The following is a 60,948-nucleotide window of genomic DNA, read 5'->3' as shown; positions in this document are numbered from 1 at the left end:
TGTATTATTATTGTTGTTTATTCTGCGCCTCCTGCCTCCGGAGCTGTGTAAAGGTCAAAGGGCGTCCCATAATTAGTCCATAAAGCATCCACACCACAGCCAATCATAGAATACCCCTGTTCAATAGTTATATCTTATGTGTTTTAGGGTAAGGCTGTGTCTCCCATTAATTGAAATACTCCATTGCACCAGTGAAAGAGATAGATTCCCTTCATATACATACATACATAAAATGCTATTAAGTTGTTGTGCATTTTTAATGTAAACAATGGAGAAAAATAAATGGCAAATCGATCACCGTGTAATCACTCGGTGAATCTGCAAATGGTGTCTGAGCAGTGAGCAAAAATAAATTTAAAAAGGCAAATTGGAATTCAGGTTTTTGACGTGTTTGATAATTTTATTTCACAGCACACATTTACAAAGACAAGTTCTAAAATACAGGCTGCACATTCCCTATATCCTTGCAAAGGAAAGATGGAGATTCCCTGTTAAATAATTCCAGACTGCATGAGCATTAAAATGGTTTTAAAGTTTGTTTTCATGCAGGGAAACATGTGGCAGATGTTTCATTGATGTTTCTCTTCCTCTTCTATGAAATGTCGCAAGAGCTCAGCCAGACGGAGACGGTCCACCCTCTCCTCAAAAAAAGAGCCTTGGACAAATAGGAGAAATAGTTTACCAAATTGTTGCAGTTAGTCTGAGGTTGATGACGCGTGAATATCATCCATCTATTTGGTTAAAACATTTTTATAACCCCCCCCCCCCCCCGCCGCCACTCCTGCTGCCTCCCTCTGACCCCCCCTCTCCCTCGTGGATGTCACACCCTCCAGGACGCTCCCCCACCTCCCTCTGACCCCCCTCTCCCTCACAGATCTCACACCCTCCAGGACACTCCCCAACCTCCCTCTGATGCCCCTCACCCTCACAGATCTACACCTCCCAGAGGCCCTTCTCGCTCCATCCTCCCTACCCCCACTCAACCTCAACCCCCCCGCACTCGCTCCTCAAACACCCCTCAGCCTCCTAGATGTCCCTCACTCCCCCTAAGATGGCCCTCTACCTACCACATCCCCTTTTCTGAAGTGTTCCATTATACCATTCCATCCGATGCTCTGCAGTGCATTCTGCAACAGATGTTGGTGGTGACAGCAGATCCATGCTTCGTGCATGGCCTGGCACAGCTTCCATTGTTCCACCTCCTCATCTGTCATGGGGAAGGATGTCCCATAAAGATTTTAAAAAGTCAATTCAGTTGAAATTTTATAACCAGAACTTGCACATTTGACAAAATAAAAAACAAATGTTGTTAAAACAACTCAAAAGTGCCATAGAATGTCATTGCTGCCATTAACCAAAGCTATTGCTCATTGCAAGTCTGAGTTACAAGTCGGTTATTGCAGTTTTATTATGATGACCTCAAGCTGGGATATTTGTGGTATTTAAACAACACATGACGTTGTAACATACAGTTCCAAAAATAAATAAAATACAGAAATGAACATTCATGAAGCGTCCATCGGAAGGATGAAGATGTGAAATATAACAAATGCCGACCGCTAACTGCATGCATCAGTTCACCGACCTTTTGCACGTTTGGCTCAGAAATAATTAAATGTTGGCTCATGGTAGAGCAAGATGGCAATGGCTACAATCTTAATACATAGAAGGAGCCAAGTTTCTCCGTCATTTATTCTCCGTCACGCTTTATTTCAAAGATTTTCTTCCATCATAGTATAATAACATCGATTTAATTGGAACAAAAATTTGTTCATTTAATCACAGTTGCCCGTTTTAAAAGCCTCTCAGACATGGAAGAAGAAGCAGCACTAATGATTTATTTATGCAGCGGTTTGAATGGAAACATTTATTATTCAACACCGCAGGAACCCTTTAGCTAGAAGGACATGAGAGGATCATATGATTATAAAAAAATTTTTTATGTTGAAGGCTCCAGACACAGACTGTATAGCCCTCATCGAGGCCAGGCCTTAAATAAAAGAGAAGAAAAGTGTATGATGAAAAGTGTATGATGTTTGTTTGTGAGAGAGAGATTGAAGCTGGCCTGGTAGCTGTAGTTTGAGCGAGACAGGAAGTAAGACCAGCAATCCTGACACGGAGAGTGTAAGGTGGTTCCGGGCACCACTTCAACGCTCCTAAGTCAAGACGGTAGTACGACACTGGGCGGTTGCTGTCTACAACCTACTACCTAAAAATAATGCAGTAATACTTCTCAGAGCAATAGAAAAGTACACGGAAGGAGCACACGGACAAGGACACAGCCGCCACGACAACAACTGCGTTATAGAAGGTCATTTTTCGTGATTTACTTAATTTTACTTCCTCATTGACACTCAGACATGCGATAGGTTTGTGAAGTACAACATGCTGTCTTTGGTAAAAAAAACCAATCTGCGAAATGACGAGAGGCCTCATACAATGAAAAGCGGAAACAAGTGGATGAACAAATGTGAAGAGGAAAGAATAACCTGCAGTAGGGGATGACACAAAGGAGTGCAGGAATCATACAAAGTAAAATAAACAAGGAGGGTGTGTGTGTGTCCTGGACAAGGAGAAAGTTAAAAAAAAAATACAGGAGAAGCCACGAGAACGGTAATCGGTAGAGCGCATAACTCCGCCAGCCTGAACAGTTTACGTTTTGTATCCCATTGATAGGCCGGATCCTAATTTGGACCAGGACCAAAATCTAATCGGCTTGTTCTTGTCGCCTAACCAACTCGTCCACAACTTTTTGAAACATCATGCTATATATCGTATTCGGCCCTATCACTCAATGGTGAAGAATCACTTGAAAAATTAATAAAAACCTCATATGCGGATCTGGATTCATCCACCAAAATCTAATCAATTCGTCCTTGTCGCACACCCAACCTGTCCACCAGGTTTTGCCTAAATCCGTCCACAACCTTTTATTCACTGAAAAACAGACATACATGGGTGAAAACACAACCTTCCACTTTCGGTGGCATCACCTGGCGTTGTCCTAATGGTTAGGGAGGCGGGCTTGGGATCCTAAGGTCCTGAGTTCGAATCCCGTTGAATTAACGCCAGGTGGGGTTGACTCAGCCTGTCATCCTTCCGAGGTCGGCAAAATGAGTACCACATAACTGGTTATAGAGAGGCATTGCATCAGCGGCAGACGCGCCCACAGAAAAATGATGCAACCAGCAGCCGGGTGGCTGCACACGAACCACCCACCACCTTTGGTGGCAGAGGTAAAAGTAAGAAGTGATCAACCCGTCTGCATGAAAAACAACCCGATTGTGCTACTCCTTGTCTGTGGGCAATACCAATGTTGAAAGCTTTGACCTGTTTCACATTCGCATCAAAACCTGCAGCTTATTTATTGGAAACCGAGGCCTGTTCAAGTCTCATGCCGAATAAAGGGTTTGCAAAGAAAATGGTTGCAATTGGTAAGATACAGAGTCAACTTGAACGGCACTCGGTAGAGCGCATACCTCCGTCAGGCTGGGCACTTTATGTTTTGGATCCCACTAATAGGCCGGATCTGGATTCGGACCTGAACCAAAATCGAATCGGCTTGTTCTCGTCACCGAACCAACTCATCCACCTCGTTTTGTCATAATTTGTCCGCAACTTTTTTTAAATATCATATTATATAATTGCTTTTCACCGATCTCTCAATTGTGAAGAATCACTTAAAGATTAAATTATTCTCGTATCCGAATCCACATTCAGATCTTCACCTAATCAATTCGTCCTCGTCACACACCCAAACTCTCCACCAGGTTTCGTCTGAAGCCTTCCATAACTTTTTGAGACATAGTCCTCACAAACAAACAGACGAGTGAAGACATAGCCTCCGTCCAACTTCGGTGGCAGAGGTAATGATCTCATCCCACAATGTATTCTTCGATCTACCTCATCACTTCCGCATCCTCAATTCTCTACTATTTGTGCAAGATCGCTTACAGAAGCAAAAGTGAAAAAAACAAATTTCACTTACCTCGCTGGGGCAGGATGCATTGTGCGATGACGTCACGAAGCTTCCCCACGGCCTGGTCTTCAGCCCTCTGGGAGTGGCAGGCCAATCGGGATAAGCACTGAATATTGTCGTTTGCCATGATGTCATCAGGACAGTCATCTCCCTTTGGCAGCTGCCCCATAGCATCGTTCTGGCATCCGGTGCACAACTCCGTCCTGCATGTTAATGGAAGAAGAATACTCCGGAAAGCGTTTTTTGAAAATGTTGGGAATTTGGGGAAAAGGTGGAGTTCTGCATTCGGGCAAAGGAGTGTATTCTATCATCACCTGAACATTTTGCGCTTTCTCAGGATGGGGTTATTGACTGATGTAAGTGGCTTCAGCGTGACATTGCACTCAGGCATACGCATGCTTGCCAGCTGCTCCGCATGCACCTGTTGGAGCTCCGCCATGGCAACCTAATGGCCACAAAGGTGTTTGCTGTGAAAGTGGAACAGCGGTCTATGTTGGCAATATAGTTTCCCAACATTCTCAAATAACAGTCTGCTCACAGCTAACCTTGTCCATGAGAAAGTTTGATGAAGGCAAAACATTGTCCATTGCCTCCAGGGAGTTGAGCCAGGGATGTGCAAGGACTTCGGCGACCGTGAGTCGTTCCTCTGGCTTTACGCGCAGAAGCCTGAATCGGTCATGTGAAGGCAAAATTCGCACAAACTCGGTCAATCCAGCACTCAAATGAGACCATGATTAATCATGTGAAGGATAAAACCCAAAATGGTTACTCCTGCTGCCCGATCATCCCCGCAGAGCAAGTATTTGATCTCAACGAAACGCTTCCATTTTAAGATCCGTATAGCAATTATAATGTCCGGGCTCTTGCTAATTCAGACATATAATCCTCTGCGTCATGTGCACGTACTTCCTCACAATATCCTTCGCCAATTCCGAGATCTGGCCCCACTCCTCCTCTGGAAAATTAAAACGGCCCAGCATGATCTTGCGCCGCATGTCCTTAGGCACGCAGTGTCCATGTTGCTCTGAGTGAAACGGTGGGTACCCGCACAGCATCACGTAGATTATCACCCCCATAGACCACAGGTCACAGCTCTGCATGTCAATACACACAAGTGAAAGTCCTAGATCACTACTCTTACTGATGCAAATAGCACTTTCACCAATGGAACGGATGTTATACACAACACTCAAAAGGGGACAACAGTTGCGGCGAAACGAAAATAACAGCTTTTACATCTCAAAGGCGAGTGTTTTCCGCGAGACCTGAAGCTCATCAAACCAAAAAAAAGACACTTGCTGCACACGGTCACTTGATAAGGGTCACACCTTATTGTAGGTGTACGGCGTTGGTGACGTTGGAATTATTCCAGCCTTTTCTTTCCTGTGCCTTTTTTGTGCTTCTAATACCTGCAAAGACACATAGAGTGGTTTAACAGATGTGGCACGACAGGAACCACCTTTAGAGGCCATTTTTCCCCGCAGAGCAGGGGTTGGCCTTTTTTGGGCACCGTGGTCCCCTTTTTGAAGCAATGTTTTATGGCCGGATGCCCTTCCTGCCTCCAACCCTGTTAGTCACCTCTTGCGACACACAGGGAATTACCAGTGAATTGGTACTCAATTTGCCGACCTCGGAAGGATGACAGGCTGAGTCAACCCCCCTGGCATTAATTCAGCGATTGACCGGGATTCGAACCCAGGATCCAAGGATCCCAAGCCAGCATCCTAACCGCTCACGACAGGGAAAGGTAAAAAGTGCAATGCGAGTCTACGAAAGGTCACCTGCGGAGCAGCATAGTAGGGAGTGAACTGTGGCGTCATGAGGTCGCCCTGATCAACCTTAGCGAATCCAAAATCGCAGAGCTGCAGTGGAGCATCCTAAAGTGAGAAAAGACAATACAATGTGCATTAATCCATCTTTCCAACTTGGAAGATGAATGGCACACCATCTCTGCAATTAAACAGGTTAAAACAAACTTGCTGATGCAAATGGAGGTCTTGTCCCAATTAGCAAGAGAAACATCAATTGCTTGCAAGTTGAATTGTTTTTGTTGCTTTGAAATTTACTATATGCTGCCCCTCGTCCCCATCTTTGTAAAGAACCCCCCTCGTTCTTGATTGTTCTTCCGATCTGTCTGTGCTTGTCCTTACGTTCATTGGTCGAGTATCGTCCGCATGTAGTTTTCTACCCCAACAACTCAGGTTTTCTACCCCAACTAATTGGCTCCAGTCTATGTCCGATGTGCACTGGCAGTTTTCGCTCGGCTGCATCTAATCAAGACTTAAAAAGATAAGATTAGTGCATATCGAGGGTGTTTGACCTGGTTGGAAAGCCACGTGACCCACAGGTAAACTGATTGTCACTCGCGGTTGATTAGCAACCTGCCCGGGTGGTAGGGTTATCCTAGCTATGTGGCCTCAGGTCCGGTAGTCTGGGGTGGAACTGAGGCTCCCCCTCGAAGCAATCCTCAAAACCCATGGCCATAACAATATTGTTTTTTGCCCCATCTCTCAATGGTGAAGAATCGCTTAAACAATTAATACATGCACAAGTTAATACAAAACATTCAGTGGCGGAGGTAATAAAGGGGGGGTCTCTTTCGGTCAATTGCAGCCTGGTGTTGGCTTAGCGGTTAGGGTGCCAGCTTGGGATCCTAGGATCCTGAGTTTGAATCCCGGTCGATCGCTGAATTAACGCCAGGGGGGTTGACCCAGCCTGTCATCCTTCTGAGGTCAGCAAATTGAGTACCAGCTTGCTGGGATGAATGATCCCGGTGTGTACCCTGATTTAGAATAGGTACGGTACACCGTATCCCTGCGCATCGAAAGAGGCGATTAAGGGTTGGCGTCAGGAAAGGCATATGGCCATAAAACATTGCCTCAAACAGGGAACCATGATTGTCATGCGGCATGCAAGGCTAACCCCCGCTCTAGCGGGGAAAATGGCCTTAAAACGATCATTCATATTCATTCATTCTTTCTGTCAATTGCTCAAAGCATTGGTGTGCTGCACTGGCTGCACTTGGGCCTCAAAATCTACATCAGCGTTACGATTTACCACTCATAAATGACCAACAACATTAAAGTGAGGATCGCCAGGACACGTACCAGCGTGTTATCTTTGAACAGTAAGTTTTCTGGCTTTAGGTCCCGATGAGCCACATTGAGGGAATGACAATGCTGCAATGCCATCGCCACCTGATGGATGGGGAAAAGAACAACAACATAAAAACTTCAGAAAATGGGTGAACCGCAATGATAGTCGGTAATCAAATCTTCTGACAGGGCTGTGGCTCGCCACAACCCGACACAGTGGAGCGCAGGCCAAGGCTACTCAACCTGTTTAGCGACTTGGCTGGCCTGCTTCTCAGTGAAATGTCGACATTGGCTGATCCTGTGGAACAGCTCTCCTCCTTCCATCATCTCCATCACAATCAACAAACGGGCTCTTAACAGGCAGAGAAAAAGAACAGTGTCAATGGGGATCAGTCGTATCTACCAGGAAACCCCATCAAAGAGAAGTCAAGGAGATAACTATGATTACGATTGGTGCAAGGGGGTAGCAAAGCGGCCAGTGCATTAAGAGTCAACCACAATGAGGGGAATGACCACATTTAGACGACTGGGTGAGGCAATCCGATTACCCCAAACGTGAAGGTTATTGCTGAGAGTGCTGGATTTTTTTTTAACCCAACCAACAACCAATAACTCGATTTTTTTTTTTTTTTTTTTTTTTGTATGCTGAATCGAGGCTCGTGAAAGAGCTAACATTTACTTCACAAACAAAATATATAAAAAGAGGGAGCGGAAGACAAGATGGGGAGAGAAGGGGAAGCACACAAACACAACATTTGAGAGCAGGGAGATGTGTGGAAGGGAGAGGGCTTGGGGGGAGGAGGCGTGGGAAGGGGGGGGGGGGGGGGAGGGAGAAGTATAAAACACAAGGGCACCAAGGACTTCCAGGACAGAAGTTGGTATTTCAAAAAAGTGGAATTGGGATGAAATTAGCGGGGGTAGAAAAGATCAAGGTTTTGGATGGGGGAAGATAAGAGATGGTGGTGAACAGCTGTTTTAAAGACCTGGAGGGTGGAGTGGGATTGAAGAGAGTGAGGGAGTTTGTTCCAGAGGCGGGAGAAAAGAGGAATGAAGGAGTGAAGGTGAGCAGAGAGTCTTGATTTTGGCAGTTTAACCATAAGAGGGTTGCAGGCAGATCTTGTGCGACCTGTAGGAATATTTGCGGGACAGAGCCCAGAGAGAGCTGGGGGGGGGGGGGGGGTGGGGGGGGGGGGCAAGGCCAGAGAGGAGTCGGTAGAAGACGGAAAGACCACCAACCTGCCTGTGGTGAGTGAGTGAGAGGCCCTCGGAGTTAGCTTCATTGCGGGAGATTCCAATGATTCTGAATGCTTTGGTTTCAACAGCGTGAAGATGAGCTAGGTGTGAGGCAGGAGCACCAGCCCAGAGGGGAGAGCAGTATTCCATTGAGCTGCGGATGAAAGCCTTGTATGTGGTGAGGAGCTCAGGTGTGCCAAGGAAGGACTTCGCACGACGGAGGATGCCCAGTCGGCGACTGGCTTTGGAGGCCAGATTTGAAATGTGGTCTTCCCAGGAAAGATCATGGCAGATAGTGAGACCCAAAAGCTTGAGTGACAGAACTTCTTGGAGAGGATTATTCAGAAAGTGGATGGGAGGGTTGTCCAGTCGGTCTTTTCGGAGAGGCATCGTAAGAGTGTGAGATTTGTCAGGATTGAAAGACATGTTCCACTTGTTTGCCCAGTCTGTGATTTTGTCCAGGTCTGCAGAGAGTGAGGAGGCTGCAGACTGCCGATCTGAGGGATGAAGAATGGAGCGACAGAGAGTAGAGTCATCAGCAAAGAGATAGAGAGGATTTTCAAGAGAGTCAGAGAGAACATTGATGAAGGCCAGAAAAAGCACAGGGCCCAGAACACTGCCTTGGGGAACTCCAGCCTGAACAGGAAGAGGAGATGAGAGAAACCCATTCAGGGCCACACGTTGACTACGACTAGAGAGGAAGTCCGCCAGCCATGCGTGGAGATTTCCATGGATACCAGAAGAGGAGAGTTTGGTGAGCAGAGCGGGGTGCCAGACCGTATCGAAGGCACGTGATATGTCAAGGGAGGCTGCTCTAATTTACTGTTTGGCATTGAGGACCTCCATCCATTGTTTAGAAAGCAGAAGCAGCATGTCCAGAGTAGAGTGACCAGGTCTGAAACCAAATTGATGATCAGAGATCAAGCCATTGGAGAAGAGGAAAGATTTCATATCTGAAGCAATGATGGATTCCATGACTTTGCTGATAATTGGGAGAAGGCTGATTGGTCTGTAATTGCTGGGATCTGTTTTTGCACCTTTTTTGTGCAAAGCGGTGATGTTGGCAGATTTCCAAGCAGATGGAAGATGACCTTGAGCAAAAGCGAGGGTGAAGAGAACAGAGAGAGGGAGTGAAAGAGCGGAAGAACAGGATTTTAGGACCCGTGGGCTGATGCCGTCAGGTCCAGTTGCAGAATCAGAGTCGAGGGTTGACAGAAACTTTTCCACCTTGTCAGGAGGAAAGGACACAGAGTCCAGGAGCAGCTGGGTACGGTGGGTACAGAGAGGGATGGGTTTGGGACACAAGATTTAGAGGCAAACACAGAGTTGAGGCATTCAGCTTTTTCACGTGCGGAGTCAGCCGTGTGGCCATTTGAGGTGAGGGAGGGGATGGAGGGGGGAACAAACACCAGAAACAGATTTGACCAGATGCCACCAGGATTTGGAAGAGGGAGACAGATAAGAGAGTTCAGTCCTGAGAACGGAGAGATATTGTTTCCTGGCTCTCCTGAGGGTGGACACACACATGTTTCGGGCTTTGTGAAAGGAAATGAGATTTCCTTCCGTTGGATTTGCTTTCCAGGAGACGAAAGCAAGTTGTTTCTGGGCAATAGCCTCACCACAAGATTCCGTGTACCATGGACGGGAGGAAGGATATGACAACTGAAGACGAGATGGGATAAATCTGTGCATGAGAGAGAGCAATTTACTTTGGAAGAATTCCCAGGATGAGTTGATGTCAGAGGCGGTAGAGATGGGAGACCAGTCCAGATGATTGATGGCTGCTTGAAGACCGTGCCAGTTGGCCTGAGTAAAATGCCAGACTCGTCGACGCTGAGGAGTGAGGAGGCTCTCTGAGTATGGTCAGAGAGATGTCCACTTTAACAATGTCCACTTCGATGACTTGACCCACACCACCTCGATAAATTGATAACTTCAACCACAATAATAACTTGAACCACGCTACCCCACATCCCTCCCAAACATGAGCAATAGTACATATCATCATTTTAACCTTACCCTGTGAATCAACAAGTCCCAGATATGACTTTCCCATCTGTGTCTATGCGGCCGTCTACGACCCTCCGGGCCTCTCAGGGGCCCACATTTGCAGTAGTTTTTATAGTGCGTACTCAAAGATATCAACTTTTTGGACGAATTGATCAGGAAGTTCTCCAACTGTTTGGTTGTGCAGAGGTACACCCCTTTCTCACAGGTGCGTTACAAGTATTTTCGGCTTCTTTAAAAGTCGTTTTAGCCGTTTCATGCCACAATCCTTATCTGGCAGGAATGAAATGTCCAGGGCCGCCCCGAATGACGTAGTTACTAGGGGTTTCGGCGCATGCACGCCGAGCAATCTGTGGCGGATTACGTCATTTTGAAAGTGCTATACTCTATGGGAGACGCAAGGGTCGATTTGCAAAAGGCCAAGTCCAAATCCTTAATACTGACGACTGACGTCTTTGACTGGAAACAACCCACAAGTTATGGGATGCCAAGTCCAGTATCTTAACTCAGTTTGAAAAATTGAATTGAAAAAAATCCCATAAAAAGGAACTTGAGGAAATGATAATGGAAGAAATATAAACAATAAAAAAATAAGGAATGCAACCTCCCTCTCCCCACTTCCAACTTGCAAGGATTCAGAAGGTCAATACAACCTCATAAACAATCCCCACATCAATCAGTAAACCAGTTTAGCAATCGGAATAGTCGGATAGTTTTTCTTGCATCTCTCAAGCAATCACAAGTCACCTGGCCATCGATTCATGAGGCAGCTGAAGTGTGTTCGCATACACATGGTGCAGCTGCACAACGTTAGGGTGGTTACAACACATAAGGTGCACCTTTACCTGCAAGGCAAAGCAGAGGGTCAAACAATGCAGAAAACAAAACACAATGCGACAGCCTCGACACCTATGCTTCCTTCATTTAAAACTTCTGGAAAAGAATCATAAGATTAATCAATTTAAAAACATACCGAAAATTAAAAGCAGGTGAAAGTTTAGCCACCACGGTAATACAAGTTTGTGTTGAGCTCTTTCGTGGTTCCCATCCAAAGCTGCGAAGACAGGTTCAAAGCCCATGTACAAGTAAATTAATTTATTCATTTTCTATTAACTTCCTTGAAATTAATATGTTATAGGTTGGCAGGATGGCCTAGGGCCGAGAGGCTGGCAGGATGGCCTCGGGCGTTGAAGCATGCACACTCATCTTGGCCCAGCTATCAACTGGCATCCTAGTGTTTCGCATGCGGGGCAATTCATGGACGTGTGCGCCATCCCTCAGATGGACTGTAACCTTGGTGTCCCGTCTGCTAGGATTAGTTGGTGGACGTTAAAGATCCTATGGTGACCTTCGCGAAGAGTAGGCGAGCCATCACTAAATTACAAATGGCTGCTCTAATATGCAGGGGGGAACTGCATCAGTGGCACAGCTGTGCCCCCAGCAAATGATGCTACCTACAGCCCTGAGCCACGTACTGCATACAAAAGAAGAATATTCTATTGAACCAAGCATTCAGGTCCAGGCCGGAAGTGATAAGCCACGGAAGTGATAAGCTGGGTCGTGGGAGATTCCATTAATCTTGAAGACCTTCGTTTCCACAGCGTCAAATTAAGCAAGATGTGAGGCAGGGGTGCCAGCCCAGAGGGGCGAGCAGTACTCCATCAAGCTGCGGATGAAGGCCTTGTAGGTGAATAGGAGTTCAGGTGTGCCAAGGAAGGACTTGTATGACTGAGGATGCAGCTGGCTTTGGAAGCAAACATTGAAATGTGGATTGCCAAAGAAAGATCAGGGCTGGAGGTGGGGCCCAGGAGTTTGTGACAGAATTTCCTCAAGAGGATTGTTAAGAAAGTAGATGGAGAGTTTGCCAGACATTCCTTTCAGAGAGATAGTGGGAAAGTGAGATTTGTCAGGATTGAGATTTGGAGATCTCGGAGACGGTGGGAGGGATTTTCGAAGCTCCACACGGTCTCCACGTTTTTCGAAGTTAAGTCTGTTCACAATTGTATTTTGTCGAAACTGTATTTATCTTTCGGTGTGTGAAGTTATTGTGTGCAACTTTGGTTGTTTCTCGGTTTATCTTTCATAAATTGATCGTCTGTTTGCCGTGTCGCGAGCAAGGCCTTTGCCGCGTCGCGAACGATTTGAAATCGAAGTTAAGTGATTGTTCCCATTTGTATTTTCGTTAAAACTGTATTTATTTATGGTGTTGTACGTATATTGTGTCCCGACGTAGATTTTTCGGTGCAAATCTTTCATACCTGTATTGAAAATCGTGTTAATTTGTGTCGTGTCTTGAGGCCTTGTACAGTGTGCACTGTACAACCTTGAGGCTTTGGTTTTTCTCTCAGCGGTCCGTCGTTTGTGATCCAATAACTTTCGTTCTCTGTATTCCCAGGCTTTTCACCCATAGCCTACTTCCTTGTGTAAATCTCAACTAAAAAAAAACTAAAAAAAAAACAAACAAACAAACAACATTTCCTTCTCTGTTCTCATTCGTTTATTCATTCTTATTCGTTCGTTCGTTCTTCGACCACGTGTTTCTCCCCCATTTCCCCAGATAGTTTTCACTCATTAACCTTCAATGTTTACACTTTCCCCTCAAGTTATGTATTCCGTCATATTTTATAACACCTTTTTCTTCTTCTTCTTTAAAAGGCTGCTTTCGACTTGCTCACCAAATCAATTCATCCCAAAAAAAATATCCATCTCCTATAGTGCCTTTTTTCTACATTCCCTAAACTCTCCTGCACTCCATCCTCCATCCAGCGTCCTTAAACGTATTTTTAACTCGAAGGTCACAAGAAACTCATTTTGCAATAAATGTTCGTTTCCCATAAATCGTACACTTTCAAAAATCCAATCTCACCCCTCCCCTCCAAATCTTCCCCATAACTCCTCCCCTCCAAATCTTCCCCATCACCCCTCCCCTCCAAATCTTCCCCATCACCCATCCCTTTCAAATCTCCCCCCTTGCCCCCTCCCTCCTAAACTACCCCCTCACCCCTCCCCGCCAAGACGCCCCCTCGCCCCTCCCCTCCTAGACTCCTGCCTCACCCCTCCCCTCCAAATCTCCCCCATATCCCATCCCTTTCAAATCCCTCCCCTTGTCCCTTCCCTCCCAAACTCCCCCCTCACCCCTCCCCTTCAAATCTCCCCACCCTCATTGCTTCTCAATTTCCCCCCTCTCACTCCCCCTCCTCAAAGCGTCCTCCCCGCTTCTTCCCCCTTCAAACTCTCACCTCCATCTCCCCCAACCTTCTGCCTCGCTCTTCCCCCTCCTCAAATAACACCTCATTGTGGCTCACCCAATCACCATCAAACCTTTTGTCCGCCCCATCCTTCCCTTTCTCCGAGCTATTCTGAAATCTCTGACACACCTTCAACAGCTCTCCCTACCTCTTCCACCTCTTCCACATCTTACCCTACCCCTCCTCCCCCCTGTTCTGTATCTGATGCTCCCCCTTCCTCTTCATTAACGGTATGGACCTCAAACATCCGGGGCCTTCGTTCAAACTTAACTGATCTCTCCATACAGGTTGCTTCTGTCAAACCAGACGTGATCTGCTTAACAGAAACTTTCCTCCTTTATGATGTCTCTGATTCCATAGTATCTCTCCCGGGCTACTCCCTCCTCCGGTATGATAGACCTGAGCCTCGTCCTGGAGGCGGGGTTGCTATCTTTATCAAAAACTCTCTTCCTCACTCGCCCTGCACTGCACTCTCTCCACCTCACCCCCAGGAATACCTCTGGCTATGGCTTCCCCTTCGCTCCCACCTCTTGTTCATATGTGTGTTGTACCGTCCACCAAACAGTGATGACTCCATCTACATCTCGCTGTCTGATGATATGGACCAACTTCTATCTACTCATCCCAACTCTCTCTTCCTCATATGTGGTGATTTCAACTGTCATCATGCCAGTTGGCTGGGTGTGGGTACCTCTCTCACCAGCCATGGCTCCTCAGCAAAGGACTTCTGCGACTCACTGGGACTGACACAATCTGTCAATTTCCCGACCCGGATCTCAGTCAACGGAACATCTTCTCTTCTGGACTTGGTTATGACTAACTTCCCTGAAAATGTCTGCTGCTCTTCTTCTGCTCCGATCGGATCATCTGATCATGTCCTTGTTAAAGTGGACATCTCTCTGACCATCCTCAGGGAGCCTGCTCAGCGTCGACGAGTCTGGCATTTCACTCAGGCCAACTGGCACGGTCTTCAAGCAGCCATCAATCATCTGGACTGGTCTCCCATCTCTACCACCTCTGACATCAACTCATCCTGGGAATTCTTCCAAAGTAAATTGCTCTCTCTCATGCACAGATTTATCCCATCTCGTCTTCAGTTGTCATACCCTTCCTCCCGTCCATGGTACACGGAATCTTGTGGTGAGGCTGTTGCCCAGAAACAACTTGCCTTCGTCTCCTGGAAAGCAAATCCAACGGAAGGAAATCTCATTTCCTTTCACAAAGCCCGAAACAAGTGTGTGTCCACCCTCAGGAGAGCCAGGAAACAATATCTCTCCGTTCTCAAGACCGAACTCTCTCATCTGTCTCCCTCTTCCAAATCCTGGTGGCGTCTGGTCAAATCCGTTTCTGGTGTTTGTTCCCCCTCCATGCCCTCCCTTACCTCAAACGGCTACACAGCTGACTCCGCACGTGAAAAAGCTGAATGCCTCAACTCTGTGTTTGCCTCTAAATCTTGTGTCCCAAACCCATCCCTCTCTGTACCCACCATACCCAGTCGTACCCTGCTGCTCCTGGACTCCGTGTCCTTTCCTCCTGACAAGGTGGAAAAGTTTCTGTCAACCCTCGACTCTGATTCTGCAACTGGACCCGACGGCATCAGCCCACGGGTCCTAAAATCCTGCTCTGCTGCTCTATCTCACCCTCTCTCTGTTCTCTTCACCCTCTCTTTTGCTCAAGGTCAACTGCCATCTGCTTGGAAATCAGCCAACATCACCGCTTTGCACAAAAAAGGTGCAAAAACAGATCCTAGCAACTACAGACCAATCAGCCTTCTCCCAATTATCAGCAAAGTCATGGAATCCATCATTACTTCGGATATGAAATCTTTCCTCTTCTCCAATGGCTTGATCTCTGATCATCAATTTGGTTTCAGACCAGGTCACTCTACTCTGGACATGCTGCTTCTGCTGTCTCAACAATGGATGGAGGTCCTCAATGCCAAACAGGAAATTAGAGCTGTCTCCCTCGACATATCACGTGCCTTCGACACGGTCTGGCACCCCGCTCTGCTCACCAAACTCTCCTCCTTTGGTATCCATGGAAATCTCCACGCATGGCTGGCGGACTTCCTCTCTAGTCGTCGTCAACGTGTGGCCCTGAATGGGTTTCTCTCATCTCCTCTTCCTGTTCAGGCTGGAGTTCCCCAAGGCAGTGTTCTGGGCCCCGTGCTTTTTCTGGTCTTCATCAATGATCTCTCTGACTCTCTCGAAAATCCTCTCTATCTCTTTGCTGACGACTCCACTCTCTGCCGCTCCATTCCTCTTCCCTCAGATTGGCAGTCTGCTGCCTCCTCACTCTCTGAAGACCTGGACAAAATCACAGACTGGTCAAACAAGTGGAACATGTCTTTCAATCCTGACAAATCTCACACTCTTACTATGTCTCTCCGAAAAGATCGACTGGACAACCCTCCCATCTACTTTCTCAACAATCCTCTCCAAGAAGTTCTGTCGCTCAAGATTTTGGGTCTCACTATCTGCCATGATCTTTCTTGGGAAAACCACATTTCCAAGCTGGCCTCCAAAGCCAGTCGCCGACTGGGCATCCTCCGTCGTGCGAAGTCCTTCCTCGGCACACCTGAGCTCCTCACCACATACAAGGCTTTCATCCGCAGCTCAATGGAATACTGTTCTCCCCTATGGGCCGGTGCTCCTGCCTCACACCTAGCTCGGCTTCACGCTGTTGAAACCAAAGCTTTCAGAATTATTGGAATCTCCCGCGATGAAGCTATCTCTGAGGGCCTTTCACTCACTCACCACAGGCAGGTAGGTGGTCTTTCTGTCTTCTACCGACTCCTCTCCGGCCTTGCACCCCCAGCTCTCTCTGTGCTCTGTCCCCCAAATATTCCTACAGGTCGCACAAGATCTGCCAGCAACCCTCTGATGGTTAAACTGCCGAAATCTCGGCACTCTGCTCACCTTCACTCTTTCATTCCTCTTTTCTCCCGCCTCTGGAACAAACTCCCTCACTCCCTTCAATCCCACTCCTCCCTCCAGGTCTTTAAAACAGCTGTTCACCACCATCTCTTATCTTCCCCCATCCAAAACCTTGATCTTTTCTACCCCCGCTAATTCACCCCAGATCCACCTTGTTTGAAATTCCAACTTCTTTCCTGGAAGTCCTGGCAGTGTCCATATGTTTTATACCTCTCCCACCGCCCCCTTCCCATGCCCCCCCCCCCAAAGCCCTCGCCCTCTCTCAGATCTCTCGATGTCTCCATGTCTCTCGGTCCCTGCTCTCAAATGTTGTGTTTGTGTCCTTCCCCCTCTCTCCCCATCTTGTCTACCGCTCCCGATGTTTTATGTTTTATGTGTCGGTTTGTCTTTCTGTGTGATTAATGTTCGCTCTTTCACGAGCCTCGATCTTGTATACAAAAAAAAAAAAAAAAAAAAAAAAAAAAATTGAAAGACATATTCGAAGTGTTTGACCCATTTGTGATTTTGTCAAGATCTGAAGAGAGGGACGAAGAGGCTGCCTGCCTATCTGAAGGATGAGGGATGTCACGGCAGAGGGTGGAGTCATCAGCAGATAGATAAAGAGGATTTTCCAGAGAGTCAGAGGGAACATTGATGAAGATCAGGAAAGAGACTGAGCCCAGAATACTGACTTGGGATGCTCCAGCCTGGACAGGACAGGAGATGAAAGGATTCCGTGGTGTACCACATGTGCCTACAAGAGTATAGGAAGTTAGTATGCCATGTGTGGATTTGGCCTTGGATTCCATAGGCAGACACTTCAACAAGGCGAGATGCCCAACTGGAATGAAAGCTCGAGATATGTCTCGAGAGACGGCTTTGATCTCGTGTCTGACATTGCGGGCCTCCATCAATTGTTGGACAGGAGCAGCATGCCCAAGGTGGAATGACCTGGTCTGCATCCAAATTGATGATCTGAGATGAGGCTGTTGGAGAAGTTGAAGAAAAGAAAGGATATCAACTGTGATTATGAATTCCATGACTGCTGATGATTGGAAGTAACCTAAGCTTGGTGTTGGCTTAACGGTTGAGGTGGTTGGCTTGAGATCTTAAGGTCCAGAGTTTGTGCCTGTCATACCATTGAAATAACACCAGGTGGGTTGACTCAGCCTGTCATCCTTCTGAGGATGACAAAATGAGCACCACATAAGTTATAGAGGCACTGCATCAACCGTTCCTCTCCAGAAAATGATGCAACCAGCAGCCACAGGCTACACACCAACCATCATTGGAATTAAAAAGAGGATTAGTTATTGCACCTTTTAATGTAGTGATGTTGGATTTCCAAGCAGGTGGAAGATGACCTAAAGCAAATGATAGGGTGAACAGGGCAGAGAGAAGATGTGCAAGAGCAGCAGAGTTTGAGAAGCATGAGTCCGGACTGCGAGGTGAAACAGGAGAGCAATGCCGGACAAACTGCATGCGGAGCTTAACGTGGGTCGTGAGAATCCTGAACAGCAAAAACTATCAGAAGGGAACTTCACAGGGTGGGACACCATTGCCATATTGCCATGCATGACCCACTCATCACAGCTGGCAACACCCGTTTGCAGGTGCAGTGATTCAAGGAGCATGGGCAGTGGACCGCCAAGCAGTGGACGAATGTGATATGTATGGTCTGATGAGTTGGCGTTCACCATGTTCTCGACGAATGGACGTGCAGCACGTGTGGTGACATCCCAGGGAGCACTACAGGCCCGAATGCTTGGTTCCAACAGGAAAAAAGGTTCTGGTAACTCCATAATAGTATGGGGCGCATTTTCCCGGCATGGCCTGCATCCACTCATTCCATTAGCAGGGTTGATGTCGCTCACTAATTTAGTCGAGTGATCAAATGATGCAGCATTTCTTCCCTGGTGGGAGGGGTATCTTTCAGGATGGCAATGCTCCAGTCCACAGGGCACGCGTTATCACCGGGTGGTTTGAGGAGCACGAGGACGAAGTGATCAATCTTCCATTGCCTTCTCAATCGCAGGACCTCAATCTCATGGAGCATTTGTGGGACCGTCTGGAGAGGCTTCCATGAGAGCGGTTTCCACCTTCATCAAACTGACATGAATGGGAAAACTTTCCTATGGAAGAATGGTGCCACATTCCTTCCTGCAGAACAGTTCCAGACCCCCGTCGACTCCAGACCATCCTGGATGCACGTGGAAGCCCAACACCCTACTAAGTGAAATTTTGTCGGTGTTTTCAGTTGTTTATTTTTGTCCACTACCTGTAAAAAAAACAACAACAAAAAAACACCTTTAGAGGCCATTTTTCCCCACAAAGCGGGGGTTGGCCTTTTTCGGGCACCGTGGTTGTTGTTTTTTGGTCCCCTTTTTGAAGCAATGTTTTACGGCCGGATGCCCTTCCTGCCGCAAACCCTGTTTGTCGCCTTTTACGACAAACAGGGAATTACCAGTGAACTGGTACTCAATTAGCCGACCTCGGAAGGATGACAGGCTACCTGTACCAGCCAATAATTTCCTAATATGCATTTTAATAGAGACCATGGGATGTTAAACATCCAAAACCGACACACACCCCTTTTCCGTCGACTTTCCAGCATGGATGGACGGAAGAGTCCATGCCGATCTTAGATAGCCTTATAGAGCACCGTGTAAGGTCATGGCGTATTACAGAAGGCCAAAACAATGCGTTATCGCACAAAACCCCAGAAAGCATGTTCGGGCAATAAATCCCCAGCGCCATCTCAGCCTTCTCAGAGTGTGCTCCGGAAGCATACGTGAGAACGTACCTCATTGCGTGATTTGGGGCAATCCAACAACATTTTTAAGGCGAACCTCTCGCCACTTTCTTTTCTCACACACGGTCTATGGGAAGAGAGCAAGCAGGTTTGAGATGGTGCGCGGTTTGAAGCAAAGTAACTGCATCTCAAATCACGACAAGAATACACCTATACCTGTGGAAACTACCTTTAATATCAATATTCAGCATTCGGTCGCAATGTTTAATTCTTTCAATGGCTGCTTCATAAACCATGCAAATTAAATATATTGTACCTGACTGGACCACTGATTCCAGCTCCGAGCTTCTGGTTCCACAGGATGGTATATTCTTCCAGAATACCAGTTGTCTGCACATGACCAAAAACAGCAAATTGGCCATTTTCATAATACAACATGAGGAAATCGTTTATTACTTCCAAATCACAGGTGAAGCCAGATTTATAGTAGGCCAACCAAATGTCACGCACTCTCTACCTTAAAAATAAAACATAGGGAAAACACCCCTGGCGCTCACCTGGTATAATAAAGTGTACTGCACTGACTAAAGGTATTTTAAACCAATTTCAATGGTTTCTAGAAGACAGAGCAGCATGTAGAATCAACAACAACAAACAACAACATGCATTTTAAGGCCATTTTCCCTGCTTGAGCGGGGGTTAGCCTTGCGGTCCCCATGACAATCTTCTCCATTTTGCCCTATTTTCTGCATCTCTCCTTGTTAACCCCCTTGCCCGCATTTCGTCTTCCACCATCTTTAGCCAAGTCTTTCTCGGTCTTCCCCATCCTCTACTTCCTTCTACATTAACTTCCATCACTCTTCTCAACCAGTCACTTTCATCCTTCCTCAACACATGACCAAACCATCTCAACCTGTTCCTCTTCACAGCATCAATCACAGGCAATATTCCCATCATCTTTCGCAATTCATCATTTGTCTTCCTCTCTCTCAACGACACTCCGCACATCCATCGAACCATTCGCATTTCCACCCTTTCCAGCCTTCGTTGCTGCTCTACGTTCACTACCCATGTCTCGCTCCCATAAATCATAACACTTCTCACACATGCAGCATACACCTTTCCCTTCAGCTTCAGCGACACTCCCCTCCTCATCAGCACGCCACTCAGTTCCCGAAACTTCCCCCACGCACATCTCACTCGAGCAACCGCTGCCGAGTCCGATCCACCTTCTCCATTCAGCATGCCTCCGAGGCAGCAAAATGTTTTCACACCTTCCAGCTTCACGTCGTCTCCAAGATCCAACCCAACACCTCCTCCATCCGCAGCTCCCTCTGTGCACACCCTACACTTGAATGTGGCTGCCACACTGGTTAATGACCCTCTCGGACCACTACATTTTTGATGAACCCACTCAGCGCACATTGTACATTGAATGGAGCTCACTCCGACACCCCTCCCGCACACAGCACACGGCCACCTCCCAGCTCCCTCCACCCCACCACACGCTCCACCACCCGCCATCACCCTCGTCCCTCCGACATTCACCTTCAGACCCCCTGCCTCCATACATTCCCCCCACCTGCCCATCCCTTCCCTCAGTCCATCCATACCCTCCGCAATCAACACCAGATCATCTGCACACAACAACCCCCACGGCAAACATGTAGAATCATACTAACATAATCATATGACTTTAAACAAACAAACAAAAAAATACCTATTTTGAGGGGCAACGCCCCCTGCCCCAACCACATGTAGGGGAGAGGCAGGTTAGTTGATACACTTTTCAGTTATGTTGGCCTATAATGAAGACTGTTAGCTAGACAGGATTCATGAATTGTCCAAAAGAAATATCAGTCTTGTACATACATACTTGTACTTGTACATCTTGTACATAGCCTGGCGTTGGCTTAGCGGTTAGGGTGCCGGCTTGGGATCCTAGGATCCTGGGTTCGAATCCCGGTTGATCGCTGAATTAACGCGATGGGGGTTGACTCAGCCTGTCATCCTTCCGAGGTCGGCAAATTGAGTACCAGCTTGCTGGGATGAATGATGACGGTGTGAACCCCGATTCAGAATAGGCACACTGTATCCCTGCGCATCGTGAGAGTGTGACCAAGGGTTGGCATCAGGAAGGGCATCCGGCCATAAAAACATTGCCTCAAACAGGGAACCATGATTGTCATGGGGCCCACAAGGCTAACCCCCGCTCTAGCGGAGAAAAATGGCCTTAAAACGATCGATCATTCATTCATTCATTCATTGTACATATCTGTGAAGCAGGCCAGATCCGCTGCATTATCAAACTTGGAATGGTGGCTCACAAAAAACTGTTTGTCAAACGTATCATCTGACCTGACCAAGTGGGTTAGTTGATGCACCTTGGTTGGTTAAATACATTGATTTACATGGTGAATGAGTTAGATGATACATCGATTTTCATGGTATTTCTGCCAATGGTAACAAATTAGCATGCACATAATTACAGATACACATCAAACTCGGCTACATACCATCATTTCTGTATAATATTTGTACTGATGGTATTTTCAGTCAATGAGCACTGTTAATTAAAGCTGTTTGTTTGTTATTTATTCAGTTGTATACCTGCTATGTATACATAGGTAATATAAAGTATATCTAACAATAGGGCTAAAGGTTAAGTTAGAGAGAAAAAAAAGACCTGCCAAACAAATGAATCGGCAAGCATCAAATACCAGGAAAGGAACAAGATTCACAACTCAGATGGACACAACTCTTATATTCTAAAGATGTACATTGTACAGTGTAGGCTATATAGGCCTACATATATTATGATGTATGAAGCCCAGTTACAAATGGCTACAGCATTGTCTTGTAAAAAAAATAAAAATGAATGGGTTAGTTGATACAGGTCGGTCGGGTTAGTTTATACAGGTCCGTAGGATTAGTTGATACAGGTCGGTCGGGTTAGTTGATACAGGTCTGTAGGGTTAGTTGATACAGGTCGGTCGGGTTAGTTGATACAGGTCCGTAGGATTAGTCGATACAGGTCGGTCGGGTTAGTTGATACAGGTCTGTAGGGTTAGTCGATACAGGTCGGTCGGGTTAGTTTATACAGGTCCGTAGGATTAGTTGATACAGGTCTGTAGGGTTAGTTGATACGCTTATCAACTAACCTACTCAGACTGTATCATCTAACCCATCCATGGGTTTTTTGCAACACATGTTACCCACATGCTTATGTGTGCTTTTGCACATGCAACACAAATCAGGTTTTTTGGAGAATCACACCCTCTCTTTGTCTGTAACTTCTTGACCTACTTATCAATTGTGTGTAATGCAACTAGCCAACAACAGAGGGCAGCACTTACACAAGTTTCATTTCTGAGGGCAAGGAGGAAGGTTGTATCAACTAACCTGCCACTCCCCTACCTCCTCAGACCCCAATTTTTCTGATGTCGTGAACAAACTTTGGTACATCACGGATGATGAAGGTTGTGGTGAAGTTTCATCGAAATTGTGTGTGTAGTTTCTGAAAAGAAAGCAAATACCTATTTTAAGGGGTCAAACCTGGATCCACTTTGACCCCCGGTAAACCCCCTTAGACCCCGATTGTTTTAATGCCATGAACAAACTTTAGTCGCAGCACAACAAATATCATTTCTGCCAAATTTGGTCACAATCCCATCAGCGGTTTCGGAGAAGAAGTTTCAAGTGTTTACAGACAGACGGACTGACTGACTGACTGATGGACTGACTGATGGATGGACTCATGGACTGACTGACGGACAAACTGACTGATGGACTGACTGATGGACTCATGGACTGACTGACGGACAGACTGACTGACGGACTGACTGATGGACTGACTGACTGACGGACTGACTGATGGATTGACTGACTGACTGATAACGCGCCATCGCATAAGCCCCCCTGACCTTCGTTCCAGGTGAGATAAAAAAAGGACTGTGCAAGAAGCAGAAAGATAAAAGGCCTTCGTGAACAGCACCAGGAATGGCAGGATGACCTAGTGTAGAGGTTCGCACACTCTCCTCGAAGCTGTGGGTTCGAATCCCGACCCAGCTATAACCTGCCATCCAGGTGTTTCTCAGGCAGGGTAATTCATCAATGTGTGTGTCGTCCCTCGGATGGACGTTAAACTGCGCGTCCCGTCGGTCAGCATCATGTGGTGGACGTCGAACACCCTCATAACGCGTCCTTCGCGAAGAGTAGGCGAGTTATCGCCGGCACCACGGACAAATTACCAATTCCTGCCCGAACTACGTCATCGAACGTCAACCCTTGCCAGCTGGTTCGTGAAAGACTTGGGCCACAAACCTTACCCAGCCAACCCCAAAATAACGTGGGAATAATAACAATGCCGGTTGCATTTCGAAGAGGAAGAAGAAAAGTAAGTAAGAAGAAGAAGATGTGACCAACACCGGGGTTACACAGTCGAAGGTCTTGAATCCAATGGATTTTTGAACTTTTAAATCCGTGACCCCGCATACGGGATGACGTAACGGAAAAGGGGAAAGGTCACGACTGTGGGGTCAAATAAGACGAAAACGAACACTTGTATTGAGAAAGGGAAGAACCAAAAGAACCACACTTGTATTGCGAAAACACTCCGGGTTTGTAAGCTCGACGGGGCCGGCGACAGCACCTTAAAAAGACAATCTGCCGCAGCCGGTGGCGTCTCCATCGCGGCCGGCTGGGGACGCATCACGTGACGCGGGCAAATTGAAATAAAACTCCTTTTCTCCACACATTAAATTAATAATTTTCCAAGTACTTTTTCGAACTGTCTAATTCAATTTGTTTTAGATGTCGTAAATTATAAAAACTTCCTGAGACATTAATGTTCTGTGTGACGTGACTAAGGGAAGTGCTACGCTCATTGACATCAGCTGCTGAAGCCAGATTGCCGCCATCTTGCAAATCCAGAAAATCACAGCTCATCGACGACTGACAGAACTCAAGAAGTCGACTTTTTTGCGCATTGAAGAGTTGTTAAAACAGGTTAACGACGTAACATGCAAAATACTCTTAGCGGTATCCTTCAAGTACTTCAGATTGCTTTCAGAATGAATTTTGCTTGGATCGATGATGGCGGCCAAGCTTCCTCATCTGGCCATGATTTAATCCAACACGTCCACAGGTTGAAATGGAACTCTATGGTGTAACAGTATCTATAGTAAACGGCATGTTCTGGTTGTTTTTCACATTTCACACCAAACATTCCACTCAATGGTATACATTAAACAATTGGTGAAGATACATAAATATAATATATACATAGACTGCAGGCCTATATGTGGTGTATCTGCTAACATTGCGGGGAGTGAGGCTGGTCTCCACCACAGTTAATCATATTTTATTTGAGGAAAATACAATATAAACACACTTTATCCATCGTCACTACTTTAACAAAGCGCTAAACCCCACAACTTAACCGCATCAAATTGGTCGATTCCAGACATTGTGCGCTTCGTCTTCGTCTTCTTCACCTTTGCAGGCTCCGTCGGACCGGCGCACGCGCGTTCCGGGTTCCATCATGTTTCTGCGCAGCCTTCTCCGCGTCATTCCCCGCGTTCCCTTTGGCCCTGCGATCCGACACGGCTCGCAATTTGGTCCGGCGAGGCACCTATCGGCGCTTGGGCTCTCGACCCGCGGCGGCCTGCTCCAGCACACGGCATCCTGCGGCTGCGGATGCGGATGCGTATGCGGCCTGCACACCGAGAGTACGCTCCACGCCGCGTCACACGTGCCTCGCTCGGGCCCCACGTGCTCGCCAGACGATTCCGTGTGTGGACGTTAAATGTTTGATTGGGCAGTCGAACTGATGTGGCAAGCTCTACGTAGCCTTGAACATGTCATGTGACCTCTGGCTTAGCTATAGTATAGACGAGAGAGCGACCTGGTCTCAATGCTACGTCATTACCCTGAATGATGTATAGTTAGTCTTGGGGTCAAATAGTCAGTGTAGGGGTAAAATGGGCTGCATGGGGGTCTCTAGTCAGTGTAGGGGTCAAATGGGCTGCATGGGGGTCTCTAGTCAGTGTAGGGGTCAAATGGGCTGCCTGGGGGTCTCTAGTCAGTGTAGGGGTCAAATGGGGGTCTCTAGTCAGTGTAGGGGTCAAATGGGCTGCATGGGGGTCTCTAGTCAGTGTAGGGGTCAAATGGGGGTCTCTAGTCAGTGTAGGGGTCAAATGGGCTGCATGGGGGTCTCTAGTCAGTGTAGGGGTCAAATGGGAGTCTCTAGTCAGTGTAGGGGTCAAATGGGCTGCATGGGGGTCTCTAGTCAGTGTAGGGGTCAAATGGGCTGCATGGGGGTCTCTAGTCAGTGTAGGGGTCATATCGGTGGGCTGCATGGTGGTCTCTAGTCGGTGTAGGGGTCAAATAGGCTGCATGGGGGTGTCTAGACAGTGTAGGGGTCAAATGGGCTGCATGGGGGTCTCGTCAGTATAGGGGTCATATGGGCTGCATGGGGGTCTCGTCAGTGTAGGGGTCAAATGGGCTGCCTGGGGGTCTCTAAGTCTAGTCAGTTTAGGGGCCAAATGGGCTGCATGGGGGTCTCTAGTCAGTGTAGGGGTCAAATGGGCTGCATGGGGGTCTCTAGTCAGTGTAGGGGTCATATGGGCGGGCTGCATGGTGGTCTCTAGTCGGTGTAGGGGTCAAATAGGCTGCATGGGGTCTCTAGTCAGTGTAGGGGTCAAATGGGGTCTCTAGTCAGTGTTGGGGTCAAATGGGGTCTCTAGTCAGTGTAGGGGTCAAATGGGGTCTCTAGTCAGTGTAGGGGTCAAATGGGCTGCATGGGGGTTTCTAATCAGTGTCGGGGTCATATGGGTTTCATGGGGGTCTCTCGTCAGTGTAGAGGTTATATGGGCTGCATGGGGGTCTCTCGTCGGTATAGGGTTCAAATGGGCTGCATGGGGGTCCCTAGTCATTGTAGGGGTTCAAATGGGCTGCATGGGGGTCTCTAGTCATTGTAGGGGTTCAAATGGGCTGCATGGGGGTCTCTAGTCAGTGTCGGGGTCATATGGGCTGCATGGGGGGTCTCTCGTCAGTATAGGGGTCAAATGGGCTGCATGGTGGTCTCTAGTCATTGTAGGGGTTCAAATGGGCTGCATGGTGGTCTCTAGTCATTGTAGGGGTCAAATGGGCTGCATGGGGGTCTCCTAACAACCCTCTATTATATTAGTCTGTTATATTTATATTATTAGTAAAGTCTGTTATATTAACTTATATTATTATATAACAGTTAATATAAGTGTTGTATTATTAGTTATATTATTAGTAAAGTTATATTATAACTTTACTTTTATATTATTTTTATATTATTTTATATTATATTATAACTTTTATATTATAACCTCTGTTATATTATTAGTAAAGGTTTATTGATACCAAATGAAAGGTGTACATCTCACCTTTCAGAAAGTATATGTTGGGCAAGCAGGTGAGTGTTTATCTATAAAGGTATGCAGCATTGAGTGAGGTGACCGAACATGCAATATTTCCATCTAAAATAATGCACAATTTTTAATAAGGAACCTTATAATCAACCAACTATGAAAATGTCAAATTTTCACTTTATAATGATAAAATGAATTTGTTTTCCTGATATATCCTTCTGAATTTGGTTGTTTGTCCCAATTTGTACACGGGTACATGTTCATGTCTATGTGTGCTCAAATCTGTATATACTGGTAATAGGGGACACTGCATCAGCAGCACAGCTGCGCTTCTATAAATGATGCAGCCAGCAGTCACAGGCCGCACACGAAGCACCAGCAGTTACAAATGAATCAATTAAGCGTCTTTGGGCTTCTTGAAAAGCGCTATATAAAATAAATGTATTATTATTATTATTATTTAGTTAACAAAGTTGTTCCAACTTTTCCTCATCAAGCTTCTCTTCGTCACGGAGGTTGTGTGTGTGTGTGTGTGTGTGTGTGTGTGTGTGTGTGTGTGTGTGTGTGTGTGTGTGTGTGTGTGTGTGTGTGTGTGTGTGTGTGTGTGTGTGTGTGTGTGTGTGTGCGTGCGTGCGTGCGCGCGCGCGCTGCTCGTCACACTCGTCGTCTTCTTCACTTACAAACGAGCAGGGCTGCACTTCAATCCAAGATTTGAGCACTTGCAATGATGCGAAGCGCATTTTGAGTGGTCACATGCTCGCCATGTTGTGAATCCGACAAGTTCGTCTCGGGATGCGGATTGAGCCGCCATCAGTGGTACGGGTTGGTCTCCTTCAACGTTCCATCCATGCTCCGTTGGACATGGTGTATTGGGTCTTGCAAGAGATGCTCATTTAGCCTGTCATGGCATGGATGAAGACCTTCACTCTGCTTCGGAGTCTTGTAGAACGTCTTTAGCTCCAGCTAGGCCCCTCTTCTGAGCTGATTGGTCTCGTCTAACCTATTCTTCTTTTCTAAACATCATGTGTGTGTGCACACGCGTTGGGATGAAAAAAACAAAAGGTGTTGGTGTGACTGACATGGTTTGATCCCCTGACCTCCCAGACACAAACGGGGAAAAAACGGATTTTTCCCGAAGTTGGATGTGATGGAGATGTTGAAGTTGTTTGCATTTGTTGTTGGCGAAGAGTTGGTGGTGTTGAATTGAGGAAATTGTTAAGAGAAGGGTTGAAGGATATCTCGGCATCGGATTGAGGTGAGAAAAAGGGCGTCTGGAGAAGTTTGGGTTGCTCAAAACCTCAAACCTCTTTGCATACATAATATGTAGATGCCCTGCATAGTTCCGGTGAGCTTTGTTATTTCTTAACCTCTGAATAGATCCAGACTCGTGAAGCAGACTGTGTTTTATGTCCATTTATTGCTGCTGGGGTCGTGCTTGTGTCCCTCCCACAGGTGATCGTGCATTCTCGGAGTTTCTTGTCGAGGAAATCAAAGAAGAACATACAATAAAGAAGCACGACAAATTGCCTCAGATTAGTGGTTGGGTGACCAAGCTGAACGGCACGGAGGTGAAAATTCTGCGTAATTTGCCATCTGAAACGTACGTGCCGCATCATCTTTCGGGAGCTTTCGAGTTCTCGGCTACGGAGGAAGCAAAAGGGAGTAGGGGATGGAACTATAGGGGAATGTATGAAAGCATGGGTCGGAGAGGGCCTTGCGGGGAAAAAAGAGGTGTTTGGTATACATAATATATCTGCATACCCCAAACTACTTCCTTTCTACACAACAGGCATTTTATTAAGGCCATTTTCCCTGCTAGAGCGGGGGTTAGCCTTGTGGTCCCCATGACAATCTTCTCCATTTTGCCCTATTTTCTGCATCTCTCCTTGTTAACCCCCTTGCCCGCATTTCTTCTTCCACCACATTTAGCCAAGTCTTTCTCGGTCTTCCGCGTCCTCTACTTCCTTCTACATTCATTTCCATCACTCTTCTCAACCAGTCACTTTCATCCTTCCTCAACACATGACCAAACCATCTCAACCTGTTCCTCTTCACAGCATCAATCACAGGCTCTATTCCCATCATCTTTCACAATTCATCATTTGTCTTCCTCTCTCTCAACGATACTCCACACATCCACCGAACCATTCACATTTCCACCCTTTCCAGCCTTCGTTGCTGCTCTACGTTCATTACCCATGTCTCGCTCCCATAAATCATAACACTTCTCACACATGCAGCATACACCTTTCCCTTCAGCTTCAACGACACTCCCCTCCTCGTCAGCATGCCACTCAGTTCCCGAAACTTCTCCCATGCACATCTCACTCTCGCAACCGTTGCAGAGTCTGATCCACCTTCTCCATTCAGCATGTCTCCGAGGTAGCAAAATGTTTTCACACCTTCCAGCTTCATGCCGTCTCCAAGATCCAACTCAACATTTCCTCCATCTGCAGCTCCCTCTGTGCACACCTTACACTTGAATGTAGCTGCCACACTGGTTAATGACCCTCTCAGACCACAACATTTTTGATGAACCCACTCGGCGCACATTGTACATTGAATGGAGTTCACTCCGACACCCTTCCTGCACACAGCACAGGGCCACTTCCCAGTTCTTTACACCTCACCACATACATTTTTCTTTATACAGGGTTTTAATTATTGTTGAGTTGGTTAGTGAAACGCTTTTACATGTGGCCCCTTCATCCTATTGGCTTGGGTTAGAGTGCAGTGCATCAGTGCTGGTTGCTTTTCCTTGCAGTGTGTCGGTGACATTCAACATCAACAACAGCATTCCACCGGCGTTCGACGTGGCCGACGAGGAAGGAAAGAAAGAGGAAGATGCGGAGGAGGTGCGTGTTGAAGTGATTACTACCTCCTCCACCGAAGGTGGACGGTGGTTATGTTTTCACCCCTGTTTGTTTGTCTATGAGCAGGATATCTCAAAAAAGTTGTGGACAGTTAATGAAAATCTTGATATATGAGTTGGGTAGGTAACAAGAACAGGCCCATTAGATTTTGGTTCAGGTCCAAATCCAGATCTGTCCTATTGGTGGGATACAAAACGTAAACTGTTCAGTCTGGCAGGGGTACGCGCTCTACCGAGTGGAAAAATCCAACAAGAACCGACCCTGTTGAGACGTGAACTGCATGGCGAGGGAAGAGCAGGGTCGTGCACTTTTTGTTTTGGAACTCTGCTCCCATTGAAGATTATTTATATTTTATTTTTTTATGTAATGATCATTTATTTATCTGTCAGCGTTAAGAGTAGGCGAGTTATTGCCAGCACTATGGCAAAATTTCTGCCCTAACTAGTCAAATGTCATGCCTGGCCAGCCTGTTCCTGAAGAAGATTCGGGCCAAACTTACCCTACCCCTAACCCTAACAACTCGGCCGACCCCACAAGTAAAGGTGGGTTAATAGTGTTATGTTTATGGGGTTAGATGAAAGAATCCCATAGTAAAGGTAGGATTGTATAATTCTAGCATGGACCGTGGACGCGTAGGAGAAATCTTGATGTACTTAAGCAGGGAGACTGTGGCTTAAGATTGTTTACTTGTCTTCACACGAGGGGTGAAGCAGTGATAATTAATTAGGGATTAAGGTTAATTTTCCCCCAGTACGTGATATTCCATCTGTGAATTTCCCTTTGTTTTGCTGACGAGGCCGGCCATGAAAACCTACATTAAACGGCAACAACCGCCGGCAGGACCCGAGCAGAGCCGATCGGCAAGTAAGCCCCGCCCAATTGACCTAATAAGGAAAAAGGCCATGCCCCCAAAGTGGTACGAAGGGCGTGGAAGAGCAGAGCCGGCAGGCCACGCCCCCGAAGTCATGATTGGCTGAGAAGACCATGGAGTGATTTAGAAAGAGCTTTGCCATTGGTCGGTATGACGTCATCGAGAAGCTTCTAGAGTGCACTTGGTTCTTGCTGGAGGAAGAAGGGCGTGTCTCTTGGGCTGGTAGAGGAGCTTGGCCATTTTTGTGCGCTTGTGAGGAGAGCTTTTGGAGCTTTTGAGAGGTCGGAGTGAGGTGGTTTTGGCTGCTGTGGTGCTCTTCCGGTAGGTGGGGGCCGCGTTGTGCTTGCTGGCCCAGAATTGAGAGGATGTCTTGGCTGCCCGCTTCACGGCTCAGTGCGCTCGCATCGTCGGCCGGGGTCATATAGGTGCGGGAAGCATTGGACTTGGCCACCACTGCCGACCTCACCAAAGTACTCGCTGGGACGACGAGCTAAGTCCACTATAAAAAGGAACATTTTATTTTTATTACTTTTCCCCTGTGTGTTCGTCTTTGAGTGTGTGGAGGGTCCCTCAAAGTAGGATTTATTTTACCTCAACATTTATTTCGATATTTTCATTCCTTCATTTATTTTCATTAAATCATATTTGTTGAATTTTCCTTGCCGTGTTTACTTGTTTGTGGTTTCGCAATAAACCCGTGTGTTCAGTTCAAGTAAACGCTTTACCTGCCTTTATTCCACGAGCGACAAAAATACCACCATTTTTCAGGCAGCCGCCTCAGGAGTAAAACTCTCGGTTATCCGTCATTCAGCGGTCTTAATCGCTGGTGACGACAATGGTGACGGTTAAAGAAGAAGATTTATCTGTCAGGGTCGGCGATGCCTGGTACCTTTGTGTAAATGTTCAGGAAAGGTGGTTTACGTCTGGGTGTGAAAGAGCACCACAAACGAATGGGTTTTTAGGCATTGAATTTTGGAATTTTATAACAGTTCAACCCACACACCATGCCTCTTGAACACTCGCGCCCTGACCTCTTGAACCCCTGCGCCCTTCCATCTTGAACCCTCGTGCCCTGCCCTCTTGAACCCTCGTGCCCTGCCCTCTTGAACCCTCGCGCCCTTCCATCTTTAACCCTCGCGCCCTTCCATCTTGAACCCTCGCGCCCTTCCATCTTGAACCCTCGCGCCCTGCCCTCTTGAACCCTCGCGCCTTGCCCTCTTGAACCCTCGCGCCATGCCCTCTTGAACCCTCGTGCCCTGCCCTCTTGAACCCTCGCGCCCTGCCCTCTTGAACCCTCGTGCCCTGTCCTCTTGAATCCTCGCGCCCTCTCCTCTTGAACCCTCGCGCCATGGCCTCTTGAACCCTCGTGCCCTAACCTCTTGACTCCTCACACCTTGCCTTTTGAACCCTCGTGCCCTGCCCTCTTGAACCCTCAAACCATGCGTCTTCAATCCTCGTGCCCTGCCCTCTTGAACCCTCATGCCCTGCCCTCTTGAGGCCTCACACCCTGCCCTCTTGAACCCTCGTGCCATGTCCTCTTGAACCCTCGCGCCCTTCCATCTTGAATCCTCGCGCCCTTCCATCTTTATCCCTCGCGCCCTGCCCTCTTGAACCCTCGCGCCCTGCCCTCTTGAACCCTCGCGCCCTGCCCTCTTGAACCCTCGCGCCCTGCCCTCTTGAACCCTCGCGCCCTGCCTTCTTGAACCCTCGCGCCCTGCCCTCTTGAACCCTCGCGCCCTGCCCTCTTGAACCCTCGCGCCCTGTCCTCTTGAACCCTCGCGCCCTGTCCTCTTGAACCCTCGCGCCCTGTCCTCTTGAACCCTCGCGCCCTGTCCTCTTGAACCCTCGCGCCCTGTCCTCTTGAACCCTCGCGCCCTGTCCTCTTGAACCCTCGCGCCCTGTCCTCTTGAACCCTCGTGCCCTAACCTCTTGACTCCTCACACCTTGCCTTTTGAACCCTCGTGCCCTGCCCTCTTGAACCCTCACACCATGCGTCTTGAATCCTCGTGCCCTGCCCTCTTGAACCCTCATGCCCTGTCCTCTTGAACCCTCGCGCCCTATCCTCTTGAACCCTCGCGCCATGTCCTCTTGAACCCTCGTGCCCTAACCTCTTGACTCCTCACACCTTGCCTTTTGAACCCTCGTGCCCTGCCCTCTTGAACCTTTGCGCCATTTCCTCTTGAACCCTCGCGCCCTTCCATCTTGAACCCTCGCGCCCTTCCATCTTGAATCCTCGTGTCCTGTCCTCTTGAACCCTCGCGCCCTGCCCTCTTGAACCCTCGCGCCCTGCCCTCTTGAACCCTCGCGCCCTGCCCTCTTGAACCCTCGCGCCCTGCCCTCTTGAACCCTCGCGCCCTGTCCTCTTGAACCCTCGCGCCCTGTCCTCTTGAACCCTCGCGCCATGTCCTCTTGAACCCTCGTGCCCTAACCTCTTGACTCCTCACACCTTGCCTTTTGAACCCTCGTGCCCTGCCCTCTTGAACCTTCACACCACGCGTCTTGAAGCCTCGTGCCCTGCCCTCTTGAACCCTCATGCCCTGTCCTCTTGAACCCTCGCGCCCTGTCCTCTTGAACCCTCGCGCCATGTCCTCTTGAACCCTCGTGCCCTAACCTCTTGACTCCTCACACCTTGCCTTTTGAACCCTCGTGCCCTGCCCTCTTGAGGCCTCACACCCTGCCCTCTTGAACCCTCGTGCCCTCGTCAACCCTACCAATACCCTGCCCTCTTCAACCCTACCACTCTCCCACTCTCTTCAACCTTCTTCCTATCTCACTGTTCTTCCTGTAGTCTGAGCCTGACATGGAGTCTCTTCCCAACTTCGTGGTTGAGGTGGAGAAAAAGGATGCCAAACATTCCCTTGTGTTTGACTGTCATTTTCCTGAGGATGAGGTGAGTGTGAAGATTGTGGTGGATTGGAGGGGTGGGGGAATTAGGCTGATGAAGGGAATTGTGTCAATTTCAACTAAGGGGTTTTGGGTAGATTTTAACTGATTTGGGGTGCTGGGGGGGGGGGGGCGTGATTGGGGCAGGATTTTAATTGGTGAGGGTCCTCATGTGATAGCAACATGCAGACTAACATATTAGCACGTAACATTGATCAGCTGCGGAGTGCTCTCCTTCGAAAGGTCATGGAGGGCCTTTGTACCTGCGTTATGCACAGATGTCCGGGGAGGATGACACCGCCTCGCCTCACATATTTGCAATTCGGGATGTGAGCTTCCAGTCTCCTCAAGAGACAGAATGGAAAGAGACAGCGTACACCCTGAGCACGGACATGCTGGATCTGGTGAGTCCTTGGCATACGAGCCGTAAAACTGTACTACGTGTCATGTACATGTAATGAGTAGTTTTGAACAATTGTATTTATCAAGCGTTTAAAAAAATAAACATTTGTTTCCTGCTTTCCTTTAATGTACGGAGGAAAATGAGAAACGCCATGCGTACCATTATTTCACTGTCTTATGCTATGAAGGTGGGACAGATAAGGCACAGACTGCAATTGTGTCTTTGGTAGTGCTGCATTATGGAGCATAGTGTTAAAAAATTTTGAGGAGCCAATGAGCCATTGGTGATGTTTAATCAAAAGCGCCTCGTGTTCCATTTTAGGAAGAGCGCGTCTGTCCCTCACTACATCCGTAGCCTGTTACTAAGATGTGACAGATGAGATGGACCAAATGTATTCGGCCTTGTATCTTTGTCTGAAGATTTAAGGTCCTTCATTTGGGATTTTTACATCCTTAGGGAACTTCTTTTTCTTTTTTTTCATTAATGTACATGATGGAGCCTTGGGTTTTGAACACGTATGTACAAAATGGGGGTGGAGTGGTAAATCATTCTCGCATATTTGTGTATATCATAAATAGATGGTGCCTAAGCACCATCAGGATTGGCAGGATGACCTGGAGGTACAGTGTACGCACACTCGCCTCGAAGCCATCTCGGCTGGGTTTGTATCCCGACGCACCTGTCATCCTGGTGTTTCGCAGGCAGAGTGGGTGGTTCATCAATGTGTGTGCCGTCCCTCGGATGGACGTTAAAACCGGGCGTCCCATCTACTGGCGTTCGTTGTTGGACGTTAATTGCCACATGATGTTCTTTGAAAAGAGTAGGCGAGCATGGCACATCACCAGTGCCATGTACAACTTAATGCATCACCTGCTGCTGCTGGGTAGGCAATGGCAAACCACTCAGTGTAACCCTTACCAAGAAACTGTTAGAGTGTCGGTGCTGCCAATGCAGAGTATACAAGGTTGAGGCTCGTGGAAGAGCTGGGACACAACAGAACAAAAGGAGCCGTGGAGAGATGGGGCAACACCAACAGCAGGGTTGAAGGACGAGATAGAGGGACACTTGGACAAACAATGCGTGTGGGCAGGAAAGGATGGATGGGGTGGACAAGATGAATCAGAAGCAAACTCTCAGGAAGGAAAAACTAGAGATTTGGAAAGAGGTGGGCTTGGGGAAATGGGGGGGGGGGGGGGGGGGGAAGCATCATCGGGCTGCAATTTAGCTTGGATTCAAGTCTAACCAAGCCTGGTGTTGGCCTAACGGTTAAGGTGGCTGGCTTGAGATCTGGGACCTGAATTCAAGTCTCCCGTTGAATTAATTCCAGGCGGGTTGACTCGGCCTTCTGAAGTCGGCAAAATGAGCACCAGCTTACTGGGAAGAATGAGCCATTTGGGGATCCTGCGTCAGAGTGGCGACCCGTCCAGGATTGTACCAAATAGCCTGGAAACTGCTTTGGTATCCCCATACATGATCACGATGCAAAAACGAGTGGTCTAGTCACGTCTAACCATTCATCGAGCATCAAGGTGCTCATGGGAAATTTGGAACGTTGCTGGTTTAGGAATCTACCCGAGAGATGGCAGAAAGGTAGGAGTGCGACTGTGTTGCAGGTCGTTTATAGATCCGTGCAGGTATTTTTAATTCGTTCAAGGTGTCTGCATACTATCGCATGCTCTTCTTCAAAAGACACAGTGGGATATTTCTCATCCACCAGCAAATCCTAACCCACCTTGATACAATGCACTACCTGCGAGGTACCAGATTGACAGTTTATGCAACATAATATTCGTCGGTGAAGGTGTGACGGTCTCCATTGATGGACAAAATGAGCGACGGATAGTTTTTTGTTTCAATTTCGAGATCGAGAGTTTTGTCACGTGCATAAAGGGTGAAGCTGTGCTCGACAGGTGTTGCAGCAACTCCAAAAACCCCCTTGCATGTGAAGTGTAGCCTTGGATAACTGAGCGGTAATGGGATAATTTATATGATGCATGCGTTATTCCATTATCCAGCATATCCCGTACTGCACCGCTCCCACTTTTTCCCCCAAGGCTCTGTATGACCACCTGATGGACTTCCTGTCGGAAAGGGGAGTGGACAATGCATTTGCTGACCAGCTTGTGGAACTCAGCACGGCCGTGGAACATCAGTCTTACATCAACTTCCTGGAGCGACTGAAGGATTTCATCAAGAGCTAGTGCCAAGGCGGGGTGACGGCACTAACTCAAACAGTGGCGGTTATTGTCAAACTATGAAGGGTTTTGGGCTTTGAACTCGTTCCTTATCAGTGATATATAGTGGTCTTGCAAATAAATGTTAATGAAAAGCCATTTCTGTTGTTATTTATTTGTTTTGTTTTTATTTCCCTTGTTTAACCTGCAGGCAGGAAAAGTGGAGACGTGTTTTTGATGCGAGGAAAAGTTTTTGTAACCAATTGTGGATTTGGACAAATACCATAATGATACATGTACAGGCTCTTCCATACACCTTGGATTGCTGAAAAAACATTTCCCTATCAGAGCAAGGCTCATGGAAGAGCAAGGTATACCTGATATTAAGACAAACGTCAAGGGAATGAATGAACAGGAAAGAGGACGGAAGGAAACGCTGAAGCTAGCAAGTACAATGGTAAAAAAAACAAAAAAAAAAACCTTTAGAGGCCATTTTTCCCCGCAAAGCGGAGGTTGGCCTTTTTCGGGGACCGTGGTTGTTGTTGTTTTTTGGTCCCCTTTTTGAAGCAATGTTTTACGGCCGGATGCCCTTCCTGACGCCAACCCTTTTTGTCACCTTTTACGACAAACAGGGAATTACCAGTGAACTGGTACTCAATTTGCCGACCTCGGAAGGATGACAGGCTGAGTCAACCCCCCTGGCGTTAATTCAGCGATCGACCGGGATTCGATCCTAGGATCCTAAGCTGGCACCCTAGCCGCTAGCCCAACACCAGGCTGTAAGCAAGTACAATGGTTGAGATATGAAAAGTTAATGGGGGTAATAAAGATTATAGGGCAGAATTGGGGTGATGGTGGTGCACCATTTGCTTGAAGTTCCAAAGGGAAGAGTGAGACAGAACAGCCTCTGGAATGTGGTTCCATGGACGGAAGAGGAATGAAATAGTTGAGATATGCATTCAGCCTGGATTTTGGAAGTTTAACTGGAAGGGAGTTACTGGAAGCACGCATCCATCGTGCATTTCCTGGCGAGGGTCAGAGGACAGAGCAGAGGGAGCAATGTTGGTGAATAAAACACACCTGCCTGTGATGGAGAGCAACAGAACTTGTGCTTTGGCCTCATCGTGGAAGATTGCAATAATTGTGAGCGCGTTCAATTCCACAGAATTCAGGAGACACTGATGTGATGCTGGAGCGCCAGCCCATAGAGGCGAGCAGTAATCCGTTGACCTACGGATGGACAAATGCCTTGTGGACCGAGTAGTTCTGATTTTCAAAGGAAAGACTTGGATTTACAGAGGATGCCCAGTCAGTCTGGAGATGGCCTTGGAGGTCAGCTATGCTATGTGGTCAGCCCTGGAAAGGTCATGGGTGATGCTGAGGCCGAGAGGTTTAAGAGACTCTTCCAGACGATCCTTCCAGAGTGATAGGGGGAAACAGATTTTTCAGGATTGAAGGATATGTTTCCATTTATCAGATGAGTGACCAGATCAGCAGGGGGGGCGGAAAGAGAGAGAGAGAGGCAGCTGCCGTGTGCCGAGTAGATGGATGGTGGTACTGAATAACAATCTGGAGTTGTCTGCAAAAAGGAAGAGGTTTTCCAGAGCATCGGATATGTCATTGGTATAGATGAGGACAAGATTGGCCTGGAAACTGTCTTGGGAGAACTCCAGGTTTAACTGGGAGAAGGTTTCGTTGATGGCAACGCGTTGACTACGTGAATGGAGGGAGGAAGTCAGAAGTTCAGGAATGAAGGCCTTATACGCTGCAAATCTGGATTTCTGATTGTCTCATGTCAGTGGAGACTGCCCTAACCTCGTTTGCGATCGAGGGCCTCCAAGCATAGCTGAAAGAGAAGCAGAAGTATGTCCAGAGTTGTGACAGGGACGGAATCTAAACTGATGGCCGGACATTAACTTGCTTGAAAACGGGAAAATTCTTGTAATTCGGAGCAAACTCGCCAGCTGATGGTTGGAATGATTTGTTTTTGGACCCGTTTTGTGGATGGGAATGATGTCTGCTGACATCCAGAGGGAAGACGGCCGGAGGAGAGACTGGATGGAAGGGAAGCAAGAACGGCAGAACAAGGGTGCCGATGACGTGGCCCATGTGAGCCCGTGTCGGAAGCAGGGATGAGGACGGACAGAACCTTCTCTACCTTGAGGACACAGTGCCCATCACACACTGGGTATGTCGAGGTAACCTGGGGACAGAAATCAGTTTGTGTAACGAAATTAAACTGACGGTTCATTTCGCCCCTACTTTGGTCGTTAACCGAAGGGAGGACGTGGGTGACTCTGACCCCCAGCCCATCCAATTCCAGGGTGATCCCAGACTTGGCAATCTTACAAACCCCTCCAGTGCCTTCCTCCCTGTCCATGGACGCCATGCCAGCTTGGTTTGCTGATAAGGACAAGAATAGATGTGTCTGGTTTGACACATCAAACCTGACACATGACATGTTTGACACATGACACATGTCTGGTTTTGACAGTTAAATTGTTATTATTAACACTTCCACACATGGTTTTGTGCCATTGTGTCCACACTTTCACTTATCATGAACGAATGTTTGCTGATATTTATAAGAAACTAGCAGAAGTACCCGGCGTTGCCGGGTGGGGGAGGGGTGGGGAGGGGAACGGGGGGGAGGGGAGGGGAACGGAACGGAGGGGGGGGGATGGGGATGGTGGGGGAGGGGTGGATGGGGAGGGTGAGGGATGGGAGGGGGGAGGGAGGGATGGGAGGGGGGAGGGGTGGATGGGGAGGTTGAGGGGTGGGAAGGGGGAGAGGGGAGAAGAGGGGATTGGAACTTGGGAAGGGGAGGGGAACGGGGGGAGGGGAGGAGGGGGAGGGATGGGTGGGGGAGGGATTGGAGGGGGAGAGGAGTGAGGGGTGGGGGAGGGGATGGGGGTGGGGTAGGGGGGGAAAGGGAGGGGCATGGGGGAAGGGGAGGGGAGGGATGGGAGGGGGAGAGGAGTGGGAGGGGGGGAGGGGGTTTGTATCAATATATAGATACAAATGTAAGATACATGTCAGATACACGACGTTCAGGCTGGTGTTTCTCGACTTGTTTAACGTCTCCAATCGTTACAACGTCTGTTCGGAATAGGCGGGTTCAGTGTGACGTTCGAATGGAACTAATAACTAATTATATTGATGTTCATCCTGATGTTCCATCACACTTTGTGCAGTGTCGGTGCTGCCAAAGTGGTTTCTTGGCACGGGTTGTAGGAGGTGGTTTGCTATTGCCTTCACAGTGTTGATTGTCCCTGCTGTATCCTTTTAAATGCTAAACGTCGAGGAAAGAAACAGCAATTATTAAGCATTAAAACAAGTTTTTGGTAAGACTCAGCCAGGGTTTGAACCCGTGACCTCCAATATTCAGACCGGATGTTGTAACTATTACTCCCACTGGGTTGCACTTACAGTATTTACTAGAACGGTATTCTGTAGAGAGCATACCTCCACCAGGTGAACAGTTTACGTTTTGTATCCCACTGATAGGCCGGATCTGGATTTTGACCTGAACCGGAATCGAATCGTCTTGTTCTCGTCACCGAAGCAACTTGTCCACCGGGTTTTGTCAACTTTTTACGTCCGCCACCCAAGGTGGACGGAGCTAGGTTTATGTTTTCACGTCTGTCTGTCTGTCTGTCTGCGAACACGATATCTCAAAAAGTTATGGACGGATTCGGACGAAACCTGGTGGACAGTTTAGGTGCGTCACAAGGACGAAATGATTAGATTTTACGATTTGAGGAAATCCCACTTCTGACACCATTTAATATATCTGCATTATTGTCAGGCCATGGCTGTCTGGCGTGCTCTCGTGAGATCTCATGCAATCCTGTTCGAATTTCAAGGGAATCTGGTATTTCACAAAACCAAAGACATGGAGCAGGAACAGCGTTACATTACATACTCATCCCGTATCCCCCCGGCTCATTGTTCTGAACCTTGACACGTGAACACAAGACAGTAGCAGCACAATCGCTCGAGCTTAAATTTTTCGATTTCGGATCAGGGGGGTTCCTCCAAACCTTGCCCTGTAACTTGAAATTTCTGTAATCGTTGAATTGACTCCATTATAACGTCCGTGAATTTCCCAGATTTTGGATTCAGCAGAGATCTGAACTACAAGCGCAAGAGATGACCGTCGGCCCCTCGGGGATAGTTTTTTGTTTGTGGGAAATCACTTTCCTTGGTCAGTTACTGTATTCAAATAAGAACCTGATGACTAATTTCGGTGAATTATTATTTCTTTTTTCATCAAAGTTTTTATTTTAATTTACTCACTTTCCGTTTTTATTATTTGAATATTTATTTTGTATGTTTACATCATTATTCATTTGTCTAAAATCATATAGGCCCTGTCAATGCAAGGACAAAAATTATTTTATTTGAAAAATAATACAACACATTACATTGCCCCATCCAATCTCAACAAATGTACATTGGCCCATCCCATCTCAACAAATCAAATTGGCCCATCCCATCTCAACAAATCCATATTGGCCCCCACCCCATCTCAACAAATCTCCATTGCCCCACCCCATCTCAACAAATCTCCATTGCCCCACCCCATCTCAACAAATCTCCATTGCCCCACCCCATCTCAACAAATCAAATTGGCCCATCCCATCTCAACAAATTCATATTGGCCCCCACCCCATCCCAACAAATCTCCATTGCCCCACCCCATCTCAACAAATCTCAATTGCCCCACCCCATCTCAACAAATCTACATTGGCCCATCCCTTCAACAAATCTCCATTGCCCCACCCCATCTCAACAAATCTCCATTGGCCCATCCCTTCAACAAATCTCCATTGCCCCACCCCATCTCAACAAATCTACATTGGCCCATCCCATCTCAACAAATCTACATTGGCCCATCCCATCTCAACAAATCTACATTGGCCCATCCTCCCATCTCAACAAATCTCCATTGCCCCATCCCATCTCAACAAATCAAATTGGCCCATCCCATCTCAACAAATCTCCATTGCCCCACCCCATCTCAACAAATCTACATTGGCCCATCCCATCAACAAATCTCCATTGCCCAACCCCATCGCAACAAATCTCCATTGCCCCACCCCATCTCAACAAATCTCCATTGCCCCACCCCATCGCAACAAATCTCCATTGCCCCATCCCATCGCAACAAATCTCCATTGCCCCATCCCATCGCAACAAATCTCCATTGGCCCATCCCATCTCAACAAATCTCCATTGCCCCATCCCATCGCAACAAATCTCCATTGCCCCATCCCATCTCAACAAATCTACATTGGCCCATCCCATCTCAACAAATCAAATTGGCCCATCCCATCTCAACAAATCTCCATTGCCCCATCCCATCTCAACAAATCTCCATTGCCCCATCCCATCTCAACAAATCTCCATTGCCCCATCCCATCGCAACAAATCTCCATTGCCCCACCCCATCTCAACAAATCTCCATTGCCCCATCCCATCTCAACAAATCTCCATTGCCCCATCCCATCTCAACAAATCTACATTGGCCCATCCCATCTCAACAAATCAAATTGGCCCATCCCATCAACAAATCTACATTGGCCCATCCCATCTCAACAAATCAAATTGGCCCATCCCATCTCAACAAATCTCCATTGCCCCACCCCATCTCAACAAATCTACATTGGCCCATCCCATCTCAACAAATCAAATTGGCCCATCCCATCTCAACAAATCTCCATTGCCCCATCCCATCTCAACAAATCTCCATTGCCCCATCCCATCTCAACAAATCTCCATTGCCCCATCCCATCGCAACAAATCTCCATTGCCCCACCCCATCTCAACAAATCTCCATTGCCCCATCCCATCTCAACAAATCTCCATTGCCCCATCCCATCTCAACAAATCTACATTGGCCCATCCCATCTCAACAAATCAAATTGGCCCATCCCATCAACAAATCTACATTGGCCCATCCCATCTCAACAAATCAAATTGGCCCATCCCATCTCAACAAATCTACATTGGCCTATCCCATCTCAACAAATCTACATTGCCCCATCCCATCTCAACAAATCTCCATTGCCCCATCCCATCTCAACAAATCTACATTGGCCCATCCCATCTCAACAAATCTACATTGCCCCATCCCATCTCAACAAATCTACATTGGCCCATCCCATCTCAACAAATCTCCATTGCCCCATCCCATCTCAACAAATCTACATTGGCCCATCCCATCTCAACAAATCTACATTGCCCCATCCCATCTCAACAAATCTACATTGCCCCACCCCATCTCAACAAATCTACATTGCCCCACCCCATCTCAACAAATCTACATTGCCCCACCCCATCTCAACAAATCTCCATTGCCCCATCCCATCTCAACAAATCTCCATTGCCCCATCCCATCTCAACAAATCTCCATTGCCCCATCCCATCTCAACAAATCTACATTGGCCCATCCCATCTCAACAAATCTACATTGCCCCATCCCATCTCAACAAATCTACATTGCCCCACCCCATCTCAACAAATCTACATTGGCCCATCCCATCTCAACAAATCTACATTGCCCCACCCCATCTCAACAAGCGTTATGCCAAGGTCCCCCGTTGTTGAAGTGATGTGAGTTGACAAAGTGGAAGACGCAAGGCGGCCATCTTGGATTTTGACGTGGCGACCCAATTTTCAACAGCGTTCTCCCTTATGCGTAGATACACCCACACACCAGATTAGAAGTTAGTAGTTCGTTTATTTTTCAAGATATTTCGCTCACAAGGTTCAGACATGTATATGGTGGCGGCCATCTTGGATTTTGATGTGGCGACCCAATTTTCAATAGCGTTCTTCCTTATGCGTATATACACCCACACGCCAGATTAGAAGTTAGTAGTTCGTTTATTTTTCAAGATATTTCGTTCACAAGGTTCAGACATATACAGACTTGGCATTTAATATGGAATATTTTTTTTGTGGGGGTGAACTTACTTTTCAAGATGTCTTAGAACCAAAAGTTCATTGGAATTATGTTGAAATTATTCTAGATTTTGTTAATGTGACCTTTAAAAGAAACAAAAACCACATTTGACATTTCGAAGCAAATAAATTGATCCTTGAAAGTGATGCAAACTGATATCGAACTCAATTCACGGACAGTAATGTGTTAAACTTCTGTACGTTTTCCAGAAGTATCTCTTTATTTGCACATTAGCCAAATATTTTTTGAACAAAAACAAAAGCTAAATTATGACTGGGATTATGGACAGTAAAATTACAGTTCAGTGCTTCGTGTAACCCCCACGAGCATTCAGGAGAGCATGTACACGTCGAGGCATGCTGTTCACGAGATTTGCCAAGGTTTGGACAGGAATCGCTTGCCATGCAGTGACAATAGCCTGCTGCAATTCACACACAGAGGTCGGCTGCTGGTCCAAGTTGTCGATTTGACGCGTTAATTCTGCCCACAAGTTCTCTATCGGATTCATATCCGGGGACATGGCAGGCCATTCCATATGCTCGACACCACGGTCCGCAAGAAAGTGTTGGATCATGCGAGCACGATGAGGCCGTGCATTGTCATCTTGGAAGACAAAGTTTCCTCGAAAGGCTGCACGAGCAAATGGAAGCAATGTATCTTCCAGAATGACCCTGTACTTGAACTGGTTCAGGTTTCCATTCAGAACAACCAGGTCAGTTTTTCCCCCTGCATGAAAAGCAGCCCAAACGGTCACCCCACCACCTCCAACTTGGACTCTTGGCACTATACAATCTTCGTTGTGGGCTTCATGCACTTGTCTGCGCACTCGGACGCGGCCATCTTGACGATAGACCAGAAATCTAGACTCGTCACTAAAGGTCACGTGATTCCAGTGTCCTGGCTGCCATTGACGGTGCTCTCTGCCCCACTGCAATCGGCGCTGGCGGTGTTGTCTGGTCAGGCGTGGCTTTCTCAGGGAATGCCTGGCACGATAGCCTGCTTGAACCAGTCGTTGGTTGACTAGCCTTCTGGATACAGGCACATTTGTCAGTTGCTGCCACTCTGCCCTAAGCCGATTAGCTGACTTGGTACAGCCATTGCAGACTAACCGGTGCAGCTGGCGATCATCTCTCCTTGTGGTTCTGCGTGGACGTCCTGGCCTCGGTATTTGAGTAGGGACACTCCTCTGAGCATTTCGTTTCAGGATCTTTGACACCTGAACTTGAGTGATGCCATACTGCTGAGCAATAGCACGCTGTTTCTTGCCAGAATTTCGTAAAGCCACCACTCCATGACAAACAGCATTGTCAAGTTGACGGACCATCTCCAGAGGAAGCAGCAATAACTTTTGTAGACGTGCAGCAGTTGTTTTCCACTAATACAGAACGAAACAACCCTTATATACTCGATTGTGAAGCCAATCATCAAATGTACCTGTCCTTACATTTTGTCACGCCACCTGTGATATTATCCTGTTATTGACTTCTTGCTGCGAAAGACAATCAGTGACATGGTTCTTTCAACAAAGACATCACCGAAGGGTAAAAGAAACTCACCAGATTGATATACTGAGTTCAGAGAGTAAACCCGTCAAGAAAAAAAAATAATTCCATATTAAATGCCAAGTCTGTATTTATGGTGGCGGCCATCTTGGATTTTGACGTGGCGACCCAATTTTCAATAGCGTTTTTCCTTATGCCTAGATACACCCACACACCAGATTAGAAGTTGGTACTTCGCTTATTTTTCAAGATATTCCGCTCACAAGGTTCAGACATACATGGAGTCAGACATACATGGTGGCGGCCATCTTGGATTTTGACGTGGGTTGCACCCACACACCAAATTAGGATTCGGTTCTTCGCTTACGCACGGACGGACGCACGCACGCACATACGGACGGAGGGGAAAACCACAGTCCCCCTTTCGCTCCGCGGTGCGACGGGGGACAACAAATCTCCATTGCTCCACCCCATCTCAACAAATCTACATTGGCCCAGCCCATCTCAACAAATCTACATTGGCCCATCCCATCTCAACAAAGCTCCATTGCCCCACCCCATCTCAACAAATCTACATTGCCCCACCCCATCTCAACAAATCTACATTGCCCCATCCCATCTCAACAAATCTACATTGCCCCACCCCATCTTACTATAATTCACCAAATGTCCGTCTGTCCATTCGAAGGTACCGTAAAAACTGCTGAACCAATCGCAAAGATATTTTGGGTGGGTAATCCTGGGACATCTGGGAGTAAAATAGGCTATTTAGTTTTCCCAATTTCAGCTTTCGTCTCCAGCATTCTCAGGTTTGGACTCCCGCATAACATTAGCGTTCGCATAACGTTCATTGTGACGATGTTCTCATTGTGACGATGTTCTCATTGTGACGATCTTACTATAATTCACCAAATGCCCGTCTGTCTGTCTGTCCATTCGAAGGTACCGTAAAAACTGCTGAACCGATCTCAACGATATTTTGGGTGGGTGATCCTGGGATCTCCAGGAGTAAAATAGGCTATTTAGTTTTCCCAATTTCAGCTTTAGTCTCCAGCATTCTCAGGTTTGGGCGTTCGCATAACGTTCATTGTGACGATGTATGTGTTCATGGTAGTGTTTGACGTGACGGTGTGAACGTAATTTCGTAATGTTTTTCGTTTCGTAATCCTTTAATGAACGTTTAATGTTTAATGCCCTTCGATGTCCGGGGCCGCACGCGCGCTACACTGGACCGGGCCAGCGTGTACCTTGCCCTTCGCCGTCAGGCTCGGGTAAACCGCTGAGCCTCATCCGTGATGGGGACTGGGGCTTGAGACAGTGTCCCACGAACGAGGAATTCCCAGTTAGCGCGAGTCATCAGCTCGCGTTAAGTCCCTGCCCTTTGTCCACACCGCTCGTCGCGACTACCGATCAGACGGTTTGATGACATCCTCGGATCAGCCCCTGCACGGGCCGTTCTCGGCTCGTACCGGTGAACCGAAAAAATGAGCGAACTTGACTGTCTAGAGGAAGTAAAAGTCGTAACAAGGTTTCTGTAGGTGAACCTGTGGAAGGATCATTATCGGGACAACATGAGAGCAAGCGAGATGTATGTGGTATGTGATCGTCCATGTACTGTTTAGCCATGTACTGTTTAGATTTTGATGATTTGTGTGTGATATGATTTAACGGATGTTTATATGAATCGTTCAAAATAAAAAAGCCTTCAATTTCTGATATTTTACCTTTTCATTTGGGCTTTCCAATTGAAACCCCGCCCGTAGGGCGGGTAGCGTTGCTCGTCAAATATAATGGTAATACAACAATTTTTACCGCTTTGCTTTGAAGAAGGGGAATGAAGGGGGAGGAGCGTGTTAATATGTCTGGTTGAAGGCTTTGGGTGGTGAGGGGGCTTGAAGCCAGATTTTAATCTTACAGCCGCCATATTGGTGCTCACCGTCACTGCGATGCGAAGCGAAAGACGCCTCAGAGCTGTCACATTCACAATCGCTATGTCGTATGTACTCCCGATACGTGTGTCCATTGTAAAAACTACCAAATCAAGTTAAAAGGATTTTGAGCCAATAGGTGTTACAGCCTTGCAAGATCGATGGAGACAGCGATCTGTTAGCGTATACACCGCCCAAATAGCTATGTGGAATTCTCTCATGTGGAGATTAAACTTCTTTGAACTTTGGCCTCGTTTGAACTTTGGCCGAGGTCATTATTTACTTTTAATGATGTTTATATATGAATGATGTTTAATGATGTTTAATGATGTTTATATTGGTTTTGGGTCGTCCTTTCCGCATATCTCGTGGGATTGTGAGTTGGAGAGATGGCTGTGATGGCGGGGAGGGGGTTGGAATTCTCTCAAGCAGGGATTCAACCCGTGTCCTTATAAAAGGTCTTTGTCCGAGGTCACCGAGTCCGATCGGTGCAGCAATGCAGCGATCGGTGCAGCCGTTCGTGCGGCTCCTGGGAAAACAACATCGTCACAATAAAAACATCGTCACAATGAACGTTATGTGAACGTGAATGTTATGCGCGAGTCCAAACCTGAGATTGCTGGAAACCAAAGCTGAAATTGGAAAAACTAAATTGCCTATTTTACTCCTCGAAATCCCAGGATTACCCACCCAAAATATCGTTGCGATCGGTTCAGCAGTTTTTGCGGTACCTTCGAACGGACAGACAGACAGACGGACGGACATTTGGTGAATTATAGTAAGATGGAGTGTGTAAGGAAAGTTATAAATATATAATACATCAAATCCTATTGCGAGTAAAGTTGGAATAAGTGATGTTGCATTGATGGGTTGACTGCCTGCCTGGACGCAACTGAGGTTGTGGATCTACTGATGTACCATCTATTGATGTGGATCCATGATCGAGGTTGTGGATCTGCCGTTTGGAGAGGTCCTGGGCTGAAAGGATCGAAACCTCGAGGAGGAACGGTGCCCAGCTGATGATCCATGCAGTCGGGAAACTCGTCAATTGCTTACAGGTTAAGGTTCTTGCTTCAGGTAGAGGAACTATGTTTTGAGGTTTACAATTTAAATACAGTTGAATATGGAATGTTGTGAAATTAACATCATTTACAGCAATCCTTTAAATTATTTATATTTAAGTTTAGGAACAACCGATACTGTACAATTAATTAAATGCATTTTTAAATAAGAATTGAAAAAGAGAAATGAGTTGAAAATCATATGATAGAATTGTGAGAAACAAAAATTAAAAAAAACAAGGTGTGTGTGTGTGTGTCTGTGAATAAAAGAGATATAATTGTGAGGAACAGAAATGAAAAACGAGATGTGTCGTGTACACTAAATGACCAAAAGTATGTGGTCACCGGAACATCTCATTTCAAAATCATGGGCATTAATATAGAGTTGGTTCCCCCTTTGCTGCTACAACCTCCACTCGGATGTGCAGATAATCTTCCGGCCTGTTTTAAGGGACTTGTATTTGTCCGTATTAAAATGGAATTTTGTATTTATACGTCTATGGATAAAGTGCTGATCTTTAAAAGTATATGGGCATTGAATAATGTGCTTTGCCCTGTGCAAAATGGTAGTTTGATCACACATTGATCACTCCTTGAACATAATATGTAACTTTGTCAGGAACAAGACACTTGATTTTTTCTTTACCTGCGCCACCAAAGGTGAATGGAGGTTATGTTTTCACGCCTGTCTGTCTGTGTGTTTTTTTTTTTGATTTTTTTTGTATACTGAATCGAGGCTCGTGAAAGAGCTGACATTTACTTCACAAACAAATCAACCAGACAAACAAAATATATAAAAAGAGGGAGCGGAAGACAAGAGAAGGGGAAGCACACAAACACTTGAGAGCACACAACATTTAAGAGCAGGGAGATGTGTGGGAGGGAGAGGGCTTGGGGGGAGGAGGTGTGGGAAGGGGGGGGGGGGAGGGGGGGTTTGGGGGAAGTATAAAACACAAGGACACCAAGGACTTCCAGGACAGAAGTTGGTATTTCAAAAAGTGGAATTGGGGTGAAATTATCGGGGATAGAAAAGATCAAGGTTTTGGATGGGGGAAGATAAGAGATGGTGGTGAACAGCTGTTTTAAAAACCTGGAGGGTGGAGTGGGATTGAAGAGAGTGAGGGAGTTTGTTCCAGAGGCGGGAGAAAAGAGGAATGAAGGAGTGAAGGAACAAGATATCTCAAAAAGTTGTGGATGGATTCCGACGAAGTTTGGCAGAGATGTAGCGTACGTGACAAGGACGAAACGAATAGATTTTGGTGAAGATCCGGATCCGGCTACTAGAATTATTTTTTTATTTTTAAGTGATTCTTCACCATTGGGAGATTGGGCCAAAAACGATACATAGCAGGATATCTCAAAAAGTTATGGATGTATTTGGACGAGATTTGTTGGAGAGGTTGTTGGACCGAGTGCCTTTCTCGTTTGCTATTGCTATTATTAGGGGTGCGGGCACTTATCCAACCAAGATAATCTAGTTTTGTATTTTTAATTAATTTTCTGAAATTTGTAGAATTTCTTTTTCACTTGGAAGCTGTGGGTTACGATGTGTAAATAAAGGTGGAAAAGCATTTTTAAACGCTAATTTAAGCATTTTAATTCCAGGTTATAAGATGGCAAAAGGTGAAAATTTTGAAAGGAGGTGTAGACTTTCTCGAGGCATTGTACTTGTATCAAGTGTGATCAAAATCCCTTCGGTGGTTCACGAGTTATCTCGGGAAGGAAAATCTGCTGCGGACGGACGACCCAAAATCAATGCCTCGGGGGCCAAAAAACAAGGTCCATTCCAATATTTAATGTTGCACTCAGGACCCCTGACGACATGGCAGAGGGGCAGAACGTGACGTGGAAAGTTGGTTTTCAAAACCCATTCCTCTGGTTCCTTAACGCAAGATAACACGAGCAGCAATAACAGTGAAGTCCACAATGGGCATTTTATTAACCTTAGGAATACAAAGCCCATGTCCAGTACATCAACAGTGGTTAACAAAGGCAGTGTATTTACAATTTCCCACAAGTACAATAAAATTTCAGACATTCTTGAAGACACATATTTATTTTATCTTTTTTTTTTTTACTCCATAACCTTCATACTTGCATTCTAAGGTAATGTGAAGTCTTTCGTTCTTTTTTCAAGTACCGGCTGCGACATTTCAATTATCTACACAATGTGTCTGACAATTCCCACTGCGAAGGACCACAGCAGACTTTGGGAGAGAAATTGCACAAGAAAAACCCTTTCGTTTTTTTTGAGGGTTAGGGTGGTACCCCCTGCTCCCCCCTGACCCATATTCGCACCTTGTGCTAACGGAACTGTACGAGTTTATACACACAAACGTACACACAAAGTGGTTGTTAAATTTCATTTTAAATATAAAACTGATCCACAATATCCATGGGCGTTTTATGTCCAATTGGGGATGATTTAACCCTCCAAGCCGCCTCTCTTTCCCTTAATTTCATTTCAAAAACCTCTACGGTAACTACAGCAAACTTCTGCACCGAATAGCCAGGGACAGCGAGGCATGCGTACGTACATGTACTACTATGCGACCTGTAAGCAAATGTGCACCCGAAGACGGGTAGGTTTCCATGAACGACTTGAGGAACGCCCAATCACTGGTTCTTTTAACTTACAATATGTAAGATGTCCAACAACAAGGGGTCCTTTTTTTTTTGAAAGACAGAAAAAAACCAAAAAAAAACCGACCAACAGGAGACATGCAGCGTCTTGTCTGCTCGGAAATGGGCTCATGCAAGACTACACCTTTCGATTCTCATATATGGAGGCTGGCGCGAAGAGCACTTATTTACTATTTCCAGCGTATCCTAGAGGAGAAAAAAAAAAGAAAATACAAGTTACAGCAGAAAAAGAAGAAGTGAGAGCAAAAAAAAATGTAACAAAATAAAATGATAAATAAAATTGCAGCAGAATAAGGTGCAGGAAAGCTCGCTTGTGTATCGTGCAGCATGATTTCCAATCTGACGTCCAAAAATCAGGATTCCTGCTTTTGTGACCATGCATTGGGATAGTCCGAGAACATGGACCCGCTTCGGTTTTCGCAATTTGTGCTTCCAAGCAAAGCCGGTACTATGGGCGCCGTGCACAGAAAGCTTGTGGCCAGCAATGATAATCCGAGGCAAGGCTCTGGGTTATGACGATCCATTTTAGAAACTGAACCCGATTACAGGTTATAAGAAGACGGGGCGGAAACGGACCCTCGCAGGTTACCGGGAAACGGAGCAATGCGTCGGTGAAGTGCACGCACTTTAAACCAGTCAACAAAAGGGCTCGCGTGGAACTCTTTTGCTCAGGTTCACCAAAATGTTAGGTCACACTTCACACGATATAAGAGAAAGAAGCCGTGATTGAACGGAATGGCAAGTCCACGGCACGGCACGTTAACACACGACCTACCGGTACCGGTGTGGCCTCGCGGAGCCGAGGCGTGTTCAAATACAAAAACACAAAGCGTCCATGTTAGCACTAAGCTTTCTCCCGTGCACATGCAACATGCGTCGGGTTACCTCTGTCTTTTTAACTTACAAACCACTGCTCACAGCTCTATTAAAAAAAAGGATTAAGCTGCTGAAGGGAGTGGGGAAGAAACAGTGAAAAGTTATATCCACACATCAAATGATGACACATTCCACTATGTTAGAAGCAAAACGTGGTTACGTCTCATGGTTAAAAAAACAACAACAACAACCTGCAAGGATGACAGTTGCAGGACTCACGTGGCTTTATGTACATGTGCATTGTGTAAGCGAGAGTTTTTGGAAACTCTTCACAAGGGTTGAATAAACAAAAAGAACCCTCGGTGGACATTATATACATTCTGAGACCAGGAAAGCTGTTTTTAGAATCATGTGGCAGCCAAAACTACTTTACTTGGTCAGGATGCGAGAAAAACAAGTTTATCTCTGTACACGTAAAAATTTTATTCTACGCATGGAGGAGTCTTCATTACATGGAATCTTTAAACTGCTAACTGCCTTAATAAAAATTCATACCTAAAGAAATTCAAATAAATACTTCCTCTTTAAAATGCATGGAAGGATATTTTAAACAACAGAAGACTCCTTTCAAAACTCATCAATCCCACTCCCCGGCTCCTCCCACCAACAAGCCCCTCCCACCCACATGCCACCACCACCACCCCACATTTTCTGTACAAGCCTAACTGCGTGTCAAGCACAAAACACGTGATGATAAATTGACGTCCCGCAATTCGTCCCGGGAAATGAATGAACGGGTCACCAAATCAGTGACCGGTGGTTCATGGCGGCAGCCAATGCCGCGTTTGAAAATGGCACAAATGTTGGTGAAATAAGAATCCTCAAGTTTTAAATGTTTCAACCCCATTCGGAGAGACGAATGCAGGGTAGTCAATTTCCAAACTCGAGCACACATGGAAGATCGGGTAAACGAGGAGCATGTGGCCCAATATGACTCGGACCCTGTCTAGTCTAACCATATACTTGTGAAGAAGAGCAAAAGCAAAGAAAAACGTGCCAAACTCGCACATACAGCATGCTTTTAGATGGCCCAGGAAAGAAATGAGGGGAAAGGGTGGGGGTGAAAAGAAAGGGGGTGGGGGTGAAAAGAAAGGGAGTGGGGGGGGGGGGGGTGGCGTGAGGAGGAGTTCAATCTCCTCATTTGTTTTGTTTTTTAATGTTTTGTTCTTTTAACGAAAATGGCAAGCCATGAAAAAAGGGCCGAGATTTAGGAGGCAAAGATACACCATGACGATTTCAAGCACACCGTGCAAGTGGACAGGTCGAAAGTGCCGTTAAAAAGGTCAAACAGGACAGGGGTCAGAGGTGAAACAACACGCAAGTTTGCAAGCAAGCCACATAGTGACTTCCAAAACAAAGCAAACCGGTTAGATCATTCAAACACATGAAGATAAACTTGATCACCACCCATTTAGTTTTCAGCAGCTCGGGTGCTCGGTGTGGAGACTTGGGGGGGGAGAAAATTGGATGTTATATACTATATAGGGTGAGCAAAATTAGGAGGATAAGACAATAAGCAAAAATAAGGAAGGACAAAAGATAGACTGGCAAGAGAGAAAGGAACAACATTTTCTGGAGGAAGACAGCAGTTGGTTGTTGCACGTCAAGACCAAAAAAGCTTGCAGAGGTTAGTGTCAACACTGTAAAGCCACACAAGGAGCGGCCCTACGATGACCACAAAAGGCCAGGAGATGCCCCGGCTCAAGGTATTCGGTCTGGTCTCGTCGTGGTCAACACAATGCAGTGGTGGCAAAGCCTCTTTACCCTCCACATAGTTCCTGGCAGAAAACTTGAGTGTCTCATCGAGGAGAATGACGGGGAAGGAAATCTTGAGGACAGTGACCCACTGCTCCAGTGACAGGGGCGTGATCTGGAACACCAACTGGAGAGGGACGGAGAATCAGCAATGGTTACACCGGATCGCCTTGCCTCGAAGTAGGGAATAAACAAAAGGGTGAGCAATTACCGGCAACGGTTCCACATAGAGGATGAGAAAATGCAGCGACATTGAGAGGCCAATGGCTCCAACAAGCCAGATGTTATCCCATGGCGGCATCTTCAGAAGAGACTGATTCTCTGAGAGGCTGCAGGAAACAAAATTAATGTTTGATAAAAATAAATAAAATAAATTGATCATGAGGATAACAAAAAGGGGGAAAAATCGGAATGATTAATTTTGGTGTTTCTTTATAATGTATTCTACATTTAATCCAAAGCAAATGTAGAAACGGGTAGTCGAGAGAGGCACGGATCACCTGTTTAGTGCATTGCACATCTCTATGGTAACCAACACAGACAAGGCCATTGTCATGGGGGTCGGTGATTCAAAGACATCGCACTCCACACCGTCAAAGTCCGGGTTATCTGGAGTGCATTGCATGTAGTGACTCTGCGAGAGGACGGCATGTGCGTGCATTATGGAGTCACGTGGAAAAGGGCACACGAGTTCACGAGCAAAGCAGAGCAAACGCCAAAATTGCAGTTGATTACAGAAGTGAGAACTTTAGTTACTCATCGAGACGCGATTGATTATGATCTTTGGAACAAATTGTATTTAATTTCCGACAATGTGACAAAATCATTCTGTACCATCTGAGGTATCAAATAACAAAACAAAAGTAACATCTGGATCGGCCACCAGCACATCCATCGCTCGTGATACCGAGACCCCAGGTTCAAGTTCCATCATGACCTCCACCTCCATCCCCCATTTGCACTGTTCACCAAAGTCCTTGCGATTCAGGTAAAAGTGCAATGATGTCTCACATTGTCCTTGTTCAGTATGTGATGTGCATAAGCTTTTCCACGAGCCAAGTTGTAACAAAAACTATAAAGTATCCTTGCTTACACAATACACACTTTCCTCAAGTCCTCTCATTGTATTCCATGTTCCTCAAATCCACACAAGGAATTTAAGCTAATTGGGTGGCATGTTGGCAATTACTCAGCTGCTAATTGCACGCAGCGTTTATGCAATGAACGTACTCCATTCAGCGACAATGAATGCAAAAGAATGTGTTCCTCATTTATGCAATACGCGTACTCTTTAATACGAGATGCAGCAACTCAAGCAGTACAAGCATGGGTTTAGACTCACAAGCTGGTAGTAGGTGACCTTGGGACCATCGTTGGCTGCCATGAACCACCAGGCTGCTGCACCGACAGTGGCTGAACCGACGTACCCTAAAGGAACAAAAGCCCCAATAATATTCCATAGTGTCTCAGCTGAATTCATTTTTTTTCTCTTTAGATGTCATAGTATGTGATTAAAGGTCTCAAAAGTCTTCCTTGAGAGCTGCACCTCCAATGGCGAGGTAACGGAAGAAGAGCCAGCCAGAGATGAGTGACTCCTTGGGGTTGCGAGGGGGCTTGTTCATGATATCAAGGTCAGGTGGATTGAAGCCCAGTGCAGTGGCAGGCAGTCCATCCGTCACAAGATTTACCCAGAGAAGCTGCACAGGAATGAGGGCTTCAGGAAAGCCGAGTGCTGCTGTCAGAAATATACTGACATGGAAATTGAGGGGGGGGGGGGGGAATTAACAGGGTAGGCAGGTGAGGAGATCGTACAAGGAAGGCAAAGCAGGAGAAACAACAAAAGAGGAAGGGTTAGCATCCCGTGCAGGAATAGTTACAAACCCACCACTGTCAATCAATCTCCAACATGCATGCAACCACAAGGATTTTCAAAAAGTGACAAAAAAATTACAGAGTAAATTTACAAGACTTTTTTTAGCAAGTACATGGGAAGCAGCAGAGTTGAAACCAAGGCCAGATGTGAAAAAAAAAAAATGCTGTGCAGGCTCAAAATGAAACAGAAATGGCTTGGGGTGGAGGGGGGGAGAGGAACAGGCCCCAAGAAATGAGCAACTGAATGTGACAGGGGACATGGAAAGGTTCCAGGCATCCTACGTCGGTGTTCAGGAGAAAGCAAAATCGCCGGGGAGAGAAAGCAAAACTCGAGCAGGCAAAGCAGTGCTGGCCTACTGTTCTGTGGCATAATTTTGTCTGTCAGAGTTTTTTTAATGCAGAGTCGAGGCTCGTGGAGGAGCTAGAACATAGAACAAAAGGAATAGTAGGAGAGGGAGAAAACACACAACAGCAGGGCTGAGTGACAAAATAGAGAGACTGGCCTCTTGAAGGCCTTTGTTTCCACAAAGCTGAGAAAGACGTGAGGCAGGGGCGCCAACCCAAAAGGAGGGCAGCACTTCATCAAGCTACAGATGAAGGCCTTGTAGGTGGATAAAAGTTCAGGTGTGCCAATGAAAGACTTTACATGATGGAAGTTGCCAGTTGGCTGGCTTCAGAGGCCAACTTATTGGTGTGGTCTGTCCAAGAAAGATAATGGCTGATAGTGAGACTCAGGAGTTTGAATGAGTGAACTTTTTCAAGAGGATTGTTAAGAAAGCAGATATGAGGGTTTGCCAAATAGTCCTTTTGGAGAAAAAGTGAGTGCATGGGTTATCTCAGCATTCAAAGACATATTCCAAGCGTTTTACCAGCTCATGATTCTCTCAAGATCTACAGAGAGGGAAGAATCTCCTGCTTGTCTGTCAGAAGGATGGGGATGTTACTGCATTCATCATTGCAGAGATTTGAGTCATCAGCAAAGAGATAAAGGGATTTTACCGGTCGTCAAATATTGTTGATGAAGATTAGGTTGGGGCCCAGGACACTACCTTGGGGCACTCCAGCCTTGACGGGTAGAGAAGATGAAATGATCCATTTGAGAGTCACACAAGTACGAAAATGGAGGAAATCAGTAAGCCAATTGTGGAGTTGGCATTGGATGCCACCGACGGGGAGTTTGGAGAGCAAGGTGGGATGCCAGACTGTATCGAATGCTTGAGATGTGTCTAGACTCTAGAGAGACAGCCATGATCTCATGTCTGACATTGAGGGTCTCTATCCATTGTTGGAAGAGCAGAAGCAGCATGTCTAAGGTAGAGTGAGTAACCTGGTCTGAAGATCAGGCCATTGGAGAAGCGGAAGGATTTGATGTCAACAGTGATTATGGATTTCATGACCGAGCTGATGATTGGAAGTAAACTGAAAGGTCGAGTGAAGGGGATTGTTTTTTGCACCTTGTTTATTTTATACATTAATGCTGCGCGACTTCCAAGCAGATGGAAGATGACCTCGGCCAAATTATACGGTGAAAAAAGAAAGGAAATAAAAAAAATATATAGAGGAAAAAAAAGAGCAGAAAGGGTATATTATACAAGAGCAGCAAAGCTGGGTTTTAAAACATGTGAGCTGATGCCGTCAATCTCGTTGCAGAATCAGTCGGGGAATCTAATAAACTTCTCCACCTTTTCAGATGCAAAAGACAGTGTCCAGCAGCAGGTGGGTGCGACAGGGTATGATGGGTACAGACAGCGATGGGTGGGGACACAAGGTTTGGAAGCAAACACAGAATTGAGGCAATCAGCCTTTTCACGAGCGGAGTCGGCTGTGGGGCCATTTGAAATGCGGGAAGGGATGGAAGAGGAGCATACAGACTGAACAAGGCGCCACCATCTTAGAGGTGCTAAATGTACATGCTCCTCCACAAGTCTAATCTCTCAAATAAATAAATAAACAAGAAAGAGCAATCAGAGATTGCAGACCCTCACCACAGTGTTTTTAATGGTGTTTAAGGCATTTGTGTTGAAACAAATATGGCGGCCGAACCATGTGACTGATGATGTCATCATTTTTTTTTTTTCCCACTAATTTATCCCGAGATGATGCTCAATAAATTTCATCTTGATCGGATGAAGTTTTGTACTTGTCGAATTATGACATCATAATAAAGGCACCTATGGCATCATCATTACCCTCGCCAGAGGAGAGGGTATTGCATTTGAGTCCGTTTGTTAGTCTGTTTGTCCGCACAGAATAAATATGATTTTCTCTGCAACCGTTGGTCCGATTGACAGGAAATTTTCACCATAGGTGCAACTCCACCTGTAGAATTTTAAAAATAATTATGACGTCATCGGTCACGTGGTTCGGCCGCCATCTTGGAAAAACAGAAAAACGTTGCACCTCTATATCTCCGAAAGCGCTAAATAGAAAAAATTGAGACATGGCTCATTGTAAATAACTCTCCATGGGCAATAAAATATGTTAATGATGATGTCATAGGTGCCTCCACTATGACGTCATAATTCGACAAGTACAAAACATCATCCAATCAAGATGGAATTTAAGCATAATCTCGGAAAAAATTCGTTTAGGAAAAAAAATAATGACGTCTGGTCACGTGGTTTGGCCGCCATATTTGTTTTAACACAAAAGCCTTAAAAACCACTGAAAATACATCCTGGCGAGGGTTTGCAATCTCTGATTGCTCTTTTTCTTGTTGAATGAATATGAAAGAATGATCGTTTTAAGGCCATTTTCCCCCGCTAGAACGGGGGTTAGCCTTGCGGGCCCCATGACAATCATGGTTCCCTGTTTGAGGCAATGTTTTTATGGCCGGATGCCCTTCCTGACGCCAACCTTTTGTCCCGCTCTTACGATGCGCAGGGATACAGTGTGCCTATTCTGAATCGGGGTACACACCGTGATCATTCATCCCAGCAAGCTGGTACTCAATTTGCCGACCTCGGAAGGATGACAGGCTGAGTCAACCCCCCTGGCGTTAATTCAGCGATCGACCGGGATTCGAACCCAGGATCCCAAGCCGGCACCCTAACCGCTAAGCCAACACCAGGCTATCATATGACATCATAATAGAGGCAATTTTTCTTGTTAATATATTGTTGCGGATATGGGATTTGCATCCATCCATATCCGCTTGTAAATATTCCCCTATTTCCTCAATACTTCCCAACTATCCCCAATCCCCCATTCCCTAGTCCCATTTTCTGTAAACAACACTCTGTAGACCCGACCTCCCCCTATTTCCCCCCATTAAATGTCGCATCCAGGTCCACCGCATCTCACGTAGACAACTATAGGACATCTTGCTAGTTATTCTTAGTCTATGTTAGTTAAGGATTCGTTTCCATTAATTCTGACCCTTCGTTGCACCAGAATGTGATTGTATGGCACCGTTAGGAAGTTTAGGACCTCCCAATACCTCCCCGCAGCTCTTCCTCACGGTTCAGAAACAACAACAACAACAACAGCAACGGCGGCGGCGTGCACAGGGAGTGCGCATCCTCACTCCGGCTTGGTTGGTAGGGGGTGTTGGGAGGGCATGAGGCCTTCCCAGCGAGCCGCCATCGAACATGTGCTCGACGGGGTTACCAAATAGGGGCTCCCTGTCAGCTCCTCGTCAAGGGCGGAGCCCGGTAACCCCCGCACCCAATGGAAGCGGCGGACCGGTCCCATCTGGGGCGGAGCCAAACAGCCGAGGGCATGTCACCCCCCGCTGAGCATGCGCAGGAAGAGGGAGGTGACGTCAGATGCGCGCTGAGCTTGGAGAAAGAAAGACGCCACCTCCGAGCGCTGTGAGGCCTCCCTGCATCTCTTGGACCGTGCTTGATCCTGTCCCCGAGCCAAGGTGCACCTTGTGCTATCGAACTACCTGTCCTTCCCTGCCATCAATCCCTGTGTAAGTCAGCCTTGTTCCGTTTGGCTGTGGTCTGTCTGGGATAAGATAAGACTGTAACTAAGTGCCTATCTCTTCTGTGCCTTTACCTCACTACCTTGTAATCTACCCCTTTTCTCCCCCACTGTAATTATATCCTCCTCCGGAGGTCTTGAGAACTGTACCCCTTGCGTCGTTTCATTTATCCCAGTCGTTGTGTCCTTTCCAATCATTGATTTAGCGTAGCGCGATTTGGTCAACGTTTGGGTGGAATCGGGGTCTAGTCGGGGAATAACTGTTAGGTCGCGGTAATACACCACCGCTCGGTCGAAATAACATCTAACCGCGATCCGTAACAATTGTTGTCAGGAGTTGGGATTCGAACCTGGGACTAAATTTATTTAGCCCAAATTTTGGACACCAATTGTGTTATTACCGTAACAATTGGTGTCGAGGAGTGAGATTCGAGGCCCGAACCAAATTTTAAAAAAAACATCTAGGAAAAAATTTGGTCAAAATTATAAAGACACCGAAATTTGATTTTGTTTTACAAAAAAAACCCCGAATTTTGAAAGTCGCGCTATGGCAGATCAAGACGGCTGGGTTCCGGTAGAGGAGAGTGAGGCAGGGTCGATCCAGGACCAAATTGAGGGACATGAGGAGAGCGAAGCAGTGAGGGCGGCAGGTTCGCAAGATGGCGCTCTCGCGCACGAGGTTGCCGGCGCGCAAAATGGCGCCTCGCACATGGCTACGGCGGCCGCACCCGCTGCACAAGTGGGAGGGATGGCCCAAATGCAGGCCCTCATGGAGCAATTTATGGTACAAATGCAGGCGTCCCTCAACCTGCAGAAGGACGAGATGAGGGCTAATAGTCAGCAATTGGGGACCCAGATGGATGCTCAGAGTGAGCAATTAAGAGACGGGTTAAACAATATGGGAAATAAATTTGAGAGATTAGACAATGGGATAGAAGGGATGAAACATGGGTTAACGGGGGTGGAAAATAGAATGGCTGCCCAGGAGAATCAGATAGAGGGAGTGAAAAAGGGGTTAGAGGGGTTAGAAAACAGTATGGAAGGCAAATTGAGGGACATGAGGGACCAAGCGGAAAGGGAAGTTTAAAAAATGGGGCAGCAGATAGAGGGGGTTAGAATGGGGGTAGAAACTAAATTGGATGCTCACAGGGAGGAAATGGAGCAGATGAGGGTGGCATCTGGGCAGGAGATGCAAGTGATGGGAGAGGAGATCAGAAGAGGTGTGAGTGAGGAGGTCGGAGGAGTGCGCGAGGAGGTGAGGCACTGTAAGGAGCGCATGGAGAAGGAGGTGAGAAAGGGGACTGTAAAATTGCAAGGTGGTATAGAGGAGTTGACGCTGGAAGTAGAACAACTGACAGTGGGACAAAAGGAGTTGGGGGACCAGGTAAAGAAGAACACAGCGGTAATAGAGGGTTTAAAATCGACACAGAAGGAGATGAAAAAGGACGTAGGGGTAATTAAAAAAGAGTGTCAGACGGAACATGAGGACCTGACGAGGAAAATGAACAAGGTGGTAGAGGTGATGGAGGTTAAAGAGCGGGAGGTGCGGGAGCACATAGAAAAAAATAAGGTGGAGTTAGAGGAAGAACTTAAGGGGGCGCACGAGGAGATGAAGGAGGTGAAGCAGAAATTAGAAGAAGTGGAAGAAGGGGTGAGCGAAATTAAGAAGCGACGGAGAGAGGATAAGAAAGAGATAAAGGAGGAAGTAAAAGAATTGGTCCAAAGTCTGTGTTCGGATCGTGATGATGTGCTCATTAACCGGATGAGGGATTCGCAGGTGATGGAGGAGAAGCGAAGAGAAAGAGGACCCGGTGTAAGTGGTGACCAATATGGTCATGCGTATGATGCGCCAGGTGATTTAATAAGCTTGGGGGTCGAGATGGACCCGGATGTTCGTGAGAGGCCAAGAGTGAGGTGTATGGCTGGTCCGGAGGGTATGGAACGAGGGTGCGAGCGAGAGGGTCCGGTGATGGGAGAGGTGCGAGGTGTGAGTGAGCAAGGTTGTGGTGGTATGGAATGGGTAGCAGGTTGCGGAAGTGTGACCCATGCATCGACACCAACAGGGGTAGTTTTTAGAGGGACAGGGGAGGCACGGGAGCCCCTTGGGGGTAATGTACTGTGGGGGCCCGGCCGGTTCGGCCCCGCGCTGACCCCGCAAGGGGCGACGCACGGGGTCCGGCAGGCGGGCAGCGACTCACATACGAGGTGGTCCCACAAAGTCCCACTCGCGCCGTATGACGGTGGGTAAGGGTGGCATCCCTGCCACCCTTCCCATGAGAAGGGGCAAAGGAGCACTAGGTTATGGGGTGAATGGCAGTGAAAACTAGCCCGGGTGGGTTAGGATATTGTGTGTAGGGATCTAGCGAAGATGACATTAGGTAACGTTAAGGTTTAGATAGTGACTGATACCTGTAGTGGGGACGTAGTAGCTTAGTGTTTGATAATGACGAGGGAGCGCAATAGTTTAAAGGGACGACTGGGAAGCGCAAGTTTCAGAGGGGAGTAGTTAGATGAGATGATGCTGTGTGAGAACTGGACAGGTGTGTGGAGCAGTGTATGAGTAGTGAGTGTTGTGGAT

At 46.9% G+C, this 60,948-nt stretch overlaps 3 protein-coding genes across 5 annotated transcripts in view; 1 reads left to right on the top strand and 2 right to left on the bottom strand.

Annotated features, from left to right (window-relative positions):
* Window positions 1-373: 373 nt before the first annotated feature.
* MAPKAPK5 (MAPK activated protein kinase 5) lies at window positions 374-23,958 on the bottom strand. Of its 2 annotated transcripts, XM_068136145.2 has the most exons (14): window positions 23,881-23,958; window positions 19,546-19,619; window positions 19,281-19,356; window positions 11,062-11,159; window positions 7,318-7,426; window positions 7,087-7,176; window positions 5,761-5,856; window positions 5,308-5,388; window positions 4,886-5,073; window positions 4,525-4,645; window positions 4,294-4,424; window positions 3,989-4,182; window positions 1,100-1,207; window positions 374-655 (listed from the first exon to the last, which is right to left on the bottom strand). In XM_068136145.2, exons 1-14 carry the CDS (start codon window positions 23,938-23,940, stop codon window positions 570-572), a joined length of 1,512 nt encoding a protein of 503 aa, XP_067992246.1. In that variant the 5' UTR covers window positions 23,941-23,958; the 3' UTR covers window positions 374-569. The 2 variants fall into 2 exon arrangements, with proteins under 2 accessions (XP_067992246.1, XP_067992247.1); XM_068136146.2 differs by lacking the exon at window positions 5,761-5,856 and having other exon boundaries at window positions 23,881-23,948.
* A 729-nt stretch (window positions 23,959-24,687) lies between these two features.
* On the top strand, window positions 24,688-35,995 carry C1QBP (complement C1q binding protein). Its single transcript, XM_068136151.2, has 6 exons — window positions 24,688-24,958; window positions 28,085-28,232; window positions 29,397-29,487; window positions 33,165-33,266; window positions 33,538-33,663; window positions 35,717-35,995. The coding sequence occupies exons 1-6, from the start codon at window positions 24,772-24,774 to the stop codon at window positions 35,861-35,863; spliced, it is 801 nt and encodes a 266-aa protein (XP_067992252.2). The 5' UTR covers window positions 24,688-24,771; the 3' UTR covers window positions 35,864-35,995.
* A 13,211-nt stretch (window positions 35,996-49,206) lies between these two features.
* Window positions 49,207-60,948, bottom strand: part of LOC137439908 (sarcoplasmic/endoplasmic reticulum calcium ATPase 2) — a 119,085-nt gene continuing 107,343 nt past the window's right edge. Inside the window, exons 18-23 of one of the 2 annotated variants that reach the window (XM_068136134.2) lie at window positions 54,118-54,320; window positions 53,914-53,999; window positions 53,072-53,205; window positions 52,783-52,900; window positions 52,581-52,698; window positions 49,207-50,126 (exon numbers count right to left, since the gene is read on the bottom strand). In XM_068136134.2, the coding sequence (XP_067992235.1) occupies window positions 50,104-50,126; window positions 52,581-52,698; window positions 52,783-52,900; window positions 53,072-53,205; window positions 53,914-53,999; window positions 54,118-54,320 (682 nt within the window). In that variant the 3' untranslated portion in view covers window positions 49,207-50,103. Of the gene's footprint in view, window positions 50,127-51,952; window positions 52,699-52,782; window positions 52,901-53,071; window positions 53,206-53,913; window positions 54,000-54,117; window positions 54,321-60,948 lie in introns of those variants that run through there. The other variant, XM_068136133.2, reaches the window with a different exon arrangement.

Source organism: Myxine glutinosa, chromosome 14, assembly GCF_964187855.1.
Source record: "Myxine glutinosa chromosome 14, kmMyxGlut1.1, whole genome shotgun sequence".
NCBI lineage: Eukaryota > Metazoa > Chordata > Myxini > Myxiniformes > Myxinidae > Myxine > Myxine glutinosa.
Note: the sequence above shows the minus strand (reverse complement) of the source record. Positions and strands in the feature narration are given on the sequence as shown.

Excerpts from the sequence above, each read along its gene's own strand:
- MAPKAPK5 (XM_068136145.2), bottom strand. The coding sequence starts at position 23,940 with ATGCGTCCCCAGCCGGCCGCGATGGAGACGCCACCGGCTGCGGCAGAT. Across the intron at positions 7,427-11,061 it reads CCTCATGAATCGATGGCCAG|AGCCCGTTTGTTGATTGTGA; the intron begins GTGACTTGTGAT and ends CTGCCTGTTAAG. Across the intron at positions 4,425-4,524 it reads CAAACTTTCTCATGGACAAG|GTTGCCATGGCGGAGCTCCA; the intron begins GTTAGCTGTGAG and ends TGTGGCCATTAG.
- C1QBP (XM_068136151.2), top strand. The coding sequence starts at position 24,772 with ATGTTTCTGCGCAGCCTTCTCCGCGTCATTCCCCGCGTTCCCTTTGGC. Across the intron at positions 29,488-33,164 it reads AAGAGGAAGATGCGGAGGAG|TCTGAGCCTGACATGGAGTC; the intron begins GTGCGTGTTGAA and ends TTCTTCCTGTAG. Across the intron at positions 33,664-35,716 it reads GCACGGACATGCTGGATCTG|GCTCTGTATGACCACCTGAT; the intron begins GTGAGTCCTTGG and ends TTTTCCCCCAAG.